This window comes from Tenrec ecaudatus, chromosome 1 (assembly GCF_050624435.1).
Source record: "Tenrec ecaudatus isolate mTenEca1 chromosome 1, mTenEca1.hap1, whole genome shotgun sequence".
Lineage (NCBI taxonomy): Eukaryota > Metazoa > Chordata > Mammalia > Afrosoricida > Tenrecidae > Tenrec > Tenrec ecaudatus.
Window position 1 is genome coordinate 229,054,321 of NC_134530.1, and position 71,661 is coordinate 229,125,981.

Genomic DNA, 71,661 nt, shown 5'->3' on the forward strand with positions numbered 1-71,661 from the left:
AGTATGTGACGTGTACTCTCAAGCTGGGTTTCCCGTGACTCTCTGGAGAATATCACATGACAGATTACTTTCTATGGAAAGTGCTTTATTCATTTTTTTGAACACAGGGAGAAAAAGTTTCATGTAAAAATGGAATAATGGAAAGCACAATGGAATTTTGCCACAAATTTTTTGAAGACCCCGCATAGATAACTATATTGTCAATAAACTCTTCTCAGCAAGGTGTGCCATAATATTTGCATGACATGAAGACACATCTAACAAAAATGAATAAGGCTCATCAAGTGTGGGCAGCTTCACGAGTTTTCAAAAGATACTAAAGACCAAAGCAAACATTTGATTGATGACCATGAGACCTAATTGATAAAATGTAATTGATAGGAAAGAATCAAGCACTTGCTGTGCCTTTTCCATATCAACACCACCAGGAGTAACCAGTGCAGGGAGAACCCTGCCTTCATGGAAGCAGTCCAGTAAGTAAGTGAAGAAGAAATAATGACCAAGTATCACCATGTTGCAAACCAAACTCACGCTCACTGAGTTGATTCTGACTCAGGGCGACCCTGTAAGACAGAGTAGAGCTGCCCATTTGGGTTTTTGAAGCTGAACATCTTTCTGGCCGCAAAAAAAGCTTCATCTTTCTCCCATAGAAAGCAGTTTTGAACTGCTAAACTTGTGATTAGTAGCCCAACACAAAAGCCACTCTACTACCAGCGGCCTCATGTTGCAACCTCTAGTGAACGAATGAGTCACACGTGAAACATACATGCTCCCAACACACAAAAATGAACATGATATGCCCCCTGATGGGAGTCTATATACCATCTCCTAGAACACAGTCTTGTCAATCTGATCAAACTTCTGGTCCAGCTACCAATTCATGGATCGAGAGAGCAGAGCAACCTGTTAGACCAAGAGAGACTGAAAAAAAAAAAAAAAAGGTAACATTTCCGAGATAATAATTTGAACACGGACAGGCTATTAAGCAATTTTCATCACATTTTAGGTGAAATAATAGTATTGGAGACGTGGTTTTTTGAAGAACTCTTATATTTTAGAAATGCCTACAGAAATGTTTTAGGTGAAATACTATGATGCCTGTCATTTGCATCAAAGTAGGCACAAAGGCAGTGGGTCTATGTACACATAAAACAGCCTTGAGCCAATCACTACTGGCATTGAATAATGAATACATGGAAGTTCACTATACCATGTTGTCCACTTTTGTATGTATTTGAATTTTTTTCATTAAAAAATTTAATTTAAATTACAGGAATAAAAACAAATCAAACTCAAACCCACTGCCATTGAGTCAATCCTGACTCATAGTGACCCCCAGTGGGTTTCCAAGACTGTAACTGTTTTAGGGGAGCAGAACGCCCAGTCTTGCTCCCTCAGAGCTCCTGGCGGCTTCAAACTGCCTACCATGCGGCTCACAGCCCAATGCAAACCAACTATACCATCAGGGATCCAATTTGTTTTCTGTATATTCTTGTCCCAAGAGTCAGGCTGCTCTCCCCACCGCTTGGGAATCATTATCCTAGGGCATTCTCTACATTGCAGACACCCCAAGGAATCATAACTTCATAATTCATTAATATCCGTTTTACAAACTAATATGGATTATCCCTGGATTGCCTTTACTCCCGAACCTACTGAGCATGTGAGAAAAAGGCGAGGATAAAGCTGGAGGGAGGGGAAAGGAAGGACTGAAAATGAGGAGAAAAAGAGAGACAGAAACTGCGGTCTCCCTAGGACCTTCCCTTGTCGTGTATTTGTGTATGTATATTTTCTTTATGTCAGTTTTACTGAAAGAATTTTCACTTTAGGTTTTTTTTTCTTTCAGTTTGAATCCTGAGTTCTTGGACACCCATTTCACAAAGGGTCCCCTTTTTAATTTATCAGAAACTCATAGAAATATTTTCAGGAGAAGATGAGACTGCTTGGGTGGGGGTTAGGATAAATTTTTGCTTGGATTCCACACCTACCCAGAGATGTAGAACAAGGATGTGGGAACCAGGAGAGGAGACTCAGGAGCTTATCTTTTTATGGAAGGTCTCTGGAAGAGCACTGGTGCTTGGGAAGGTGGCTGCCTCCAAGGAGGGAAGCCGGGCACTTGGATAGGTTTGGAAGAGGGGGGTGGGGGACTATGGCTCTTTCTTGTTCTGTATTCATTGCTCTGTGGTTAGTGCTTTAAAATATATGATGACATTCTGCAAACACCATTTTGTTGACTTAAATGACTGTACATTTTATCTCGAAATTAGAAGACAGATGTCTATTTGTTCATGGGTTCTTTGGCTGGGCCTGGTGCTGGCACCACCCACTGTGTCTGTGTATTTTCTTGATAGGCACTTTCCCAGCCCTAGCTGCCCTGAGTCTAACGAGGAGTCCTGATCACTAGAACCTATCAGAAGAGGCTGTTCCATGTCTCGTGACAACTCCCCACAAGTGTACCGTGGTACTGGCCAAAGGTTACGTTTTTTCATAGAAGCACCCAAGAGTCTCTGGTTTTTACCTTAAGATTCTGACTCATGTTGCAGCTCATGGTTTGTTGCTGTCAGTTGCCCTTGAGTTGATTTGATCCGTGGCAACCTGTGTGAGCAGACTAGAATTGCCCCCTGGGGTTTTCAAGGCTGGGGCCTTTCAAGAAGCAGAGTGCCAGGTCTTTGGGATGGGTTCGAACTGCCAACCTTTTAGCAACTAGTCCAGTATGGGAACCATGCCCCACCCACCTAGGGACTTCCAGTCTATGACCATGATATTACGTGTTCCTAATAGGAAACATTTGGTCATTATGTTTATCCAGTAGTCCCCCCAAAATCCTGAACCAATCTGCCTATCAATGAGTATCCAGTCCAGTTCTGTGTTTTTGGTTTTTCCCTCTTTCTTATTTGTGTATTTGGGTTATTTACATGACGTAAAAGACATCTGTTGTAAGTGTGGTTGAGTGAGTTTTGGTTACAAGGTGTAGCTGCCACGGGGATCAGGACTTAGAACAGTCCCCTCATCCCCCGGGCTTCTCCAGGAGCCTTGGGGACCAGGCGGCTACACTCTGGGTTGCCAACCAAGGGAGAAGCCCTGCTCCCATGCACAGTGACAGTCTTGGAACCCCACCGAGGCAGTTCTACCCCGTCCTGTAGGGTCCCTGAGAGTCGGCGTGACTTGATGGCAGTGAGAAGCATTTCTCCACCCTCTATTGCCTGGGTCCAGCTTTGAGACATCAGATGGAGTCCTATCGTCTTCGGAGTCACTTTGCCTCTGGATGCCTTTCTGCTGTTTTAAATGACCAACGTGGAACTGGATTTGTTTCCAGGGCCTCTTGCAATACCGCTAGGAAATGCAAGGTGGGCTGGGACAGCTCACGCTCGCCTCGTAGGCTGCTGTCGAGTTCATTTCAACACCTGGTGACTGAGCCCACGTGTGCGTGCCAGGGTAGAACTGTGCTTCACGACACATGAGGACTGTCTTCTGAGAGTTGTCTGGTGCCACCTGGCAACCATTGACAGCTGGGAGTGCGCCAGGGGCAGCCTACTGGGTAAAAAAACCAGTGATCTCATCAAACACTGGGTTTCAATTCCTCCCTTGCTGGCATGTAATATTTTCTAAGAATCCATTTCCTCGTTTGCAAAAACAGCGCGTATCTGTGTCTTCCTATGAGGATAAAGGGAGATATATTCATACAGCAACAACAAACCGGCTGCCACCGAGTGGCTCCGGACTCACAGGGAAGCACCTCTCAGAATACAAGCCCACGGCGTCGAGCTGATTGTGACACATGGCAAACCTATAGGGCAGACGAGAACTGCCCCCGTGGGTTCCCAAAAGGCCGCTCTTTGCTGGGGCAGGGAGCCTCATCTTTCTCGCTTGTTGCAGCTGGTGATCTAGAACTGCTGACCTTGCAGTTGGCCCAACGGGCGCTTGAGCGATGTACCAAACACCTTTAAATTTTGGTTGGGATTTTAAAAAATATGCAATGTTGCCGAACGCATTATATTTGCTACTACGTAGTTCCGCAGGCTGATTCCTCCAATCAAAACAGAACCAAAGAAGTGCTCGCATGCACATTGCCTGGAGACCCACAGGGCAGACGGCCAAAGGTCTGCGAGTGGGCATGAGTCAGAATTGACTGGATGGTAGTGACTGTGTGTGTGTGTGTGTGTGTGTGTGTGTTTGGGTGTGTGTGTGTGTGTGTGTGTGTGTTTGGGTGTGTGTGTGTGTGTGTGTGTGTGTGTCACGCATCGCGGGAGAACAAGGCTTTCTACTCCTGCCAATAGCTACAGTCTCTGAAACCCACAAGGAAGTGCTTCCGGGCTCCACGGAACCGCGGAGACACTGAGCGAGTCCGGGGCGGCCCGTCTGGTTTTGGGACGTGTGCGCAGCATGTCCTTCCAAGAAGCCTCGGCAGGGGGCAGAAGCGGGACCCGGAAGTTCTACCGCCTGACGTAAAACGCGACGTGAAGCGGCTCTGCTTTACGGCACACTGTTTCCGCCGTAAAGCGTCCACGTGGGTCTGTTGGCGGAGCAACTTTCTGGTTGAGCACCCCAGGTTTGCAGGTGCGGAGGACGGCCGTGTTTGCCATGGGCAAACGCGGGAACCGGGGCCAGAGCCAGCTGCTTAACACACTGACGAAAAAGCAGAAGAAGCACCTTCGGGATTTCGGCGAGGAGCATCCCTTCTACGACAGGTATGGGAGGAGGGGCCGGCGCCAGAACTGCGCTGTCCGGGAAGTGGCCCGCGTTTCCCCGTCGGTGGTCCGCCGGCCTCCGCTTATCCTTTCTCCGGTGCTCGGGGTCACGTCTCGGTGGGCGGGCGATTTAGGGGGCACCCCTGCCGGGAAATGGGTTTCTTTGAATCTACCTAAGTACTGTGCTAGGCACGCCCACTTTTGTGTGCCCTGCATTCTGTAAGGTCAGTTTCTTCCAAAGTTGCTTTTGTTTTTAGTGTTTTCAAAATGCTTGTTGAGATCTCGACATCGTTTAAGAAGACCCAGTGAAGCGTGGGGCTGCGAACTGCCATGTCGGCACTTCCAACCTACTTAAACTAGTCGCTGTGCGGGGGTCGGGGGTGGAGGAGGAGATGAAGCTGGTTGCACCCTAAGATCTCGGCAGTCCTTGAATCTTGCTGTGTGCTGCAGTCACCTCTAGGGCAGTGGGTTTTGGGTTCAACCTAATTTTCATCGACTTGGATACAATGGGAAAACGGATATGGCAGCTCCAGGCTGTGTATGTGGAAGTTGCGGGTTGCCCACAGTCCGGGTCTTGGTTCCCAGTCCACCATTCTGGCCGCGTGCCGTCCTTATTGGTCAGAGCTGACTTGAGCGCACCTAGCAACAAGACAAACTCTGTCGTTTGCTGAATGGTACCATTGTTTTGAATGGAAACCAGTTATTGATTAAGGTAATGCCAGCCATGGCCCCTTTAAACGTTTTGTTTGTCAATTGTCATCTACTGGTCACATTTCTTTCACTGGGGCAGAGGCCCAAGTGCCTATGTAATTTTGACATGATTATAATTTCAGTGGATTTATCTGGTATATTCAACTTTTTTCACGTAAAGTTATCACACTTTTTTCAAATAGCCCATCCTAGTCATTAGAGTGTAACAGTATTCCTTTCTTTTCAGGGTTTCCAGGAAGGAAGTAAAACCACAGATCTGTCACTTGGTAATACTTCATTGCATCGTTATCATTGTGGGTTCTGGGTTGTTGACTTTTAGGAGTCTATATATACACGAATAAAGCCCACTTTCCACTTCTTTTCCATTTTATGTATAAGCTATTATTTTAGTAATATTACTTAGTGTGGGAGGTCGATGCCTATGAAACTTTCGATGTGATAACTCATACGGAGGCCAGAATTTAAACCTGCCAAGACGGCTTCTAAGGGGCAGTTCTTGTTTCCTTGGCATGAAAGGAGGCTCCTGTAAAGTACAGAAAGAGCAAAGGTCTCATCATTACTACAGACAGCAGTTCTTGGTTGTCTTATAATTGTTCTTGTCCCTTTAAACGAAGACTCTGTCTTTGGGGCAAAGGTTAAATCTCATAATCTAAAGTTCTGTCTTAAAAAGTCACTGCCCTTCCCACACGGCACATTAACCATTTGGAAATGAAGTACTAGTACAGCTATAACTAGATTGGCTATTTTAAGGTAATTTCATGCAGTGCGTGGTTGGGTAGCTAGGATTGCAGGATATTGGCAGCAATTTTTAATGTTGAGTGCAGAGAGTGAATCTTTACTCGGTTGGCCTGGTAATAGACCTGTGGTGATACAGAGGACTATGGAGCTTTTGTTTTTAAAATTGCCATTTTCTTTTTAGCCAGAGAGTTCGGATACTTCAAATTCAGAGAGTGAAGCGGAAAGTGAACCAGAGCAAGTGTCTGGGTACCATAAACTGCTTGCTACCTTAAAGAACGTCTCTGAAGAGGAAGAGGAGGAGGAAGAAGAGGAAGAAGATGAGGAGGAAGAAGAAATTGGACATGAAGAGTCAGAAACGAGCGATGAAGGCGATGATGGTGATAGCAGTGTGGAAGAAGAGGCAGCGGCAGTGTCTGCTGAACTTGAGGAAAGTAAGTGTCTTTGGTGTGGACTCTCTTTGCTAGGACCACACGGACAGTGCCCCCAGGGGTCCTGTGCCCTACACTGTGTGAGATGGGTGAGAGCACATGAGTAGTACATCGCCAAGATTCTTAACGTTGTTAGATTCAGCAATGTCCTTGAGAATCTACTGAAAACTCTCAGAAAGATGTAAAACCATTTTTTACTTGTGGTTGCACTGAGTCCAGTGATCCATATGCACCTGTGGTTTAATAAGAGGAGCATTGCTTTATCTTTGTGACTTGCTTTAATTATTGACAACCCTTAGGAAGAGCGAGCTACAAAAACAAAAAACCAGTTCACTAGCACAGGCACCCTTTCGGACAGGGTAGAACTGCCCGTGTGAGTTTCTGAGGCCGTCACTCTACAAGAGAAGTAAACCTCATCTTTCCCCTGAAGAGTGGCTCATGGTTTCAAACTGCTGCCTACTACCCTGCCAGTTCTCCTCTAAGTTTGATGAGAGATAGACAGAAAAGACATGTTCAAGCAGCTGGTTTGTGTGGAACAGCTACATAGAAGGTGTTGAAGATCTTGAAAGAGTCAGAAGCATTTGCGGCTAACCGAGCATGGAGGCTAGTGTGGATAAAATGTTATCACTGCAGAGTTTGGAGACACGGGTGTGCCCTTGCTGTTGTTGCCTGACACCGAGGTTATGGAGTTTATTCAGACGCGTAGCAACCAAAGAGACCGAGCAGACCGGCCCATAGGGGTTTGCCTTGTCTTACCAACTACCGCTGAGTTGACTCGGACCCTACATACAGTTTTTATAATCTGTGTGGGAGGAAAGACTCACTTTTCTGCTGCCAAGTGGCTTATCCTGCAGTGCCACTAGGGTTCCTTTAGGGCCTCTTCAGCTCGAATATTTGTGGCAGCAGGTCGACAGGTCTTTTCTGCAGAGCGGCTCGTGGGTACAAACCGCCCACCCTTTGGTTAGCAGCTGAGCATTAATTACCGTGCCCTCTGGCCTCCTTCAGCTGGAGGCCAGGTGATGCAGTAGTGCTGCTAAAATCAAGCTGTAGAACATTTCTTCTCCTGTCAAAATCTCTCTTCCGGTCCCTTTGCTGTCAGTTGCCTGCTCTGGCATCAGACAATCACGATCTTTCTTTCACTGTAGGTTTGTGTTGGCTGGCCTCGAATTTCATGTCAGTGGAATGACCTGGGATGCTACATCCGTTCTCTTGCAAATCCTGCATTTGTGACTCATCATGTTGTTGTATGTATGCTGCATGCTCATTTCTTTTCACTGTTAGAATTGTCTTCCCCTGTCTGGCTATCTCCAGGTGACTCTGGACCCCTCACTGTCTTTGTGCTTATTTCCCATAGAGCCTGTAGTTGTCGATGCTTGTTTGGTTGCCAGTGCTTTAAGATATCCTGTGGGTCGCTTAATATTCTCACTGGTCAGTTTTTGTTTTGTTTTTTACCAGGAAGAAATTTGATTGCTTCAGAATAAGGTTGTTTTCTTTTGGGGTTTTTTCTTACTCATTTTATTGCGGGACTCTTAGAAATCTTACAACAATCCATCATTCAATTGTATTAAACACACTTTTACATATGTTGTCATCAACATTTTCCAAAACGTTTTCTTTCTACTTGAGCCCTTGGTATCAGCTCCTTTTCCCCCTCCCACCCTTTTGAATTGTTAATCAATTATATACTACTGTTATTATTTTGTGTCTTACACTGTTGGTTGTCTCCCTTCACCCACATTTCTGTTATTCGTCCCCTTGGGGATTGGGCTATATATCAAGCCTTATGATGGGCCCCCCTTCCCCCGCCCAGCCCCCACTACCCCCCTACCCTCATAATATCACTATTCCCACAACTGTTCCTGAGGGTTTTATCTGTCCTGAATTCCATGTGTCTAGAGCGCTTATCTGTATCAATGTGTGTACACCGGTCTAGCCAGATTTGTGAGGTAGAACTGGGTCATGGGGGGCATTCAGAAACTAGAGGAATGATGTGTTTCATTGGTGCTATCCTGCACCCTGGTTGAATCATCCCTTCCTTGTAACCCGTCTTTGGGGGGATGACCAATTGTCTACAGATAGGCTTTGGGTCTCCACTCCAACCCCACCTCTTTTACATCGATACAATTGTTTGTTTTGGATCTTTTGATACCTTCAATACCTCACGATCACACAGGCACAGGCTGTGTGGTTCTTCCATGTGGGCTTATTTGCGTCCCTGCTAGATGGCTGCTTATTTAATTTCAAGCCTTTAAGACCCCAGATGCTATATCTCTTCTGATAGCTCAGCACCATCCACTTTCTTCACCCATTTTGTCTTCAGTGATTGTGTCAGGAAGGTGAGTATCAAAGAGTGCCAAGTTTTTAGAACAAGGTGTTCTTGTGTTTAGGGAGGCCTTGAGTAGAGGCCCAAAGTCCATCTGTCAATACTTAACATATGTAACATATTAACATATGTACATTAGCCTTTATCCCATTATCAATTAATATATTTGCATATGTACATGCTTTTAGCTATACCTCTATAAATAGCTTTTGCCTCCTACTTCTTTGCTCTCTTTCCTTTCCCCTTCCTTCTCCCCCACTATGCTCACCCTCTATTCACGTGCATTGCCCTTGATCAGACCCCACCAGGCATTCTACCCCGTGTTTGCCATCAATTTTAGAGCTCCTGTTGTTCCCTTATTCCTGAGTTTGTTGGCTCCCCGCTTCCCCTCCCTGCCCTCTCTCCCATGTCACCCAGGACCACCGGTCTGTTGTTTTCTCCTCGGGATTATTTTCCTGTCTTATATAATTACAGGGCAAAAGAGAGAGAAACGATAGACAGTTCCAGGTCTGGCTGCTGACCCATATGAGTCTTTTCGGATCAGGTCTGATGAGGTGCTAAGCCCTGTTCCCCGAGTCAGAGGTCTATTTTCGGGATTCCTTGGGAACTTTGCTCCCCTTGCTGCCTGGTTGCACTCCCTTCTAGTTTCACCCCGCTGTGCGTGGGGCGGACTAGGCACACTTTCCACAGTGTCTCCAATGTTGTCCCTTATAGCACGACGGGTCAGTGAGGGAACATCGTGTCTCATGGTGGGACCGGCCCTGCTCTGTGCACTGGCTGCCTCGACCAGGGATGTCATCCCTGGGACTTGGTGGGCCATGATGAGGTCCCCTCTCTCCTTCTCTCTTAGTTTGCACATGTGTGGTCTGGACAGACCTGCCACTCTCCCCAGGCTGTATCTTCAATGCTGTCCTGTGTATTACATTCTGAATAAGTTTAGTTTTGTGGTTTGTTTTCTATCTTTCTTTACTTTTTTAGAACTTACAAAAAATGACTTGATTTCTTTCAAATTGTCAAAGTGAACCAAAAGCCAACTCGTTGCCCTTGAATTACTTCTGACTCATAGTGACTTCAACATTAAACAACCTAGACAGACTAGAACTGCCCCTGTGGATTTATGAGACTAACTTTACGGGACTAGAAAGCCTCATCTTTCTCTCAAGGGGCGACTGGTAGATTTGAATTGCTTACCTTCCAGTTGGCCCAATGTATAGCCACTTATGTTTCCTTAGAAAACGGAATATGATATAATCCATTGAAAAGCTACTTGTCATCCCCAGCTATTTCTAGTCACAATCAGACTGCTTTAAATGTCCAAATATCCATGCATCTTGGTGTATGTTGTCTTGTCTAGGTATTATCCTGGAATAACTCCCTAGAATTAGAACTAGGTCAAAGGGTCAGATTTACTTTTTAAAATCCTGGAGGCTGCTCAACTGAATATTCTTCAGAATTAAACACCAATGGCAGTGAGTATCACTTTTGGCATAGGCTAGGGAATTTGATCTGTCAACAGAAGCATAATTACATTTATAAGTTAAGTACTCTTACAAAATGTTCCTCAAAATTGCAGAGAGAGCCTTATCTACTGATGCTGAGGAAAAAGCTGGAGAAGGGCCACCTGACTCATCAAAACAAGAATCCCCGGAGGAGTTCACAGATGCAAAACACGAGTCACTGTTCAGCCTGGAAACCAATTTTCTGGAGGAAGAAAGCGGAGGCACCGGTTCTCTGAAAGCGTCACAAGGTTGGAGCACAGCCGTGGTGGTTGAATTCCCCAGGTGCTCAGTACAGGTGTGGGCCCTAAGACACACTCCAAAGCTCCTGTATTCAGATGAGTAGGGTTGGGCCCCAAACACTCTGCAGCTCTGTCTAGGGCTCAGAGAAGAGTTGCTTCTCATAGCTGTTTTGTGTTTCTCAGTGGTTAAGCAATGTTGGGCACTGAGTTTAGGAGAAGGAACAACAGAGAACGGGAGTGGGGAAGGCCAAGTCCCCAGGCCTCGGATTCCTGGAATTGGGCTTGGGAAGAGACTTGTGTGTAGAAGACTACTTCCCATTTCTCTTTCTACCATTGTGTGTGTGTGTGTGTGTGTGTGTGTGTGTGTTCCAAATGAACCTGTCTCCACCAGTCTCTCTTGCTCATCCCCACCAGTACTGTGTGTGTGTGTGTTCCAAATGAACCTGTCTCCACCAGTCTCTCTAGCTCATCCCCACCAGTACTGTGTGTGTGTGTGTGTGTGTGTGTGTGTTCCAAATGAACCTGTCTCCACCAGTCTCTCTAGCTCATCCCCACCAGTACTCTGTGTGTGTGTGTGTGTGTGTGTGTGTGTGTGTGTTCCAAATGAACCTGTCTCCACCAGTCTCTCTAGGCTCATCCCCACCAGTACTGTGTGTGTGTGTGTGTGTGTTCCAAATGAACCTGTCTCCACCAGTCTCTCTAGGCTCATCCCCATCAGTACTGTGTGTGTGTGTGTGTGTGTGTGTGTGTGTTCCAAATGAACCTGTCTCCACCAGTCTCTCTAGCTCATCCCCACCAGTACTCTGTGTGTGTGTGTGTGTGTGTTCCAAATGAACCTGTCTCCACCAGTCTCTCTAGCTCATCCCCACCAGTACTCTGTGTGTGTGTGTGTGTGTGTGTGTGTGTGTTCCAAATGAACCTGTCTCCACCAGTCTCTCTAGCTCATCCCCACCAGTACTCTGTGTGTGTGTGTGTTCCAAATGAACCTGTCTCCACCAGTCTCTCTAGCTCATCCCCACCAGTACTCTGTGTGTGTGTGTGTGTGTGTGTGTGTGTTCCAAATGAACCTGTCTCCACCAGTCTCTCTAGGCTCATCCCCACCAGTACTGTGTGTGTGTGTGTGTGTTCCAAATGAACCTGTCTCCACCAGTCTCTCTAGGCTCATCCCCACCAGTACTGTGTGTGTGTGTGTGTGTGTGTGTGTGTGTGTGTGTTCCAAATGAACCTGTCTCCACCAGTCTCTCTAGCTCATCCCCACCAGTACTCTGTGTGTGTGTGTGTGTGTGTGTGTGTGTTCCAAATGAACCTGTCTCCACCAGTCTCTCTAGGCTCATCCCCACCAGTACTGTGTGTGTGTGTGTGTGTTCCAAATGAACCTGTCTCCACCAGTCTCTCTAGGCTCATCCCCACCAGTACTGTGTGTGTGTGTGTGTGTGTGTGTGTTCCAAATGAACCTGTCTCCACCAGTCTCTCTAGCTCATCCCCACCAGTACTCTGTGTGTGTGTGTGTGTGTGTGTGTGTGTTCCAAATGAACCTGTCTCCACCAGTCTCTCTAGCTCATCCCCACCAGTTCTCTCTCTCTCTCTGTGTGTGTGTGTGTGTGTATGTGTGTGTGTGTGAGAGAGAGAGAGATCCAAATGAACCTGTCTCCACCAGTCTCTCTAGCTCATCCCCACCAGTACTCTGTGTGTGTGTGTGTGTGTGTGTTCCAAATGAACCTATCTTCACCAGTCTCTCTAGCTCATCCCCACCAGTACTCTGTGTGTGTGTGTGTGTGTGTGTGAGAGAGAGAGAGAGAGAGATCCAAATGAACCCGTCTCCACCAGTCCCTCTAACTCATCCCCACCAGTACTGTAGAATAGAACTGTCCCACACGGCTGCCTTCTCAGAGACCCTGGACACGGTTGGTACCCATTGGGATGAACTTGATGGCTGTGGATTTCTGGTTTTGGAATCTTGATGGAAACAGACCGCGACATCTTTCTCCTGCAGGAGTGACTAGGGGGTTTGAAGCACTGACCTTGCAATTGGCAGCCAAGCGCTTAACTGCTGCGTCACCAGGGCTCCTTCCTGTGCTGGGATAGAGGGGAAGGGCGATGGGGAAAAGAATGAGTTGGTGTGCACAGCAGTTCGTTTGCTGGGGAAAGAACACACGTGCCCTGCCGTGTGCTCTCGGCGTTCTGACATTCTCTGTTTCTGCATCAGATCCATTTTTCCAACATGTGAGCAAAGAACTGAAAGAGAAAGAAATCCAGGCTGTTGCCACAAATCCTAAAACTTCCCACCAACTGAAAGTAAGTACTGCCTGCTTCTCCTAATCGCACGTGGAGAAGAGCTCTAAGTGATGAAAGAAGCACTTGTGGGCTTTAGTCACCTCCTCAAATGCGAGCCATGCGCGGGTGCCCCACAGCGTGAGGGGGCAGGTCATCAGAAGGCGGAGAGGGGTGCAGGAATAGCCGAGAGTGGCACTAGGAAGCTGCCGAAGTGGGCACAGTGGCATTTAGACTGCCGTCTGGAGACAGTTTACCAGGGTTTAGCCCGACACCCACAGTGGGCTTTCACATGGCCTAAGACAACCAGCCTCTCAGGTCTTTTGTTGTCCGCATCTATGGAAGGGGGCAGGGGTACCTACTTCAAAGTAAAGCAATTCCATTTACTGACCCATCTACAGTAATTGTGCAGGAGAGCAGTAGCTTCTGGTGTTTGGTCAATTATCGGAGATTGTCGCATACATGTTTTAAGTGACAGACCAGTCTTTGCTGTCTTGTGTTCCTAGCACGGCTGCTGTCTATAAGAGCTGGCCATCCTTGTTTCCCGTTGACAGTTGAGTAGTGACAGAGCCACGTGGAATTGTAAGCAGCAAAGAGCCCCTTGTGGCTTCTCCCTGGTTTCCTTGGTTGTGACACCTTGCAGTACAGCGTTGCAGTCAGGACTGGTCCTTGAGACAGTTGGCGCACTTGCTTGGAGTTCCCCGTGTCACTCTTGTTCATTGTGGCGTGCGATATACATTTAGCATGTGGGACGTCCTGTGTTTGCCCTCGTACTCGAGATACAGAAATAGCCTTTATAAGTGCGTGCTCCCCCGCCCCTCCTGATGTCTGTAATTCTGTCATGTCGAAAATAGCGCGGCAATGCGGTCATCGGGCGGGGAGCCTCTGGAGACGGGCTTCCTGCACGCGGCGTATTGCCCTGGAGCGGCATATGCCCTGTGTGTTTCAGTGGCTCATCCCCCCCCTTATGCCGGTGCTCGGCCTTTTTCTAGCTACAACACAAGAATTCTTGAACGAGTATCCCACAGGGTATTTTCTTTAGGTGTGTTTAAAAAAAAAAGGTACGCATGTGACCAAATACAGTCAGCCAGGTGGTGCTTACCGAGGTGGATCGGCCACCAAGCTCCTCCCTACCCCACCCCAGGATGCGTATTCTTTCTAGCACAGTCTAAAATTTCAAGAAATACTGAATGAGTGGAAAGAGCTCAGCTATGAGGTCAGCAGCACTGGACTTAAGCCACAGCTCTGTTCCGTCCCGTGTAAACATTTAGGTCTGTCACCTCCCAGAACCTTCGTTTCGGAAATTGGACTAGAAACATCACAGTTTCTAAGTTGCAGGGCACTGTGACGTTACCAAGCATTACATGAATGCACGGGGTTGGTTGGCATTACTGCTTCCTAACTCACGCTTGATCTTTCTCCCTTAGTGGCCCACCCTAGGCCAGGTTGTCTTTTCATCCAAGTTTCAGAAGTTGGAAACACTGAAGCCACCAAAGGACATTGACTTGAAATCACTCCATCTCCAGAAGCCTCTAGAATCCACCTGGACCAAGACCAATAGCCCGTACCTATCTGGAGCCCCCAAATCAAGTAGCCCTTTCACCCCCCTCCAGAAAGAGCTCTTCCTAATTATGAATTCTTACCGGGACCTGTTCTACCCAGAGAGGACTGCCTTGAAGAACGGGGAAGAGATCCGCCATGTGTACTGCCTACACGCCATCAATCACGTCCTCAAAGCCAACGGCCGGGTACTGGGCAACAATAGCAGGCGCCGGAGCCAGAAATTTGGAGTGGGTGATGATGATGACTTCCGGGACCAAGGACTCACAAGGCCCAAGGTAAGTGTCAGCAGCCACTTCTGAGGGCCTCGCCCCTGGGCACCGTATGACTCGCAGACAGGTAGTGTCGGCTGTAGCACTGCAAAGAGCCTCGGTAGGAAAGCGCTCAGGAAAGGGCTGGGGCGGGGCCGGCCAGTGCTCTGTTGAGCCCGGGGTGCTCTGAGTCAGTGGATTCAATGGCAGGGAGTCCTGCGGAGGGGTGCTATGAGTCAGAGCTGACAGGACAGCATCTAACTGCAGTGCTGTACCCTTCCTGATGTTGGGGCGCTCAGTCTCGTTCTCCCCTTTCTTATTCTATGTCTGTCTGTATTGAAGAACTGTCATCTTGTTCAGATTTTTCTCAGTGAGCTCAGTAGGATTCTTAGATTTCAGGACTGAGAAGAAGCCCTTTCTTACTCTAAGCCGAATCATGGCTCGGCCTGTGCAGGTTGCTCTTCTGGGTTGAACAGCCGTGACGAAGTTCTCTGTTTCTGTGTAGAACTGCATCGAAGAATAGGATAGGAGGCAGGCCAACCGTAAAGACTGCTGCTGGTGCGCTGACATGCGTGCTTTGTCTGTGATTGTTTCCATTGATCTTGGAAATCAACCACTTAGCAAGCATTTCCTAGCTTCGTTCTCTACAGTTGCAACTTCTAAGTGTTTTTATAAATGCTTAGAAGCCTGAGTACTGATCTTTCCATTGAATTAAGGTCTTATTTCAAAAATGCTTCATTATAACTTCCGAAAACCGTACTCGTAATATAAAAAGTCGTGATGTATTAGTGTTTTTCCTTATTTACTGGCTTTCTCTTTTGCTTATTCATTCATTCACCTGTTTACTCAGCATGTATTTTCCGGTGGCTCTTAACGGGTGCAATTACTGTGGGAAGTTCTGTGGGAAGAGAGAAAGGAGTAGCAGCCTTTGGCCCCCAAGAAGCCCGTGGTGTCTGTTCTCAGGCTTTGGCTAGTGGACGCAGCTGGTAAATGCGTTGGCTTGTTAGGAAGTGGCTCTGGAATTTCTTACTGAGACCTGCTTCTCACCGCGCCTGGGCGCTGGGGCCTCAGAGCACGATGGTGTGTGTGTGCAAGCCTCCATTGGAAGCTTCTAGTGTGGAGTTGGGCTCTCCTGAGCACGGTGGAGGCTTGGCCCTTCCTGCAGCTCACCCACACATGAGGCCGACGGGCCGCCGCCTCCACCTGCGCCCCCACCCAGGCTGCGCATGCTCCCTCCACAGGTGCTGGTGGTGGTACCTTTCCGGGAAGCTGCACTGCGGGTGGTACAGCTCTTCATCAGCCTCCTAGAGGGCGACAGCAAGAAGAAAATCATCGTGAGCAACAAAAAGAGGTTCAAGGGAGAGTATGGCTCCGATCCCGACGAGAGACCGCCCAACCTGAAGAGGCCGGAGGACTACGAAGCTGTGTTTGTTGGCAACATCGACGACCACTTCAGGATCGGTAATTCCTCCGTGTCCAAACCAGGAGGCTGTGGGACTGGCCTCAGGCGTAAAGCCCCCCCCAGCAGTGGTTAGGAATCCCTCCCGAGGGTCACCGACTCAGCCCCTGAGTAGAGCTAGTGCGCATGTGCGGCATGTTCTCTGCCTGGGGAGGCAGTCTCTAAGGCGTGTTACAGAAGATACCTTTATTAGCTGGGCAGCCTGGTGGGGGGGAGGGCAGGGACATGGCCACGCATGCCAGCACACAGACACAAGGAGGAGATAGATCTGGGGGGTGGACACTGGGTGTCCTGCGTCCTGGCTGATTTCCCTCTTGCCTGCCACGTGGAGACCCTACCCATGAACCTCTACTCTCGTCACTCACCAGCTCATGACCCTGGCTGGTCTGTCTCAGCTCCCAGTTACTCCACCGGTACCTCTAGAAAGTCACAAATGCTCAGGCCAAAAAAACAAAACAAAACACATTTGTTGAGCACTGACTGTGTTCCAGGTGCTGCCATGCAGCTGGAGCTATAGAGATAAAAGATGGCCATCTTGTCAGTGACATCCCGCTGTGTGGGCACAACAGGGAGTGCAGTGTGATGATCAGAGGGTGCAGCGGGTATTCCTAGGCACTGAGAGCCAATTCTCGTATCCACACGAGAGCACGACGTGTCGTGAAGGCCTCCAGTGGAAGTGGCAGGTGTCAGGACTTGCCCATTAGCAGAGGGGATGGTGGAAGTGGAGGGAAATGTTTTGTGAAGGAAAGCTGCATGTTCTGAGAGAGCAGGGAGGGTGAACCTGGCACAGCACAAGGGTCACACGTGTTCAGCCAGGCTGGGAGGACAAGAGCTGGTGCTGAATGTGGATTTGTGCAGGCATCGTGCACAAGCAGCTGGGCTAGGGTGGAGCGCGGGAAAGGGGTGTGCAGTGGGATATAAGTTTGTATCACACGGATGTCAGACCCGTGCTTAAGGCGTACATTCACCAGCAGCTTTATTGGTGCTGAATCCGGGATTCGTGGAGAGGAATTTGAGTCTAGAAAGATGGGGGCCAGGTCAGGGGTAGAAGCAAGAGTGAGGGTCGATGTCTTAGAAACCACCAGTGAGCAAGAGAGTGCTTCAAGGAGCGTGGTCAGTGTGTCCCTTCAGGAGCACCCAGGAGTGCCCGTTGTCTTGGTGACTGAAAGCAGTTGGCGACCGTTGCAAGAGTATCTGCTACAGGGCCCCGAGAATCAGAAGCTAGATCACTGGATGGAGAAGTGGCCAGGATGTTTGACAGTTCTCTGGATGAATTTGACCGTGAAGAAACAAGTGGGAGCTAGAAGGGTCCCTGGGCACACGGGGAGGGTGAGGACCATTGTCATTGCTGTTATTCTAGTAGCCAGCTGAGCATGCTTTTATGCTGAAGGGAAAGATGGGGTGTAGAAGGTACAGGAGAGAAGGGGAGTGATGGATTGGTAAGTGATGAATGAGCTGATTCGTGCTTCCCTGTTTTGTGCAGGAGTTGCAATTCTTCAGAGAAGCATCCGGCTCTATGCCCCGTTCTATTCCTCGGACATCCTGATTGCCTCCCCTCTGGGCTTGAGGACCATTATCGGTGGAGAAGGAGAGAAGAAGAGAGATTTTGACTTTCTGTCGTCTGTTGAGCTGCTCATCATTGATCAAGCTGATATTTACCTGATGCAGAACTGGGAGCATGTCCTGGTAATGCTGGTCCCTCACAATCCAGAGGGCCAAGATTCACACGAAGGGTGGTAGCAGGCTCAGTGGTTTAAGTTTTAGAGGGCTCTTGAAGTCCAGGTTAAAACTGCGTTCACAAACAACTTCTGTCTTAAATTTCAAGACAACCTTGCATCCTTCTCCCCACAAACTGGCCATAATTGAACAAAACGGATTAAAATGTAGACAGTACTTTAAAGTGAGTTTTGTCCCTCAAAGATCTCTTTCTGCTGTTAGTCCACTTTAGTGTGCTGGCTGATTGGTTAGTTTTAAATTCCCCTCGTTAGAAATGTCTTTACCTAATTAGGTTACATTGATTCTCTCTTGTTTAGTCTTGTGTGCAGATGGGAAAACAGTGGTTAAGATTTCCTAGTGAGAGAGGGGTTTTGCAGAGAAGTGGAGGGCAGCCTGTATCATCCAACTATCATTTGGGCTCTCTGCGGGTCCTGCCTGTCCCCATACTCTTCAGTGTTGTTGAGACTGATAAAAACACTCTGTTTTGACATGAGCCTTCCCACAGGGCTTCTTCCTAAACGCGTGGGAAAACGCCTGCAACCCAGGACCGGAGGTGCACCTCCGACAAACAGGAGTCCAGCTTGTTTATAAAGCAGATGACGTTTCCAGAACTCTAGCCTTTAGCACGGGGAGACGTCAGATGTCATGGAGAAATTCCACTCTCTTTCACTTGTAATTCCTCTACAAGCTTTTAGAAGTCCCCTTGGATTTTTCACAGACTGAAAATAAAATGGAGATGGGAAACCCGTGTGGATGATAGGGCTGAACCGCTTATTTGAGGAATTGGCAGGTGTGATGGGTTCTGAGTCCAACCCTCACATGGTGAGAAGCAGCTTCTGGCAGGGCATCAGCTCAGTTTCCCACATCTTTTCCCTCCTAAGAGACCCCTTGGCAGATGATGGTCACATTGCAGAATGTCACCTCCTTTTAAAGAAGGCTTCCCAGGAGGCCGGCTGCATGGAACAATCCAGGGGCTGAAGAATCAGTGATGTATTCTATCCTTGTGGTGACCCTGTGGGGAAGCGTATGCGGGTTTCCCAGACTGACAGTTTATGTGAGCCAGCATCGAGTCGATGGCAGCCAGTTTGCTTTGGGTTATACTTTATCCTGGATTGTGGGTTATAGTACAAAAGTCAGGGTTTTTGTTTGTTTGTTTTTCCTGAAAAGGGGGCGGTAGGTCAGGTAAGTTTGGAAACTTGTGTTCTAAAGGAAGTTCGCTTTTAAAAAGGCAGCCAGTATTTATTGGGGGTGCTCCTAGTTCCCTCAGTAGTCTTGTCGTCTGGGAGCTGATCAGAGACGCTCCACGCGTTCAATGAGACGGTCCACATGAAGCGTGTTCAATAAGCCGATCCTGGCACATGAGCACTCACGAAAGATTGACGGAAGTGTCCTTTCTGCTCAAAGCACTTGATGAATCACATGAACCTCCTGCCCCTGGACTCACATGGAGTGGACTTCTCCCGAGTTCGGATGTGGAGCCTCAACAACTGGTCCAAGTACTATCGCCAGACATTGCTGTTTGGGGCTCTGCAGGATGCCCAGATCAACTCTGTGTTCAACAAGTACTGTTTCAATTTGCAAGGCCAGGTAGGCTCGCTCCCCACTTCCTTTGGGCTTCCCATGAAGCACTGTCATCCTGGGCGATGAAGCCTGTGGTCCTCCGTGGAGTTGCGCCTCATGTTCTCCTTGGCTCTTGCAGGTGGCCGTGAGGCACATCCCGATGACCGGCTCCATCAGCCACGTGCTGGTGCAGCTCCCACATGTCTTCCAAAGGATGGAAGTGGAAAACCTCGCGTCAGTGATTAATGCCAGGTACCTAACCCACACACCTCCATAGCCTCATCAGGCACCTGGGCCAAGGAGAGGCATTTGACTTGGACAGACAGATCTAGAGTAGAATTCCACATTTGTCTCACTGCTAATTATTTACCAAATTGTTGCGAGCGTTGTGCCTATCCTGTTCTTAGACAAGAAGAAACAGTGATTTGGCCCAGCCTCATAACCAGCCAGTGGCAGGGTTGGCGCTGTGGATCAGGCCTTCTTTCTTGTGTCTTGGGGCATTTTAAATTTATATCACCTTGTTTAATGCTGCAAAGGGTCTTACATCAATCAGCAAAGTGTAATAGGCTTTCAAGGGTCAGGCCTATTTCTCTAGACAGCCCCGCACCCCCACCCACAGTCCACCGTTTCTTTACTGTGCTTACCTAGGCCCCCGTGCTAGTGGAATGGTGCTTAGTGTACGCTGGGACTCAGTAATTATTTTAGACTGATTGGTGTGTGGATTTACGCGTCTAGAATAATTCCATGAGATGGAATGGAACGTGTTTTCTCAGTGAATAATGGTTTTTAACGCCCTTAGCAGGCTTTGTCCTTCTGTTGTCTCTGAGACAAGGCAAGCCAGATCGTGCCCTATTTAGTGAGGTAGCGGGAGACTGACTTTTCTGGGCTCACATGGTTTGTGCCAACACTGTTCAATATTAGACCATTGACTGCCTATTTTCCCCTCCAAACTCAGGTTTAATTTTTTCGTGAACAAGATCCTGCCTCAATATCGTGATGCAGTCATGTCTCACACGCTCATCTATGTCCCCTCCTACTTTGACTTTGTGCGTCTTCGAAACTACTTCAAGAAGGAAGAACTGAACTTCACCCACATCTGCGAGTACACGAAGAAGGCTGCGGTCTCCAGGGCCAGGCACTTCTTCCTTCAAGGGGAGCGGCAGCTCCTGCTCCTCACAGAGCGCTTCCATTTCTACAAACGGTAAGGAGCATGCTTGTAGCACGCGGTGCTCAGCGTGGCCTGCTTCGCACCACGGGGGTCGCAGGGTGGTATGTGGCTTCCCTCCACTACTCACACAGGGGCCAAAGCTTGTCATGTACTGGAGACTCTTCTCGGTGGTTCGTAAGTGCTGTGGTAGTTGGGTTTCCTTCCCAGTAGACGTTGCTGAGAAAGGTATCCTGTGCGTACAGATGGGTGTGCAGTTGGGGTCCTTTGTTTGTTTGTTTTGTGACTGGATTTAACAGGTTACAGTTCAGATCAGAGATGCTAAAGACTCCGTTCTTTGGTCCGCAGTGCCTCTTCTCAGCTGTGTCTGCAGGCAGGCCTCTCTGGCATGACTTGAAGTTTTGTTCCACATTCCCCCCCTCGCCACCCTGCCCCCCCACACACACACACACTTTCCAGAGCCTTCTAAGGGGATTCTCTTCCTGAGCACTTGGTAGTCGTGGTAGCAGGGCTCCATCTAGTTCTTCAGGGTTGTGGAGACTGGTGTCCATGTGGGCTGTTAGCCCTCTGTGCTAATTCTTTCCATATGCCTTTCCATTCTTGGCACTTTTCCCCTCCGGACAGGGAAAGACCATTGGTCCCGCCTCGGATGGCTGCTGAAGAGGCTTTAAAACCCAGGTGCTACTCCCCACGTAGAATTGAGAGAGTTGGCTGGGGGAGTTATCGGACACCATCGACACTGGCATCCTCAGCACTCTGGGGCTAAGCTCCCAGACCAGTGACTAAGTCCCTTAAGGTGATGGATCGTGTCTAATTTTGCCTCCTGTGTGCTCTGCCACATTCGTGTGTGTACTTGCTACAAAGACAAGTAGACACATTTAAATATCCTTGTGTCAAATCTGCATCTATCTCAGTGTGTTCTCCTCCCACCCTCCCCCTGACCCATTGATTCTCATGTCTGTCCAAGCGTCTACTCGTCCATCTCCACGATTAGGGGACGGTGCATGAACAGTATTTGCAAGTAACTCACCAATTGCAAGTGTTTGATTGCTCAGTGGTTCCCCAGTGCCAAATGGAAAAGCCTTTGTTTGAGCCCTTACGCTGTAGAAAGATGGCCATCACTATCTGTTGCTTCTTCCTTCTGTCCTCAACACGGGCTGTTGTTAGGGCCGTCCAGTCAGTGCTGACGCATAACGACCCGTGTACAATGAACGGAACGCTGCCCCAGCCTGTGCCATCCTCCGTGGTCTCTGGTTGAGTCCACTGTTGCAGCCAGGGTGTCAGTTCTCCTTGCCTGGGGCCTTCCTCCTCTTCCTGCCCCTCGACTTTTCCATGCCCGATCGCCTTCTCCAGAGCCTGGTCTCTCCTGACGAGATGTCCAAAGTACGTGCGACAAAGTGCCCCTTCCCTGCCTCTAAGGAGCATTCTGGCCGTACTCCTTCCAAGACAGATTTGTATATTCTTTCGCCAGTCCTTGGTACTTTCAGCATTCTTCAACAGCACCCTAGTTCATATGCATCGATTCTTCCTCAGACTTCCTTGTTCAAAATACAACTTTCACATACATGTGAGGCAACTGAAAATACCATGACTTGGGTCAGACGCACCTTCGTCTTCAAAGTAGCACGCTAGCTTTTCAACACTTTAAAGAGGTCTTGTGCAGCAGTTTCACCCAGTGCGGTGTGTGATTTATCTCTTGCGTGCTCCTTCCATGAGCATTGATTGAGGCTCCAAGGAAGACAAAGTCCTTGATCACTTCAGTCCTTTCTCTGCTTATTGTGATGTTGTAATCGCGAGGACTTGCGTGGCATACTGTGATCCTTGATTGCAATCTTAATCTGCAAGGGTGTCAAGGCCTCCTCGCTCTGACACAATCAGGGTTGTGTCATCTGCATACTTCAGCGTGTTACTAAGCCTTCCACCAAACCAGATGCCACATTCTTCTTCATAGAATCCAGCGTCTCTGATGATTCTCACCACATACAGATTGAATACAGGACACAACCCTGACGTACACTTTTCCTGATTTTAAACCATGCAGTAGTATTCCCTTGTTCTGTTCCCACACTGCCTTTAGGTCCATATACAGATTCCACACAGATGCAATGAAATGTTCTGGAATTCCCATTTTTCTCAAGACTATCCAAGTTTATTACGATCCACACAGTTGATTGTAGCATAGCTTAGAAAATAAACCACAAGTATTCTCTGCGTTCAGCCAAGCTCTATCTCACATCAGCAATGATCGCCCTTGTTCCACATCTTCAGAATCCAGCCTGAACCTCTGGCAGCTCCCTGTCAATGTGCTGTAGCAGCCATTGTTGGTTGATCTTCAGCAAAAATGTATTTGCCTGTGACATCAGTGATACTGTTCTATAGTTTGAGCATTCTGTTGGGTCACTTTTCTTTGGAATGGGTACAAATATGTTTCGCTTCCAGTCAGTTGGCCAAGTAACTGTGTTCCAGATTGCCTGACCTCCACTTGTTGAAACATTTCGGTGGTTACTCCATCAACTCCTGGAGCCTTGTTTTTGGCTGACGCTTCCAGTGCTTCTTCCTTCAGCACCATTGGGTCTTTCTTGTGTGCTACGGCTTGAAACAGCTCTTCTTGAAATGCTTCCTGCATCAGTCAATATTTTGCCCATAGAATCTTCCAATATTGTAACTGGGCGCTTCTATTTCCCTGTGTTCTTGCAGTCTAACACGTGCTGAGAGTGTTCTTCCTTTCAGTTTTCTAGCTCTAGGTCTTTGCTCATATCATTATGATGCTTGACTTTGTCTTCAGCTGCCCTTTGAGTTTCTACTCAGCAATGTGCGTCATTTCTTCCATTTGCCTTGGATACTCTGTGATTAGGAGCCTGGGGGTGGCGTGCTTACTCATTGGGCTCCAATCTGCAAGGTTAGCAGTTGAAAACCGCCAGGTGCTCTCGAGATAAAGACCAGGCTTTCCACTCCGTAAATGGTTACAGTCCCAGAAACTCACACAGGGCAGTTCTGTCATGTCCTGTAGGGTCGCTATTGAGTTTGAGTTTGGACTTTATGGTTTAGAGCAAGTGTCAGCGTCTCTTCTGTACCCACTTTGATCTTTTCCTGTCTGCTTAGTGACCTTTTGCTTTCTTCATGTGTCATGTTTTGGATGTCATCGCACAGCGCATCAGGTCTTCATGTTCAGGGTGTGAGTTCCTTTCTTGAGATGTTCTCAAAATGCACATGGGATTTACTCAAGGTTGTGTGCCGGCTTTTGTGGACTTGTGTTCATTTTCTTCTGCCTCAGCCTGGACTCACAGGAGCAATTGATGGTCGGAGCCACAGCCAGCCCCTGGCTTGGTTTAGCTCTTGCTACTGAGCTTTCCTTCCTCTCCTCCCACAGATGTAGTCCATTTGGTTTCCCTGGATTCCGTCTGGAGAAGTTCACATGTGTAGTTGCCATTTGTGTTGTCGGGCAAAGGTATTTTCTATGAACAGTTACTGGTTTTGCAAAATTCTGTCATCTGATCTCCAGCTTCATTTCTGTTACCAAGACCATATATTTGCAACTTCTGTTTCCTCCACCTTGTTTTCAGTTTTTACACTCCAGTCGCAAATAATTGTCAATGCCTCTGGATTACATGTTGGACCAACTTCAGACTGAAGTTGTTGGTAGAATTCTTTAATTTCTGCATCGCTATCTTGAGTCATTGGTACTTAAATTTGAATAATACTTGTATTGGCTGGATTTCCTTGTATAGTAGTAGATACTATCTGAACACAGCATTGTACTTCACAACAAATCTTGAAATGTCCCTTTTGATGACAGTCAGCCCCATTCCCTTTGATTGTGTTATTCCCGGCATAGCAAACCCTAAGATTTTCTGATTCGGAATGGCCAATTCCAGTCCGTTTCAGCTCACTAACACCTAGAACAACACTCCTTACGTGTTTCATTTCATTTCTGACAGCTTGCAACTCTCCTAGATTCCGACTTCATACATTCAAAGTTCCGATTATTAGATAATGTTGCCGCTGTTTCTTCTCATTTTGATTTGTGCCCCCTCAGTAAATGAAGGTCCCGAAAGCTTTACTCCTACAGACAACCCCACCCCCATCATGATGGCCAAGTCTTCTTCAAGAAGGCAGCTCTTCATCAGTCGTATTTTGAGTGCCTTCTGACCTGAGGGTCTCATCTTCGGGCACTATCTCCAACAACGTTCTCCTTCTGTTCTAAGGTTGCCGGTGGCTAATCCCTCTGAAATGGACCCCCATTCCTTCTTCATCATCTGTTCTTAGTCTGGGAGCTCTGCTGAAACCCGCTCGCTCTGGGTGACCCTGCTGCTGTGTGAATTACCAGGAACATGGCGTTCTGTCATCACAGCAGCACACCAGCCACACAGTACGGCAGACTGGCAGGAGAGGAATGCCCTGTGACATTTAAATTCTTCCTTCGCTATTTCACTCGCTCCCATTCAGATGTACGAATAAAGTGGGACATTTTCTCAAAGAATCCCAAAGACAGAGCTGGAAAGTCCCTAGGCTTTGGAGCTTTTAGATGGTCCTTCCTACATGCCCTCCCAGAACAGCACTTGCTAGACATGCTCTCCCTACAAGGACGTGGAGGCCCCGCAGAGCTGACCTCCCATGCCCTGTGGCATTCTGTGGACCAGATTTTAACATTGGTAAAACTCATCTTGGCGAAATAGCCACATGGCAGCCAAACACCATATACCCTAGCTTGTCGTGCATTCTTTCCAAAAATTGGAACTTTTTAAAAACGCCATGGGATGCGGGACAAAGTGTTCAAAAGCGGGACGTCTGGTCACCTTGGACTAGATATGTGAATGGAGAGCTGAGAGTTGACGGCTTTGTGCTTCCGTGGGCTCCAGGCTTGGCTAGCCAGACAAGGCTGTTTGGCCAAAAGCGTTGATGAGGGCCTGCTGGTCGGCACCATTATGTGCCTTGTTGGAGTACTGCCTTGTTGGAGTACTGCTGAGTAGGGAGTTGCCCTCACTCGGTCTCCAGAGCATCTAGCATTCTGTCAGCTCGACACAGGAAAGGAGCCTTCTGAGTGAAGCGGGTGCATCGGAAAGTTCCCAGTGTGATTGTCTATAGCAAGTGTGAATTAAACGGGGACGAGGGCTGCTCTCAACTACCTTGGCAACTTTTTAAGGAAAAGGCTTGGCATCAAAGACACCCTCCCTTCCTCTTAAGTAGAGCTGTCCTCAGGCCTACAGGGCTCGTTTATTTTGACCAACCCGGTTCCCCTGCAGTCACTGCAGTCAAATGTCTGGTGTGCCGTGTGCTCAGTGCCTTAGACGGCAATGGGTATGTGCCGTGGCAAAGACGGTGGAAGTAAGGTACTTCCAAGGTTTCCGGCTACAGAATGTTTCACTTGAGAGCCCAGAGGTGGTGTTGGGTATTCTGGTCTGCAGTGCCTTTGTGGTTTGAATTCTCCTTCGCCCTTGGGGAAGAGCATGTATTTTAAACTCTAGGGCCCAGCAGTAGGCAGTGCTGGAAAGAGCAGGACTCCACTGTGAGCTAGCAAACACATTCCTTCTAAAGAGCCATCTGTGAGGGGTGAAAACAGCCGCTCCTGGTCATAGTGTTTCTCCAGAAGGTTCTTCCAGGCTCTATTCCTGTGTGTCTCATCTTTCAGGGTTCCCATGGCAGCAAGTTGGAGACTCTGGGCGAAGACATTTTTTAATTTGCCAGTTCGACGTTTTCCAGGTGTAGTTTAGTGACATCAGCTAATCCTGCTGTGCCACCATTCCGTCATCACAGGCGCCCTCCCTGCATGCGATCACACACCCAGGGGCCACTTGTGCTGGACTGCGTCATTGAACAGAAGGAGGTGGGCTCCATCCATGTTGTAGCATCTTCTGTGTAGCTGAGTAGCAATCCATTGTACACTTACGTCCCACATTTTGTTTATCCATCCATGCATCAGTGGACCCTGAGGTGGTTCCGCCCTGTGGCCACTGTGCACTGCTGCTCTCAGGTGTTTTGGGCATAGACCTAGGAGTGCCCTTGCTGAGTCAGGTTGGTTTACCGGTTACACATTGGGCTGCTAACCGCAAGGTCACCAGTTGGAAATCATCAGCTGCTTGTTGGGTAAAAATGAGACTTTCTGTAAAGATTCTGTAAAGATTCAGACTGTCAGAAATCCACGGGAGCAGCTCTACCCTGCCCCATAGGGTCAAGGAGTCAGCATGGCCTCGATGTCAGAGGGAGCTTTTGGTAGCTCTGCTCTGGAGCAGGCAATGTGGGATTCAGAAAGGGCTCCCGGTGTTTTTAAGGCTCTACTGCTCCTTTAAGAGAAATCCAGTTGTCAGCTCTGCACGTGTGTTGTGGTTGCCTTCTTTATCCAATGGCAGAGTAAACAGACATCCTGAATGCCCTTAATTTTAGGCCCTGTGAAAGCCTGAATTTATCTGTAGGGGTTACAGGCCAGGTGGCCTAGTGGGTTACTTGTTGGGCAAGGTCAGCAGTTCAAAACCACCATCCCTTTCATGGGAGCAAAATTACGCTTTCCCTGCCTGTAAAGAGTTACTGTCCCCAAAATCCACAGGGGCAGCTCTACTCTGCCTGTAGTCAACCCAGTGCCTATGGTTTTGTTTGTTGTGGTTTATGGGCCATATTATCTATAGGGGTTTCTGATGAGCAGCAGCCTGTTTGAGGCCTGGGTCCCTGCGGAGCAGGCCGATGGAGACGTCAACAATCGGTCTTATGGCTTCATCTGGCGGGGCCTGGACCACTTTTTCTATTCCCAAGAGAGTTTTAGTCTCTCGGAGGTAAAAACTGATTACAAGGGATTTTCTTTTCCAAATAGACCATCAGTTGTTATTTTACTTGAATATAATATTTTAAATAGTATTATGCTATTTGAAAAGTCTAGACTAACGAAGAGAATCATATCATACCGCTGCCTGGATGTAAATACTGATTATGGTGTATTTCTTTCTAGTCTTTCTCATGTAAAACAAACAAATAAAAATGTGCACAACCACACACAAGTTTACAGGCACATTCTAAAATACCAGAATTTGGATCACACTGTCCAGTGTAGGTATTTCTTCTTTTGGCTCTTAAAACATTTTCAATCTGCTCAGTGGGAAAAAAAATTCAAGGATGTTAATATTTTGGTATATATATTTTTATGAGACAGATCTATTTTAAGTTTGATCTATCACATCCTTCCCAAAATTTTGTTTAGAAAATTTTAAAGCAAAAGGAGATGATCACACAACATGACCAGAATAATGCGCGTCTGTCATCTCATTCTCCTAGACTCTACCAGGTGGTAGTGTTGGCCACTGTGCTCACACCCATGTTCTCTCCTCTCCTTCTCTCTGCACCTGCACATAGTTTTCTCTTCCTCCCCGAAGCATTTGAACATTGTTGCAGGCTTACTGTCACTCAGCCTCCAACAGCTGCAGCATGTCACTTCTGAAAGGAGCGTTCTTTTACCTAACCACGGCAGTGTTACACGACATTGCTTCAATAGTAATCGCCCGATGTCTGGTTTATAAGGATCCCCAGTAGCGCGATGGTTAAGTGCTTGACGGCGACCTCAAGATTGGTGGTTCAAACCTATCCAGTGACTTCACGGGAGAGACACCTGGTGATTTGCTCCCATGAAGAGTCCAGCCCTGAAAACCCCATGAGGCAGGTGTTTCCTGACCTGTTGTGTCACTGTGAGTCAGAATCAACTCTGGCACACAGCAGCAACATACTGTCCAGCTTCACATTCTCCTCGGTCCAACAGCCTGGTTGTTAAAGGGACCATCCTGACTGTTCTCCTCACTAACCAGCATTCACTCAGGGCGCCTACATCTGGCAAACAGTCTTTGCTTCCATCATCTAGCTTAGGGTAGTACTAAAGTAGTAGTATGTGCGAGGACATTCCTGTTTCTCCTGCCATCTAGTGGTTGAGGCACGGGGTTGCTGCCTGTCAGCCCACAGCACATTGGATGGCCCTGATCATGATGACTTGGCCCAAAAGGTGCGGTTACCCTGAGAAGAATCGTCCTTTGCCTTTCTCTGTTTTCGTGACTCGGACAGTTTCAAAGAGTCTGATCTAGTCTCCTGTACACTGTCCTGTCATCTGAATTCATCTCACGGTTTCCTTATTATGCCGTCAGTGGTTGGCAAGCACTGCTGGATGTTGGAATCCCTTTGGAGACCTTTAAAATCATCCAGGTCTTCAGGCTGCACCCCAGGCCAGTTCAACCACAGTGCCTCGGGAGAGGGACCAAGCGTGAATGGCGCTTCCAAAGTGCCAAACTGTTTGGCGCAGCCACTGATTTAGATGACTTATTTTTGGTGGTGTTCTGTACCACCAAAGAGGATATCTCTTGGGTCTCTTGTCTTCCATCTTCTCCACAGCTTCCAGTGGAGACCTCTGGACCAGAGCTTGTGAGTGGATGCAAATGACAGACTGTCGGGGCTCTCAAAGGTTCTCGGCTGTCACAATAGTGCAGTGCTGCCATGTAAGCAGTTATTAATGTGTAGCACTTGCCTACTGTCTCTTTTTCAGCAGTTGTCCACATCCTTACAGATTCTCCAAAAGGTGCCATTGTTTATGTGTCCAGTCTTTCTGCAGAGGACCCTACTGCCTTCTGGGGATTCAGTCTGCTGTAGGCTGAAGCTGGTTCTTGCTCCCAAAATCGGACTGCCCGTTTCTTCCTAGTGCTGTGTGCAGCAGCACAGTAAACCCAACCCAACCCACGGCCATCGAGTCTGTTCCTACTCATAGCGACCCTAGTGGACAGTGGAACTGCCCCTGTGGGGCTCCCAGGCTGTAACTGCTTAGTGGGTTAGAAAGCCACTTCATTCTCTCATGGAACTGCTGGTGGATTGATTCTAACTCTGTGGTTAATAGCCCAAGACATAATCCACTACGCCTCCAGGGCACCTCACACCACCAGCACCACATCCATAGAGGGAAATTGGCCATGGTTGGAATATTTACACCACAGATATTGGCAAGTACTTTCAATCAGCATTGCCCATCCTCCACTGCAAATAAGGTATTAAATACACCAGCACCCTGCTGAGTTCACTTCACTGGCTTGTCTCCAGACCCCAGCTCTTTGAGCTCAAGAAAAGAAATTACCTGGCGTTTGTTGTTGTTGTTGCTGCCGGCATGGGAATGCTGGAATTGCCTTAATTTTCTGCATCCTAGGCAGAAGTGGAACTCCTAATGTGTGCTTCTCTCTGTTTTGAGACATGGTGAAGTAGAACCGTTTATTCAAGTTAATTAGCCATTAGAATTCCTTCTTTTGGAGAGGTGATGTTAAAAGGTGAGGCAAGTAGTGAATTGTAGTCTCCAGAGAGACTGGGATGAGCCCTGGGAGATAAGAACAATAGGGTAGCTTGTCCTCTGTGACTAAGCTGAAACTCCCAGGGGAGGCTGACAGTGGTGGTGTCGGAGAGAACCTAACGGGAAGAAGCCGGCCCTTGGGGGTGTCGGATCTTCAGTGTTGTGCCAGTAGGGACACTTGACCTCAACCCCAACCAGATGGTGAGTCTCTAGGGTCTGCGCCCCCCTCCCCACCACTGTGCCACTTTGTGCAGCAGGGAAGAGGTGGAAATGCAGAAGCTGTTGAAACTAATTGCTTTCCCATAATGCCTAATGGGTCCTCAGGCAGGATTCTGTAAGTGGAGAAACTCGGGACATCTACCATGGCGTTAACGTGTCTACAGAGTGACACCAGAAGACAAATGGGGATGTGTTTGCAGTGGAGGCAGCAGGTTTTATCTATTGGCTTTTACATACCGGGCCTCGGCTCATCCCCACTGCAGAGCATTCACATCACTCGATGGATATGAAGGATCAGGACCTTGGTAGCTCAGTGGTTAAGCACTCGGCTGCTAACTGGTAAAGGTCTACAGTCAGAACTCGTAGGGAGAAAGCTGGGGCCCTCTGCCTTTGCCTTAGAAACCCTCTGGGCCAGCTCTACAGCCCTGCAGGGTCGGTGTGAGTCAATCGATAGGATGGCAATGGGTTTGGATGGTTTTATGATAAAGGTAATATTACACTGTAACTGGCTGCTGCTTAAGTTATCTGTGACAGATTTTTAACCATTTCCTGTTCTCCACCCCACCTCCGCCTACCCAGAGTCAGCTCAAGCAGTGCCAAGTTAGCCTACCTTAGGCCACGCCTTCAGAAAGCAAAGCAGCCAGCACTGAAATCTCCCTGTTAGAATGGTGTTTGACGCGGTCTAACTGATTTTTCGTGCACGTGACAGAGTAGCATTGCCCTCATACGGTTTTCTCAGCTGTGATTATCAAGGAAACACGTAGTCAGCTCTGTCTCCTTATGGAGCCATTTGGTAGGCTTGAACCGCCAGCCTTTCGATTAGCAGCTAAGCACTGAACCATTACTCCGTAACAGGGCTCCTTGGGCTTATCTTTTTTTGTGCTATCATTGCTTTCATTCACATGAACAGCCTGCGTAAACTCAGCAGCCTCTGTAGAAGTCTTAGGGAGCTTTCCACACCATTTCTCAAGGAGACATAACTTCTCGCTCTCTCCCCTCCCAACAGGTATACAATAAAAGGCATTAGGAACCTGATTTTCTATGAACTGCCGACGTATCCCCACTTCTACAGTGAGGTCTGTAACATGCTGAAGGCCACCAACCGAGGAGAGGAAGCCACGTGGACCTGTACTGTCCTCTACTCCAAGTACGATGCCCAGAGACTCGCTGCAGTGGTTGGCGTGGAGCGGGCAGCACAGATGCTACAGTCCAAGAAGAATGTCCACCTCTTTATTACTGGAGAAAAATGAAGCATCACATTTGTTAAGATGCTCAGCTATAATGCTCAGTTGTGTACCATTTGGACCCTGACCCAATCCTGATGACTGATACAGGAGAGGGATGGATGTGAAAAAGGTCGTCAGGCAACATCAGAGTTACCTGATAGATGACTTCTTTTCAGGTCTTGTGTTCCTGAGGAGTTAAATGTAAACCGATTTTGGTAAATCACGGCTTTCGGAGTCAAGAACTGTATCGAGTTAACAGGAAAAACTTCTGTGTGTGACTCATTCCGTGCGCCATAAATTATTTTATTATGATTTGACCTCTCTGACACGTCTTTAAAATACAGCATATACATCATTGCTTTTAAGAACTGGCTTTGAAAAGTTGGAATACAGTTACCTTAATACTGGCTTAATTTGGGATCAAATTTGCAAACTTGTTTTTCCCCCAGTCAAGCTGTTTTTTAAATGATAAAATTCGAGTGTAATTTAACCTTTAAAAATACTCACTTTTAAAAATCTACTCACTGATTAGCAGTAATATTAATTATAGCATTATTAAATATTTTGGTTTTTTTTTAAAATGCATGCTTATAATCATGTTGGATAGAGGCTAAAATAATTTTGTTCAAAATTATTACATCCATCTTAATGTTTTCATCTCAGCTGGGGGTTTTTTTTTCCAGTCATGTAACAGTTCAAAGTGAAGAAGAAATTGTTTTAAATGTAGCCCTTTCAAACACATTTTTATTTGGAAACAGTTGTAAACACACTAGAAAGTTGCAAATGCAGAAGACAGACCTTTGTTCTTCCAGAACAACTGGAGAGTAAAAAATAAGAGTGTTCTTCCGTGTAACCACAATACAACCATCAAAATCAGGAAATTCCCATTGATACCTTTTTGCCACATAATCCTTGGACGCCATCCCAGTTCTGCCAAGTGTCCCCAAATAACAAAAGGGAGCAGGTCACGATGTCTCTTAGTCATCTTTACTGTAGAATGGTCACCCCAGGTTTGACCAGCTCTGATGGCCTTTGAAAATTACAGGTCACTTAGTTTGCCAGCTGTTGTTTCCCCTGGTGGTTAGATTCCGGGTATGCCGTTCTGGGCAGGAAAATCACTGACGCCCTGCTGTGTCCATGGTGCATCCCTCCTGCTGCCACGCCGCAGCCACTCCATGACTGACAGACAGTCCTGGCTCTGAGCGCCTGCTTACAGCGCTTTTGCACGTCTCTGTCGGTTATTAGTTTATAGCCGTACGAGGCGCACCAGTTTCCCTTTTGATTGAATGGGCTAAGACCCATGACTACCATTATCTCATCAGATGCCTCAGTGATCTTAAATATGGCCGCTGGGAGCATCTTCAAGCTGGCGCCTGTATCTTTTTTTCTTTTCTTTTAATGGTGCAAATGTGTATGACAGGCCACTCCGCAGTTTCTAGAGCTACATCCAGTGGCCTTGATGCTGCTCTTCAAGTTGTGCAGCGTCCTAGCTATCCTTTTGTGAATGATTCCCTCGCTGTGAACATTAACTCAGTGTCCTGTGTCCTGGGAGCATTTCTGTGCCTTTCCTTTCTTACAGAAGGCACTTCAGGGCCCTCTTGTCCTTTACAGACCACAGCCTGTTGGTGGGAAATGATTGTAAAAGCCAAGATGTGTGTGGTGGGTGTGTCCCGGCTCCAGGTCATCCGAGCTAGAGAAGAAGTGCACGTGTGAGTGTGTATACACAAACACGAGAGCTTTGTACAGTTCACGGAAAGATGGGGCTGAAAGAGCAGAATTCTCTCACCAACTTTTTGAAGTTCCTTCGTATACTTCCAAAAGTGCGCCTATTCCCGTTTACGTTTATTTTCATAACTGTATATTGACGACTTCCAGCTCCAGTCTCACGTCACAGGCTGCTTTTTGTTTCTCTCCCTTCCCATGCTGGTACCTCCTCAGGAGAAACCTGGCTCCTTTCATCAAAGACAGCCCTGCTGTCAACTCTGCCATTGAATCAGGCTGGCTCATAGCGACCCCCTACGGGCTTCCAGCGCCGTAACTGTTTATGGGAACAGAAGGCCCAATTTTTCTTCCATGGAGCTGCTGCTGGTGGTTTCGAACCGCTGGCCATGCGGATCGTAGCCCAACCTGTAACCACTACACCACCAAGACACCAATCACCTATCCAAAGAGTAAGTCACCAATGGGATAGTCTTCCTGCTAAGTGTTTTTAGAATTTTATTTTTAATGTCTCTCTCTTCTCATCATAAGGAGCAGGATCCCTGGTGGCATAATGGTTTATGAGTTGGGCTGCTACCAGCAAGGTCAGCCACTCAACCCCCTCGGGGGCTCTGGGGGACAACAGACTGAACAGCCCCAGAGCCCCGGGTGCTGCTACTCAGTACAGGGTCACAGTGCATTGGACTGGAGTCGATGGCAGTGTGTCCTTCTATCCCAGCAACTAGAACCATTGATCAAATATTACAGATGAATTTGATCATAGATTGAATTGTCTCCTCACCCTCACCCCCCAATATGTGCCCATTTGGCAGGACCATGATTTTCTGGTGTGGCAGTTATGTCATGTTCCCTAAGGTGCGATCTGATTTAGTAAGCCAGTCGGTTGTAAGAGGATTCAGTAAGGGTGAGCATCCTCAACAAGGTGGATTAACTCAGTGGCTGCAACAATGGGCCCAGGCATGGGAACAATTGTGAGGATGGCACAGGGCCGGCGCGGTGTTTCATTCTGTTGTGCACGGGGTCACTGAGTTAGAGCCAACTCACCCCTAACAACAGCCCTGATCTGGTGTACGAGGAGTTACCCTGGGGCCTGACCTGCCTTGGGACTTTCCATCCCAGCTTGCCCCAGGGGAAGATCTGGACCAAGGCACCTGGAGATGTCCGAAGAGCCAGGCTTACAGACGAGGCCCTGCTGCTAGACAGAGCAGGCCCTCTGACTTCGGACCTCTGGCCTCCTAGCCTGGCCATACCTGTGGGATTCCTGTTTCAGCAGCACCAGATGAATCAGGCAGGTTCCTAAATTCCAGAGAAGTTAGATCATGAGCATAAAGCAACCAAACTTCCTACAAAGGGCGTTTTATGTCCACAGATGTGGCCTGTGTTTGTTGCCATGTTGGTGCTGCTGTTTGAGAGGCTGCATGATGACGAAGGAAGGAGCTTGTCTGCCTGGTTCAGAGATGCCCAGACGAGGAGGAAGAGACTGTGATTACCACCATCTTCCCTTGCCATGCTCCTTCTCCCCGCCCCCGCCCCCAGCTGAATTGTAGCTTCTCTCCTGGCTTTGATCCTCACTGTTCCCACACTCCGAAATCTGACTTCTCTGGATCTCCACTGGTGTGTGAGCATGGACTTCACGTCTTCCCAGATGGAACCTCAGGAGTCTGCATTTGAAGGAAGCGCCCCTAGGGATGTGGATGCTGGCTTACAGCCAAGCCCGGCCCGGAGAACACTGGAGATTTCAAGTGTGAACAATGTAGTATTGCTTTTGTCCTTGGCTCGGCACCTGGGAAAGAAGGTGAACCAGTGCTGTTGGCCCTGGCTCTTGAATCGAGTCTCCAGTGGTTTGCTTAAAAGGATGCCTTGTTCACATCCAGTCTCTCCCACGCACACAAAATAAGGGGGAGAGGCTAGGCCACCGGACTATGGATAATACGTGAGCTGGAATGACATACTTTGGGTAGTTCTCAGCAAGGCCCAGTTGCAGCCAACAAATGCCCATCGGACTAGACACTGAACCGAGGAAGGGACCCAGTCCCTGGAAGCGGGGAAATTATAGGATGGAGAAGGTACTTAGCCAGAAAGTGAAGACTTAACTGTGCTGCTTCTCGCCCCGCCCCGCTTCTTCCCTATCGTAAAAACTAGCTTAGCACTTTTGTTTCTGGGGGGAGGAAGTCTTACACCGAGAATGCTTCCCACAGCTGGCCGCACCATATGCAATATTCAAAAAACAAGAACAAGCTAATCATAGAGAAGCAGCAGCCGCCAAACAGCCCTCTGCTGGCTCCCCAAGGGCTTATAATTGAGTGCAGATGGCCCCGGTAGGGGTGGGGAGTGTGTCCCCGCTGACTCCTCTCACCCCAGAGGCCTGGGGTGGGGGGCAGTTCAGGAAGCCGTACCCTCTTGGGGGCGAGGAGCCGGCCTGTTGTGGGAAGAGACGGCCAGGCAGGTGGTACCAGAGCCTGCCGCCTTCCTTCTGCCCAGCCTTTCTCAGGCCACAGGAGCAGAGCTTCCGGATGCCTGATGTCAATTGGACCCGGCTGGGGTCTCAGGATCGCAGAGGGCCTCCCGTGAGGGAGCCGGAGTTGGAAGTTGGCTGGGATCCGCTGAGGAGCCTCCTTGTGCCACCCACAGGTGGCTGGCCATGGGGCCGAGGCTTCCTGGAGGTGACATGGACCCTGGAGCGGGATGCCTAGACTGGGCCACCTCCGGGCCCAGGCAGTGAACCTGGGTCCTCCCTCCGGCCCTCCCCTCCCCCCCTTCAAAGGCAGCGGCTTCCAGTGTGTTCCAAACTTCTCATTTCAAACAGCTTCTCTGACGCCTGGGTAAACAGAATTCTAGGCAAATGTCAGTCAGCTTTTCATAACTGCATGGGGAGTAGACACACAAGCTAATCCAAAATTGATGGGGTCTTTGGAGGTCACTGAAGAGCATTCGCCCGCCTGCCCCCCAGATCAGGCACTCCTGCCCAAGTCAGCAGCTTGCCTTGTTTGCTTGGAGGGCGCCTGCAGCTGTGCGCTTCCCCAGGCCTTCACCCAAGATGCCCAGCGGATCCGCCTTTGTGCCTGGAAATGACTACTCCTTCCTCCTCTTCCACACGCTCACACTGAGTTGCTGTCTAACGCTGTGCTTGAAGGGTCTGCCTCAAGTTTGTTTCCCGTTTCCCTTCTATGAGGGCATGTGGGAAGGAGTTGCTTCTGCTGGCTGTGCGTGTGTTCCACACTGACCTTTCAACTCCCTCCAGGTAAATGCTGGGCTCCGCTCCCCCCGCCATCCGCACTGGCTTCGTTCCTGTGGGAGTTGAACCATTGTAAGGTACGGGGAAGAACACGGGCTCCAGGCCCTGGCCAAAAGCAAACAAAAAGAGCTACTTACCCCTCTCAGCATCTTGTCTTCAAAAGGAGTCCCGGGCTGAGATGTGGTCACCACAGGGCTGGGTGCTGCTCAGTGAATTCTGAGTCTGTGCTAGGGGTGGGGTGGGCGGTGAGGCTTCCAGGCAGATAGCTCAACCCAGGTGTCACCCTCCAAGCTGGAGAAGCACCACTGCTTGATGACATCACAGAGATGGCACATTCCTGGGAGGCCCCGGTCACCTCCGATGACGCTGGCCAGGAAGGCAGCGCCTGCAGCTCGGCTGACTTGGAAGGGGCACTGAATCACTGCCCATCTGTTCTCCCAGCAGAGTCAAGACCAGAGCGGTCTTCCTCTTGCCAACCCCGGGAATGACACACAGCACCACCATCCAAGGCCTGGCTCCCACTGTCCTGTAGCCAGCATCCTCACTGACCTCGCCTGCCTCTTACCTGCCAGTCTGACTCCCCAGGGAGAGCTGGCCCTGGGCACACAGCTGGGGTCTGCCAACAGATGTGCCTGGCTTCCTGCCTTCTGTGTTCTCAATTAGGTGGCCAAGCAAACCCTCAGCTGGGTGCTGGGCCAGGCATCACCGCTGACATGCTCTGAGGCTCTGCGCAGGTCCCCCCCCCCCCCCCCCAGCTGCTTCTCAATGTTCTCATCTTTCAAGAAAGTAATCCTCCCTGTTCTGACTCTCGGACACCGTGAGGGAATGTGCAGGTTGTTTGCCCAGCATCCACTCCTTCCCTAGCAACAAAACGCTGGGTTTTATTGGGTGACAAAGACCAGAACCCAAACCAGTTACCGTTGATTCTGATTCCCATGTGTTGCAGAATAGAACTGTATCCCTTAGGGTTGTTTGTTTATTTGTTTGTTTGTTTCAGAAGCACATCTCCAGTGTCCCCCCTCCCTTTTTAACCTTTTTATTATGAAATAGGTGAAGGCTTACAGAGCAGATCGTCCGTTTTCCATTCATCAATTCCTACACATTTTGTTTCAACTCATCCCTTCAGCGCACCACCACTTACCCCACCCACTTCCTCTGCTTCTGGCTTCCACGCTCACCTGTCTCTAACTCTGCACTCTGTCCTGGGGAAATGCTGCCTTCGGGTCTTAAATGGCCGGTTGTTCTAATATCAGGATGAAGTCAGTTCCGGCCCCAAGAAATGACTCTTTAGGCTAGGTCTCGGAGCTGCCCAGAAAGGGGTTGCCTCAGTAGGTTCTTGAATGGGAGGAAAATGTGGAACAAAATCCAAAACCTTACAAGAGGCCAGGCTCACTGATTGGCCAGAGACTGGTGAAAGCTCCGAGACCCTAGCCTCTAGCCATCCGTCAGGGCCGGAACTGACTTCACCCCATGTTCAGATTTCATCTCTTGAATGACCAATGATGGCAAGCAGCTCACCTTCCTCAGCTTGAAGGGTCTATTCATGCCCTCTCCCCATTTTTAATCGGATTATCTGCCCTTTTCTTGTCGAGGTGTTGAAATTTCCCAGGCGTTTTAGCCAGTGGTCCTTTGTCCAAAATGCCAGGGCCAAAAGGTTCTCTCTACCTGTGACTTGTGACTTTTTTGGTGAAATCTTTTGGTGCCAATAAGTGTATAACTTTTAGGGGGTCCCAGTTACTTGTTTCGTCTTCTGAAGTCCACTTGCTTCCGTTGTATTTGATAATATGTTTATACCATGTACTGGGGTCCCCGTGTCTGTCTATCCCTAGTTTTCCATGGGTGATCTTGATAGTTCTCGGTTTTACATCTAGGTCCATCGTGAGTTTGTTTTTGTATGTGGTGTGAGAAAATGGGCCCTGTTTCATGCTGTTGCGACTAGATATCTAGTTTTACCTGCACTATTTGTTCAAGAGACTGTATCTTCCCCATTTCATGTGTTTTGGTCCTTTGTCAAAGATCAGTGGTAAATAGATGAGTGGATTTAGTTCTGGGTCCTGAATCCTGTTCCATTGGTCTATCATAAAACCAGTACCAGGTCCAGGCCTTTCTTCTAAGGTGCCCCTAAGTGGATTCGAACCACCAACCTTTCAATTAGAAGTCCAGCGCTTAGTTATACCTGCTACCCAGAGCTCTGTTAGGCAGCAGCATTCTCCACTTGCCAGCTGCAATGGTAGGAAGATGTGGCCAACGTGAATCATCGAGCAGGACTTCTCAGAGAGCTTTAACACCTAGAGGAACATTTGTGGTTCTTCCTCTTTCCCTGCCCTGATGGTGAAGTAGAAAGACACAGGAGCCCGGGCTGCTGGGTCCCAGGGGCAGCCACCATCCCAGTCCCAGTGTTCTGTGGGAAGATCATCCCGAACTTACCTGTTATGAGCAGTCCTTATATGATACAAAGACAAGTCTCTCCGAAGGGTGGAGACTTGCCTGTTTCTCTTCTCTGCAGGAAGTGGTGGATGCAGTGATGGTGAGAAGTGAGCATAACAGTGTATATGTCTCTTTAACTTCAATATCTACAGTGTAACTTCCCTTACCCCACTCCCTCCCTCTGGTTGGTTCCACTTCCATCCCTCCTTCCCTACCCCCCCAGCATTTTCTGCCACCTTTGACCCTGGGGAAATGCTGCCCTTTTGATCTCAAGTGGTTGACTTTTCTCAGGAGTTCATACCTCCCCGGTGTTACTGCTCAGTTTTAGTCCTGAAGGGTGACTAAGGACAACTAGTCTTTGTTGACTATAAGCCGGGCATTTTTTAAGTTTCACTCCACATTTTTCTTCTACTCTATCCAAGACCTTGCAATGTGATCACTTTCAGAGTAGTTGATACTGGTAACTGAGAGGATGGAGATGGAGGCGTGGAACAGAGATAGAATTTATCCAGGAATGTGAAGTTGAGGAAGATTTTATCGAGGCAGGGAAAGAACTCCTGGGAGGGAAGGGAGAACAGAGAAGGACAGGGACATCTTGAGGCCCTGGGCAGGTTCCAAGACCCAATGAGTTAGGTCAGGGAAATCACGCCAGGCAGTGAGGCAATGGTACACATACAGGGCTTGAGGCAAGGATGGATGTGCTGATAAGGGGAAGGAGGGCCTTCTGGTGCTGCCGTTGCAGGGTCTGAGTCAGGATGTGGTCTGTGAGTAAATCATCGCGGAACACAGGAAACCGGTTGTATAGACCAGGCCCGAGGAGATAAGCTCCTTGGAACCCTGGAGGCAGGGACTGCACAGCCCAGCGCTGGCCTTGAGAGGCAGGGGAAGGGGCCACACAGTCCAGCAGGATATCTTTTGGGAGAGCTGTGGGGAGCGGCTACATGGTCCGGACTGGGCCCAAACAGTAACCGGGCACCATCTAGTTCCTCTGGTCCATTAGTCCAGTGGACTGATTGCTCCAATGTGTATACAGTTTTCTTCGTTGTTCATGACAGATCGTTTCACCTTAAATTACAGTGTATCTGGACTTGGTGCTAGCACAGCTGTCCTGTCCAACCCACGCTGGGTCCGTAGAATTGAGGGAGGACATATGTCTTCTAGCAGAGTGTATGGAAACAATACTGTTAGCAGGAAATAATTGGCACAAAAAAGTGACCAGCTTGCTGATGACTGCTTGCTTTTCATTTGTTGGAGTGGATGCCAAAGCCACTTCCGGTAGTGAATGGTGGTGTCTTCCATTTATTTGGCAGAAACAATCTGTCTGTCTTGTGGAGGAGCTTCCTCATTTTCATGTCCTCCCAGGCCCAGTCTCCTCTGATGACACGTACCAGGTACACAGCAGGAGGCGAAGTCACGCCATGCCTCACTGCTTAGGAGCATTCTGGTTGTACCTCTCCCAAGACAGCGTTGCTTGTTCTTCTGACAGTCCAAGTTAGATTCAGTGTTCCTCACCAACACCATCATTCAAAAGCATCAATTCTTCAGCCTCCTATATTCATTTTCCAGCTTTCCCACTGGGAAAAACGTGGTCTGAGTCAGATACATTAGTTCTCAAAGTGACATGTTTGCTTTTTAGCATTTCAAAGGGTTAGGAACTTAGAGGTGGGGACTCAGAGGTCTTGCAATCCAAGCTGTCTCTTGCTCTAAGAATGACCTTTACGTCATTTCTGAGAGGGAGTCTCCCAGCCACTGCTTGAATGCCATCCAGGATGGACAAGATCCTCACCACCGCTTTCTGACCAGCTGGGCACCGTCCACCAGTCTGTATTAAGCCGCATAGCACAGTTAGTTCTCTTTCTTCGCTTGTTAACCTACAGTTATATGAAAATGTTTATCACATTCACTCTCTTTCTAACTCATCAGTTACTCTGTTCTTTTTAGTGTTCTAATTAAACAATTCATGTCATTCAATAGACAAAAACACAAAACAATGAAAAACATCTCAATACATAAATTCATTGATCACTAATATTGACATCTTAGGGTGATTTGCCTAAAATTTTACCCCCCCCCAAATGAATACTAATACTAGCCAACAGTTGACGTAGAAATACAGATGTGTGCATGAAAAGGTGATTTCACATGTCTGGGATATTATCATACAAGGTAATTTTTTTCCTTTGGCAACACTAGTTACATGCTATCATGGAGCCTTGGTGGTGAAGTGGTCACACGTTGGGCTGTCACCCACAGGATCAGCAGTGTGAAACCACTCCTCGAGAGAAAGACTGGGCTTTCGAAGGCCCCCAGTCAGCCAGCCTCAGAAACCCACGGGAGTCAATGCTGACTCAGTGGCAGTCAGTTTGGTTTTTTATAACATGCCATTAAATCTTCTAAAGCCTCTGCACATATTACATTCTTCAGTCCACACATATCCATCTGAGGACAGCGCCACATTTCCCCATTCTACAAAGCAGTCAGAGGCTCCGAGATGTGAAGCAACTTGCTCAGCCTCTATCACAGTCAGGATTTGTATCATGTACTTTGGACATGTCAGGAGAGACCAGTCCCTGGAGAAGGACATCCTTCTTGGTAAAGCAGAGGGGCAGCGAAAAAGAAGAAGATTCTCACTGAGTTGGGTTGAAGTAGTGGCTGCTACAATGGGTTCCAATATAGCAGTTCGATTCTGCTATCCATGGATGCAGCTGATTCAACGACATCAACACAAGGCTGGGGGAAAGTTCATGGAGTAGTTGTTGTTCTTAGACGCCCATCTTTGAGTTGTTTTGGGTGCCACTGGTGGAGAATCTGTGCTCTGAAATGCTTCAGGTCTCCCCCATATCACAGAATTACTCAAGGCATCGGCTTACTCTTTGGCTTCCCCGCTGATCCAGTCATCTTTTCCCTAGAAAACAAACTTAATCCAAGTAAAAATTATGACGACAGCATTCTTTAAAAAATGTATGCACCTCCACCCAAAAAAGGCGCCTGGCAGTGGTTTAAATCATGAGCGCTGACATCAAGCTGCCCAGGTTGAAATCCACCACCCTGTAGCTGTATGGTGCCCACACCCCTTCTGCGCCCTTTGCCTCACCACATGGGTAAAATGGGGCAATACTACCAATGCCTATCTCTCCTGGTTTTTGGGTTATCATAGCTGATTAGCCTCATGCTTGGCACGTAGAAGAGGCAGAGGGAATGCTCCCGAAAATGTCTGTGGGAATTTCCCTCGGCTTTTTAGAAACAAGGAAACGTGACATTTTTATGAGTTGTAAACAACAGGTGGCGCTGTCAGCAAGCACAGGACTGAGCTGCTTCACCTCTCAGGTGCCTGCTTGGCACTGCCGCCCCCGCCGCCCCCGCGCCCTGCAGTACCGACAGGGAGCTCCCAACATGCCAGGGGGCCTCAAAAAACTCCTGGGAAAAAGCCCATTATCTTTTAATTCTCTTTTCCTGTACGCATTTTGAAGTCCCTCTAAAAAAATGAAGCTATTCAAAAGACAGTTTAAAAAAATGTGGGTAGTTTAATGTGGGGTGTGGGGGGAGGGACAGTGTTGTTTGTTTGCTTTAAACATCTTGTGAACTAGATGAAGGTTTATGGAACAGACCAGTTTTCCATGCGACAATTCATACACATTTTGTTACTTGTTGGGGACTGCAATCCTATCAATGTACCGCCGCTTGTCCCGCTTCCTCGCTGCGTTTCCCGTGGCCATGCCTCCTCCTTGCCTGACCCTTCTGAACATTGGCCTTAGGTAAAGGTTGCCCTGCAGGGGCCGTGAACGACGGAGTGGGCTTTTCTAGCCAAAGCCTCTGTAACTCCCACCAGACCCCCTTTTCCTGCATGGGTCTGATAAGAAGGTGGGGAAAGCGGATTTATTGTGAGTACCCTCCTGCTTGCTGTGTATAAAGACATCGAGCCCTCTGAAAAGCAGGAGAGGGAATCTTCGGAGCAGAAAGGGCCAGGAGTGGAGTGTGCAGTCCTCTGGACCCCTGGGTCCCCGCACAGTGGACCTCCTTGGTTCAGAAGACTGTGTTGACGTCGAAAGAGTGGCAGATAGCAAAGCATTAGAAAGGGGTGGGCTTCTCTGCCCACCGAGCAACTGAAGTCCAGCGTTTGGGGTCAGGAGACTGACTGTGGAGTAGGCTGCCTCTGGCATTAGCTAGGGGAGCTGGGCTCACAGGGTCGAACAGCGGTGCCTTCAGGTTACGGTATCAGAGGGGATAGGCCCTATTTATTTCTAATGGTTGGTTACTCTTAGTAATTTATGCCGACCTAGTGCTACTGTTCTCCTTATATAACTATCAATTGATTGGCTGAAAATTGAGCTGCAGTAGGTTCGGGGTGTTAATTGTTTATATCTAAAAGTTAACACCTTAAAACTGATTCCATAAATAGCACGTTTATTTTAGGTTACAACTTCTGTAGAGTAGTGTACATTATGTTTTATGAAATAGAGACTATTGAATAGGTTCTATGGCACATTCACAACTATAATTATTATTTTTTATACTGAAACTATTAAACTAGTAGTTATAGTATAAACTTTATTCATAACTTCAATTGGATATTCAACCTAAATTGTATATATGAGGCCCAAGTCGAAAGGTCCCTTGGCTTCCTGTCAGCAAGCTGTGACATCATCTTTTCTGTGGAGAACAGCTTTACCTAGCAGTTCTCAGCCTGTGGGTCGCCTAAGACCATGGGAAACAAAGCACATAGTTCCCATGGTTTTAAGAACCAAGACAACGCTCCCCTGTCCATCTCCAGGCGGGTCCGCACACATGCAGATACATCCACATATGAGTACCCGGCGTGAAGACTGTTACCCACGCTACACCATGCTTCAAGACAAAATTTCATTTATTTGGCATTAGAAATAAATATTTCGCAATATATAGTTACATATTGTTTTGTGATGAATCACTATGCTTTAATGATGCTGGCCACAGTTTGTAACAGTGAAAATCCACCCTGCCTGTCAGATATTTACATTATTCATCACAGGAGCAAAGTTACAGTGATGAAGTAGCAACAAGAATAATGTTCTGGTTGGGGGTCCCCACCATATGAGGAACTGCATGAAAGGGTCTTGTGGCATGAGGAAGGTGGGGAACCGCTGGCTTAGCCACATTGGGGTCCTTCCTGAACCTTCAGTGGACACGAGTGTTGGGCTCACAAAGCGCGCCAGGTGTCGTTTCCCTTGCCTCATAGTCAGCCACCGCACCCAAGACTAGCGGGCACACCTTCCTTCATGAAACCATCCACACCTGTGAGTGTCCTGCGACCTGCCTCTCTGACCCTCTTCTTGGGCTAAAAGGCTTCTGGGGGCCCCTGGGGAAAGGTAAGTGAATTAATATTTGCGGAACACCTACTCTGGACCGGAAACGCTCCTGGGAACTTTTACATGCACCATCTCAAAGTCCCCCTTCAAACAAACCTGTTCTTTATCACCATTTTCTGGAGGAAACCTGCTCAGGGACGTCAAGAAAGTCTCCCAGCATTAAATAGCTAGTTGCCAAGAACAAAGTCTGCTTTTTCTGTGATCCCCACGAAACAGGCTTTTAGGCAGAGAGAGACACTTGACCCAGCTGCCATTATTTGTAGTCTCCTTTGTCCCCACAAAGGCAGAATCTGAACCCAGACAAACTGCCAGTGGAGTCCTCTTGCTCCTCCTGGAACAGAATTTCAGTTCTACCGTGTCAGAAGCCTGGCTTTGAGAATGAAGAGACTGTGTGTGTGTATGTGTGGGGGGGTGGGGGGGCATGTTCCCTTACAACATTAAACAAAGCCAGGTCCTTTACAAGACACTCATTTATACTTTGTTTTGGTTGCTCTAGATCTCAAGTTCCCAAACTTGCTTGCATACCACCCACTTTCCAGAAAAAAACACATTGCTCATCACACCCCACGCCCCACCCCAACCGCCTGCAATGAAAAGGTTTGGAACTGTAGCCTACAATCCAGGATAAAGTGTAGGAATCTGCTTCTGCAGCCCCTCCCCCTGCATTATGCCAGTAACCCACCAGGGCCAGTATCCCCCACACACACTCCATTATGGGAAACTGCTGTAGATTCTCCCTTAAATTTTCTCCAAGAATTAATTGACCAGGACTTTGGGTGTCCCTGTCTTGGGGGATCCTGGGCTTAAAATGGAAAAGCATCTGCGTGGCTTGTCCTGGACATGGGAGCACTGGGGTTAGGGTTGGAGCAGAGGAGACAAGCAATCCAAGGGGAAGAGTTTTGAGGGCTCATCCAGACCAGGCCAATGTGTTGCAAAGACCCCTCTCGATGAGACTTGGTACAAAAATAAGGGAATTAGGAAAGGATACAATAGCAATATAAAATGAAGGAACCGCTCCCCTTTCTGCACCCAAGTTTGCAAGATGAGCAGGTCACCAGAGCCCAGAATAATTGCAGGCCACATCAGAAATCTTACCTCAATTGACTAGATGCTCTATTCTAGACTCAGGACCTTTACCCATCTCTGGAAAAGCAAGTCCCAACTGTGACTGAATTGAGTTTTCAGTCAATGAGGAGGGATGAGACTCAAAGCTGATTAAATCTAAATCTAGGCTTTTTGTTAATGTAAAGGTAATAGATAGTACACAGCCTTCGTGTGTACCATTCAGTGGCACCAATCAGATCAGTAATGTACAGACATCACCAATATCCCTTGCTAAATTTTCCATCATGATTGACAGACACTCAGTGTGTCCTAAAAAGTGAGTTCCTCTCCCCCTCCCCCTTGCAACTGATAGCTACCCTGAAACCTTGATCCCCAGACATTTGTCTGTTCAAGTACTTCCTGTGAGGTGGACAAATAAAACAAGTATATCCATTAAATATTATCCAGCCATAAAATAAATAAATATGATTTAAGGAACAAAAGGTATATACTACTCAACATGAGACCACTGAGGTAAGCTTTAAAATTTCAAAAGGGGCATAGGGAAAAAGCTACTGTATACAAACATTCCTGGGGTGAGGTCCAGGTAGTATGGCAGGGGCCAGACCTAATCCAGGGATACATATGGTAGCCAACTAAAAAGGAAGGCAGGGGTGGGGGTTAGAAAGGAATTTTAAAAATACATGGGTAGTGGGGGAACAGGGCACTAACCCATCCAAGGGGAGAGTATTGTTTATAGCTCCACAAAGAAAGAGGAACCAGACTTCAACCCAGTGCTCCAAGACGTGAATGCAACATACTGGCATGAAGCAGGTAACCAATAGGTCTGAGTGACCAGCCCCAACCCCAACGATGTGGACAGCCCTGCTCCCCACAGGATTCACTTCAAAGAATTCACTGAAGCTGCAGCTCAGGGAAAGGGACATGTCTAATTAGCACACAGGAGCAAATGAAGGGAGAGGAAGAGAGAGTGGAACACAACCTGGCCCACCATGCCCTGAGGATGATGTTCCCTTCGGAACAGCCAAAGCACAGAGAGGACCATCGGGTCATCCCCACTACAAGACATGACATCTCTCACTGACCCATAGCCCTACAGGGGACTACATTGGAGACACAGTGCAGGACTTGGCCCGATCTGACCCGACCACACTGAGGGGAAACAGTAAGGGCGTGCAACAGAACAGCAAGGGGAACAGAGCAATGAAGTTCAGGAAATAACAAAATAGACTGAGGGGCCAGAATGTGACACCCCATCAGACTTGACTAGAAAACACTCCTAAAGGTCAACAAACAGACCTTGAACTATTTACAGGTGTGTTTTTTCATTGATTTTTTTTATTGTTGTTGCTTTGTTTTCTTTTGATGTTTTGTTTTGCTCTGTCTTGTTTTTTGTGCATATTATTATCTCTGCAGATCTATCTAGATAAAATAGGCAGGATAAATAATTGGGAGGAGAAAACAACAGGACCAATGGTTCCCAGGAGGCCATTGGAAAAGCGGGGGAGGTGGGGAGGTGGTGGGTGTTAACAAACCCAGGGACAAGAGAACAACAAGTGATCCAAAATCGATGGCGAGGAGGGTGTAGGAGGCTTGGTAGGGCTTGATCAATAGCAATGTAACTGAGAGGAATTACTGAAACCCAAATGAAGGCTGGGCATGATAGTGGGGCAAGATGAAAGTAAAAGGAAATAGAGGAAAGAACTAGGAGGCAAAGTCCCAAACCCATCTGTGGACAACTGGACATCCCCTTACAGAAGGGTCACAGGGAGGGGATGAGCCAGTCGGTGCAGTATAGCACTGCTGAAACATACAACTTTCCTCTAGTTCTTTAATGCTTCCTCGCTGCCACCACCCATCATGATCCCAATTCTACCTTACAAATCTGGCTAGACCAGAGGATGTACACTGGTACAGATAAGAGCTGGAAACACAGGGAATCCAGGACTGATAACCCCCTCAGGATCAATGAGAGTCTGGATACCAGGAGGATAGGGGGAAGGTAAGGGAGAAAGGGGAACCGATCACAATGATCTACGTATAACCCCCTCCCTGGGGGATGTACAACAGAAAAGTGAATGAAGAGAGACCGGATAGTGTAAGACATGAAAAAAATAATAATTTATAAATTATCAAGGGCTCGGGAGGGTGGGGCGAGTGGGGAGGGAGGGGAATCATGAGGACCTGATACCAAGGGCTCAAGTGGAAAGAAAATGTTTTGAAAACGATGATGGCAACAAATGTGCTTGACACAACGGATGGATGCATGGATTGTGATAAGAGTTGTACGATCCCCCAATGAAATGTTTAAAAAAAAAAAGTTGTAGTCTTGGAAACTCACAGGGGGCAGTTCTGCCCTGTGCAGTAGGGTCGCCGTGAGTCAGAATCGACTTCACCGCTGGCAGGGATGGTGTGTTGTGTTTATCCTGGCCTACCAAAGCAGAGGCCTTCTGCCGAAGTTCAACCGGGTCTGCCCTCCCCTCCTGTGAGCAGCGGGAAAGCAGTGGGGTGTTTCCTCTTTTCTCTCACAGCTACTGCAGGAGGAGGTGTGCAGGACGTCCTGGTCAAAAGCTGCAAGTGTCTTACTACAGAGAAAGTGCGGTAAGCCTTTACAATAGGATCAAAACCTCTTGGTTGGTTGTTAATATGCTTACTCTGTCTTAAGCAACTACCGTATTAGACTACTAATGTGAACAGCCCGCACCGGAGGCCGGGTGGCTGCTGTTGGTCTAACTGCCATCAAATGAGTTCCTAGCAACTCAGTATGTGACATATATCAAAACGAAATATTCCCTGCTCCCGCGTCACGCTCGCAATTGCTGCTATATTTGCACTCCTGCTGCCAGCCCCTGCGCCACCATCTCCTCGATTTCACTGACCCATTACCTTTCCAAGCATGCTGCCCTTCGTCAGGGGTTGCTCCCTGCTGACGGCATGGCCACAGAATATGACACAATGTCTTCCGCCCATGCTTCTGAGAAGCAGTCTGGCTGTGCTTTTTCCAAGTCAGATTTCTGTTTGCTTCGGGCAGTCCATGGTGTGTGCACCATTCTTCCCCAACACCATGATCAAGGGTACTAATTCTTCTTTGGTCCATTTCAGGGTACAAAAGAGACACACCATCTCAAATATAATTTTTTTTTCATCTCAAATATAATTTAAGGAGAACATTTATTAAGTCTTAAACAGAACCAAAACACTTCATCTGGATAAGGGAGACCAGGAGCATGAGGTCATGATGGCATCCAAAAATTCACAGCCACATAGCCACCTAAATAGGACGTGGAGAATACAGGAAACTGTCACAAACCATGATTGGCGTTGGATCAGAACATCACAGTCACAGGGAGAACTACAGAGCAGGAGCAGAGCCATGGTCGTGACACTGATGTTAGAAGAGTTTACACAATTGACTGAAGGCCTTCCAACCAAGGCAGTCAGGGCATGACTCATGAACTGGGGACCTGGGGTACTGTGCTCTCTACCAAGCACACCCTCAGGCAAGCCCCTGACGGAGACTGCCCCTCCCTGGGCTGCCTGGAGGAAGTTCGATAACCCATTATTTTATTATACTGCTCAGAGCAGGGAGTCTTAAGGGAATAGTGGTTATGTGTTGGGTTGCTAACTGCACGGTCAGCAGTTAGAAACCACCAGCCACTCCTCGGCAGAAAGATGGAGCTTTCTACTCCCATAGAGAGTTACAGTCTCAGAAGCCCACAGGGGCAGTCCTACCCTGTCCTACAGGGTCACTAAAGGTTGGCGTGGACTCAATGGCAGTGCATTTGGTTTAAGTTTGGCTCAAAGGCAAGACTGCTCATCTCACCGGTTAATGGTCAGAAACAACTCAGTGGAGACTTAAAATTCATGCGCAGACTCTGCACATAGATTCTGGGCTCTCGCTGTCATCCAGAGCCTTCTGCAAACGGTGGTCAGAATTTAAACTCTAGTAAAGGTTTCCCTTTTTATTGTCCAGTTTTTTGTATGCATTGGAGGTGACTGAAACTATTACGGCTTGGGTCGGGCTGATTGTAGGGTCTAAGGCGCCAGCTCTATGCGTTAGCACTTCACACAGGCGTCGTGTAGCATATTTGTCCCATGTAGCATCATTTACTTTCCCAGCTGCGCTTTCCCTGGACATGGGTTGCTTGATGGCAGAGACAAGGAAAATGAAATCCTTGAAAATGTTGATGTCTTCTCCATTGTGAGGATTTTTTATTTAAAAATAAAATTTTATTTTTATTATATGAGGTCTTATTATAAGGTGCATCTATCAGTTAAATGCTTCTCTTCTCTTTCAACAACCAAGTTGGGTCATCTGGTCTCCCAGGTGGTTAATGATCAGGCTTCCTCCCATCCTGATGCTGTGTTCTTCTCTATGGGGCCAGCCTCTCATATTATTTGCCCAGCATGCAAGTTAAATAAGTATGGTGAAAGGATTCAACCCTAACATAAATCTTTCCTGCTCATTTGTTTTTTTAAAGCATTTTATTGAGGGCTCTTAAAGCTCTCATAACATTCCATACATCAGTTGTATCAGGCATATCTGTACATATGTTACCATCCTTGTTTTCTAAGCATTTACTTTCTATTTGAGCCTTTGGGATCAGCTCCTCTTTTTACCCTCTTTCCCCCCACTCCCACCCTTATAAATTATTATTGTTTTCATATCTTACACCAACCATGTCTCTCCTCACCCACTTTTCTGTTGTTCATCCCCCTTGGGGTGGGGGTGAGGTGCAGGTTATGGGCCAGTCATTGGGATCAGTTCCCCCTTTCTCCCCCCACTTTTTCTGATTTTAAATTCCCTATCTTGTTCAAAAGATTGCCTCTTAGTCTACAGAAGATATTGCATGAATCCATTTTTTAACATACTGCTCAAGGGCAGGGAGCTCTAATAGCATAGTGCTTATACTCATGACGGAGGGGGGAGCGGGGAGGGAGGGGGAAAAAAAGAGGACCTGATGCAAGGGGCCTAAGTGGAGAGCAAATGCTTTGAAAATGATTAGGGCAAAGAATGTACACATGTGCTTTATACAATTGATGTATGTATATGTATGGATTGTGATAAGAGTTGTATGAGCCCCTAATAAAATATATAAAAAAAGAAAAGAATCATGGTTATGGTTATGTCTTGGGCTGCTAACTGCAAGGTTAGCAGTTAGAAACCACAGCATGCCTTAGGAGAAAGATGAGGCTTTCTACTCCAATAAAGAGTTACCGTCTCAGAAACCCACCTCTACCTGTGCTATAGGATCATTGTGACTCAAAATGGACTCGATGGAAGTGAGTTTGGCAAATCTCAAAAATAACTTAGGGAGAATATTTATTAAGTTCGGACAAAGACATATCATACAGCTGAGGGAGGCCACCCAAGGGTTGACAGAGAACTGATAACTTAAATAGGACATTGGAAGACAAAGGAAACTGTTACAGAAGAATGATTGGCAGCAGATCAATATATCACTGTTGAAGATGGGACTACAGAAATGGATGAGACCATGATTGGGGCCTGTATATTATACTAGACAGAAGCATTTACAAGATTGGTCCAAGGTCCTGTGACAAAAGCAGTTACCGCCCTGCAGCCTCGGTCCCCAATCTCCATCAATGACCCGCTCATGTAACCCCCTGATGGAGTCTGCCCATCCCTGGCCTTGCTAGGGGAGTGGTGGCAATGCACTTTGTATTGGACTCTGCCTGAAGGCACAACTGTTCACATTCCCAGTTACTATCAGGAGGAATTCAATGGAGGCTTAATCCACATGGAGTTTTCTGAAAATGACTTTTGGGCTCTCACTGTTATCGGTCGCCTTTTGCAAACCTAGTGTTGAGAATGTAAATTCTAATAGAGTATTAGGAGTTACCTGAAGATCGAGAACATCTCAAGAATCGAGTTGACACATTAAGCACTAATGGCAGAAGACTAGACCAAATGTTGAATGGCATCACCATGAAGAAACCAAAAGGTCAGTAAAGGACAACAAGACTAGACAACAGTGGTTGCCAGAGGAGTCTGGAACTTGTTCTAGAATGCAAAGAAGCTAAATAGAACAGAAGAAATGAAGAAGTAAAAGAGCTGAGCAGATTTCAATAGGTGGCTCAAGAAAACAGTACTCTATCAAAATGTACAGATACGAGAGTTGGAAAATCAAAAGGAAAGAAAATGCTCGGCATTTCTCAAGCTGAGAGAAGAAAAATGTCAGTCCTTGAGCTGAGATACTGAAGGGCTGTGTGAACAAACTAAGGATCTGGGAGCTGCAGTTGGTTAAGTATCGGGCTGCTAAGGGCAAGGTCAACGGTTCAGACCCACCAGCCCTTCTCCAGGAGCAAAATGAGACAGGCTGCTGCCATAGAGACTTGCAGTCTCTAAAAATCCTAAGGAACTATTCAACTCTGCAGGATAGGCTCACTAACTTGAAATCAAGTGGTGGCCATTGGTCTGGGCATGAGAAAAAAGTGGAATGATAGGGGAAGCATAAAAAGAAGATTGGAAAAAAACACAATCACCGAGCTGGAAAGACCTAGTGGACATTACATCATTGCAGGGGATTGCCTATGGCCAAGAACCAATGGTACTCAGACCTAAGCTCTACCGAAGGCATTGGCAGAAACAAGGCTCTGAAAATGGACAGAACACGAATGGAAGTATTGTAAATGGATACCGCACTAGAAGCACTCACTAAGCCACCTAGCTAACTGACTGGAAAAAGGAGCTTTCTTTCTTTCTTTTTTATGTATTCATTTTATTGAGAGCTCTTAGAAATGCCACAACACTCCATAGTTCCATCGCATAAAGCAGTATCATCCAGTTGGTCCCACAATCAGTTTCTAAACATGTTCTTTCTTCTTGAACTCTTTATCTGCTTCCTTTTATCCCCTGCTCCCCGACCCCATTCCCCAAGAACACCTTTTTCCCCTTTAACCCCACCCCCACCTCCATAGCTTGTACACTCCACTATATCCATTCACATACAAGTCAGTTGTTCAGTCCCATCAAGTGCGGTTAAACAGCTCCCTCCCTATTCCTCTCCTCCTACCCCCCTCCCACATGCCCCCCCCCACTCTTCCAGTACCCTCAGGGAACCATTACTCCTGCTACTGTTTCTGAAGGGTTATTTATCTTGGCTTTCATGTACCCAATGAACTTAAATATACAAATGAACATACACAAATCTAATATGATTAAGGAGGGGAGGAAATATTAAAGAACAAGAGGATAGTTACATAGGTCATCAGCGCTCCACCAAACCCTGGATTTATCATTCTTTCTGCGTGGCTCTTCTGAGAGGGGCTGTTTACAGACGGACTTTGGGTTTCTACTCTATCTATTCTCCTTCACATAGATTTGATTGCTTGTTTTTGAACCTCTGATGTCTCTTCCTGACACCTTCCTGACACCTCAAGATCACACAGGCTGCTGTACTTCTTCCATGTGGGCTTTGTTGCTTCCCAGCTAGATGGCTGCCTGTTTAACTTTAAGCCTGTAATACCCAAGGCACTATATCATTTGATAGCTGGGCATCATCTGCTTTCTTCACCACATTTGCTTATGTACCCATTTTGTCTTCAGCAATTGTGTCAGGAAGGTGAGTATCATACATTGCTACATTTCTAGAGCAAACCATTCTTGTACTGAGGTGAGATTTAAGTAGAGGCCCAAAGTCCATCTGCTTCCTTGTTGCATATATATATATATGTATATACACCAATACACATATTTACATATTTTTTCTTCTTTACTCTTTTCTTCCCCCCCATTGCCCCACTATTATGTTTACCCATCATTCATCTCTCACTAATTCATCTCAGATACAATTCAATTAATCAAACACTACCATAAAAGCTATACCCTCCTCGCCATCAATTTTAAAACTTACTATTCCCTTGTACCCATCATTGTTGGCTCCCCACTCACCTCCCACCCACCCCTATGACCCCCAGGAACCATCAGACCAGTGGCTCTCTATGTAAAATTGCCTATCCTGCCGATTTTGTATAGACAGACAGACACACACACACACAGACACACACACACACAGACAGACAGACAGACACACACACACACACACACACACACACACACAGGACCATACAGACAGTCACAAGTCTAACAGGGATCCTGACAGCTGATGAATATCTCTGTTAAATAGAGAGAAGGACATGTGTTTTAACTTTTTGAGAGAAGGACATGTTAGAAACCATCAGCCCAGTCCCCCTTCTTTCAGGGCTGCATATCCTGCGTCCCACTCACCTGACAACACATACAAATAAACCATTTAGTTTTCAGCATTTGTGTCCGAAAGGCAAGCATCCTAAAAGTCCCCAGTGCTATCCCTGGAGTCAGGGATGGAGCGGTCTGATTACGCTTTTAGACATTCAGTTTGGCCCCCTTGTGGGTAATCCCCAGCCAGTTCAAGTGGGGTGCGAAGTGCTGACCCTCGAGTCAGAAGTCTACAACTGGGATTCTTCGGAGACTTCATGGCTTTGCTCCTGTCACTGGTCTGTTACAGTGCTCCCTTGATTTGCCCCGTGTGTGAGTCAGACTGGCTACTGAGAGAACTTCCTTTATGCCCATTCCAAAGAGATAATCCAACGCAATGTGGATATTATTGAACACTATCATTAATATCATATTCAAGTTAAATTTGGCTGATGGTAACTGGAAAATGGTTGCAGTAATACACTGACTGAGAATTGACAAAATTTGCATCCGATTCAGACGAGGACATAGGCTGAGGGAAATCATTGCTATCAGAACATTTTAGCTAAGCATTGAGAACATGAGAAAGATATTTACCTGTGTTTTATTGGCTCAGCAAAAACATCCAAATGTGTGGATCATAACAAACTATGGGATAGCATGGAGAAGAGTGAGTGGGACTTCCGGAACACATCATTAATTCTGCTCAGGTGAAACCTCTGCTAGACCAAGAGGCAGTTGTTGAAACAGAACAAGGAGGTATTGTGTGGCTTATCTCCTTCCACCAGACTTACTCAATCTCTGTGCTGAGCAAATCACCCCAGAAGTTAGACTACACAAGAAGAAAGCGGCATCAAAGTGAGAAGGCTCCTTAGCAACCTGTTATATGCTGATGACACAATCTTGCTTGCTCAAAGCAGAGAGGGTTGAGAGCACTTATTGATGAGGATGTATAGTCTACAGATTCAATATAGATGACACGCCACGCAAAGATAACAAAAATCCTTACTAACTGGGCCAATTAGCAACATAGTGACGAACAGAAAATATTGAAGTTGTCAAGATCCATGGAAGCAAGCAGGAAGGAGATCAAACAACTCAATGATGTATTTGTATTAGGCGAATATGAGTGGAATTAAAGTGATCGCTTTGAAGACTAAAGTATGCCTGACTCATGCCGCAGTTTGTCAAGTGCCTCCCATGCCTGGGCTAGATGGGCAATGAAAACAATTGATGCATTTAACTGATCTTCCTGGGAGAGAACATGAAAGGCGCTATTGACAGCCAAAAGATGGGGTACATCCATCTCGGAAAAGACAGAGTTCTCTGTCGAAGCCAGGCTGGTGAAACTGTGTCTCCTGTACTCTGGATAGGTTCTCGACTTCCTGCTTGGTAAAGTAGGGGATTAGTGAACAAGAGGAGGACCCTCGATGAGGGGAGCTGACACGGTTGTTGCACATAGGAATGATTGTGAGGACAGCACAAGCCTGGCCAATCATTCAGCATCTGTAGGGGCTGAACCAGTTCGGCGGCACCTAACAGCAACATGGCCATGGGAAAGAGCCTGGAGATGCAGGGGGCTGGCCCCTCACTTAAAAGCCAGTGATTTGAACCCCTCAGTTGTTCTGCAGGAGGAAGATAAGGCAGGCTGCTTCTGTAGGGATCTCCAGCCCTATACCCCCGATGGAGCAAGTCTACTCTACTCCTATAGAGTCACTGTGAGCCCGAATTCACTGGAGGGCGATGGGGTTGGATTTTTCAGTTTTTATATTATTGGGCTTCAGACTAAAGGTGGGAGTCTGTCAGTGGAAAAGGAGAAGATGAACTGTGTGACCACATTGAGGCCCTTCTTCTCCTGACTCCCTCCCTTCCTCTAATGTTGGGCAGCCCTCTCCCTCTCTGGACGCTCTCTCCCCTTGCCCAAAGAGGGTGGCACTGCCACTGGTTTGTTTCCCCAAACCCTACTAATACTTTTATTTTATTATTCTTTTTTTATGATCAAAGCAACTTATTGATGTGCTATTTATAGTGACAGAAAACAAAGAAATGAAATGGTTGTCAATAATGAAATGGCTTGTGGAGGGAGGGTGGGGTGGAGAGGGGGAATCGATTACAGGGATCTACATAGATGGACAGCAGAAAAGTGGGTGAAGGGAGATGTCGGACAGTGTAAGATATGACAAAATAATAATTTATAAATTATCAAGGGTTCACGAGGGAGGGGAGAATGGGAAGGGAGGGGTGGAAAATGAGGAGCTGATGCCAGGGGCTTAAGTGAAGAGAAAATGTTTTGAGAATGTTGAAGGCAATCACTGTGCAAATGTGCTTTACACAATTGATGTATGTATGGATTGTGATAAGAGTTGTATGAGCCCCCAATAAAATGATTTAAAAAGAAAGAAAGAAAATTATACCCCTGGAGAGTTGAGGTAATCTAGTTAATCAAAAAAGAATGATTGAATCAGAAAAAAACAATTAAATAGCTGAATAAAATATGGTACATTCCCCATATAAGGACTATATATTATTGAAAAGAGAGAGAGAGAGAGAGAGAGAGAGAGAGAGAGAGAGAGAGAAATTTTAAACTACTATCAAGTATTAAACGAATAAATAGAATTTGGAGAAAATATTACTAGTGTGTTGCCATTTATCTAAGAAAGGAGGGTACACGTACATTTTTGTCATTGCTAGGTGCTGAGTGTGGAGAGAAAGCAGATGGAGTGCTTAAATCAGTTATTAATGCAAGTTTAATCCTTCTTGCTTCTGCATATGAGGCCAGAATTTGATATAAATCCATTGATTTAAGAACTGCTATTTATAGTCGCATATAGCAACCCCTAGCGGCCCCGTGGGCAATAGAATGAGACACTGCTGGGTCGGATGCCGTCCCCACAATTGCTGTCATGTTGGAGCCCATTGTTGCAGCCATGGTGACTGTCCACCTCGTTCACTTTCCCACACAGGATGTCTTCTCCCAGGGGCTGGTCTCTTCTGACCCATATCCAAAGTACCTGAGACAAAGTCTCGTCATCCTCCCATCTGGTTGCACTTCTTCCAAGGTAGCCACCTTTGTTCCTCTAGCCGTGTACACACTCTCCACGTTCTTCGGAAACACCGTCATTCAAATGTATCAGTTCTTTCCTGGTCGTTCTCATTCGTGGTCCAGCTTTCCCGTATATATGAGGCGATTTAAAACATGATGGTGTGGGCCAGGTGCACCTTAGTCCTTGAAGTGGAGTACCCATATTTTTATAATTAGGCTCTTCATTGTTGCTTTTGTTAGCTGTAAGAAGTTGGCCAACTTATGGTAACCCCATGTATAACAGGATCAGGTGCATTGGCCAGGCAGATAAGGCCGTCGGCTTCTTTAAAGATCTACAGTGTTAGCAGACCCATGGAGCTCATCTGCTCTGTCCTAATCTGTCACCCCGAGGAATCTGAATTGATTTGATGATGGTGGGATGATGGCAGTATTTTTATATCAATGGGCTTTCTATCAAAGTCTGGCTTCCTACACAGAAGCAAGAACTATTAAACTTGCTTTCATAACGGATTTTAAAATCTGTTTTCTCTCAGCACACTAAAGTTTTCTATGTATCAGGCCCTGTTCTATAAATATATATACAAACCTAATGTATTCTCTATATAGATAGCAGATAGATAGAGAGATAGAGAAAGAGAGAGTCAACCCTGGCAGTGCAGTGGTTATGCATTAGGCTCTGGTCAGCATGGTTGGCAGTTCAAAACAACCAGTAGCAGCTTCTCTGGAGAAAGACTGGGCTTTCTACTCCTGTCAACCGTTACAGTTTGGAAAACCCATGACAGGGTCGCTATGAGTCAGAATTGATTTGATGGCAGTGAGTGATGTGTGTGTGTGTGTGTATGAAACCTAATATGTATACAATCTTATCTCTTAACTGTCACAACTACTTATGAGGTAGATGGACTATTATCTCCATTTTACAGATGAGCACAATGAGGCACAGAGAGGGGAAGTGGTTACCTAGGGAACACAGTTAGTGAAGGTTATCTTGCCTTTACGCTTCTAATGGCTTTATTACCGTGCCTTGGCATCAAAAAGGAGAGGATTTCAGGGGTAGCAGAGCAGCACGGCCATATGCTCAAAGCACTCTTAAGAATCGGGATATTTATTATGCCATTTTTGAATAGTCCATGTCGTATATAAATCTCCTTTATCTCTGTGTGTCAGTGGCTGTTTTGTAGAAAGCAAGGAAAAGGGGCCAAGTTCTTCCGTGTTTGGGTGGAAGCCACGGTGGGAAGGAACAGTAATGTAGGGCAGAGAACAAGAAGCCGCAGAGGCGGAAGGTCAGAGCTGAGTAAGATGATATGTAATTCCCCTTGTAATTCATAGAAATGTGGAGGAGCTGAGTAAGATGATATATAATTCCCCCCAAAATTCATAGAAATGCACCTAGCTTTTCCAGACAGTCCAAACTCATCTGGATCTGGGGGTCTTTAGGAGGTCGCAGCTTGGTTTCATGTACAAAATTGTTTATCAGAATTGGTGGACCAGACTTTATCTCCCTCTCCTCCCTACTCCACCCCCTGTTTTTCGGCTCGTGTCCAAACGTGGGCAAAAAAGCCTTTGCTTTTCAATGTCTCCCCTTTGATACTGACATTGAACATTCTGGTCTTTACTTCTGATCCTGACAGCATCAGTCTTCCAAATAAATTTCCAAGATGGACTTAGATGGATTCAGAGAAGTAAGAGGCCTCCTTACTTAGCTTTCTCCCCTTAAACTTCATCCTGGAAACTTCTTCATTTTACTCTTAAGAATCTCCCCAGCTCCAACTCACACACTGCAGTGAATTACTTAATGTGCTCCTTTGAGCTATAATCTGTATAAATCCATCACATAATTGGATAAGACTGTTCCACAGAGAGGGGCTTGTGTCCACCAAAGGATTGGCTAGCATGCTAATAATGTAAATAAGGGGTATAGAATTTTTATGGGGGTGAATCCATGCAAATACAATGTATGAAATGCTAACAAGTGAGGGATCTGAGACGGGGAGATTGGTCAGGATTGGCATCTCACTGTGCTTAACACGAGCGATCCCAGAGGGAGGAAAAAAGATATCTCACAGCCATCAAGAAAGAAAACCCAAGAGTGGTGGGGAGGCTTTGGACCTGAGCTTCCTGCACAAACATCCTTGATCCAGGAGCCACAGCGAATGCTGGTGAGAAGCAGTGATTGAGAAGAGACACCAGGAGAGTCAGCAGAATCAAGAGACTGCCCCGAGACTGGGTAATGGACTCCTGGACTCATGGGACACGGGCGGCAAGTGCCTTCAGGGCAAGCGTTACTGCCTTTGAGCATTTATCAGCAGAACTAAAAGAACTTTGGACACTTGGCCAAGCAGGGCGGAGGCCAGAGGGCCACAGGGCCTGGATGTACCTACCTGCAGGCATTTCTGAGAAGCTGTTCTGATCAAATTGAAGAACCGGAGTCATTTCTGAGCCTAAATCATAAATCTCTCTAATAACACCCCCGCTCATGACTATTGTCTGTAAGTTCTGCGGGGCCATTGCCAGGAACTATTGGACCCAATGGAGATGAGAAGAGATTAGAGGGTGGAGGCACGTCTGATCTCCACTTCATAGGAATTGGCTTTGGGTGAGTCTCTTGCCCAAAGTTAGAGAAATCAGACTCCCACCCCTACAACACACATGCCATTATCGCACACCTGTGCACACTCCCTCCCTCCTCCCAATGAGTCCCTCTGACGTGAGATGCTAAGGTAGCTGGAGGAGGAAATGAGTTTGTGAATCAGGTCTATGTTCTGACTCTCCACTCTGCATCGCCAGCATCTGTCTGCTGATTTATCAAGAGGACAAGAGATAGTTTAGAATGATGGACAGTCCTCTGAGGAAGCAATGCCCAAAGCATGATGAGCAGAAATGCTGAACAAGATGCTAGCTGGAGGGGAAATCAATCTCCCAGGCCAAGAGAGGCTGAAACTTGTTACAGCTACAGCCATCCTTCTTGTTACCTGTCTCCTCTCTCTCTCTCTCTCTCTCTCTCTCTCTCTCTCTCTCTCTCTCTCTCTCTCTCTCTCTCTCTCTCTCTCTCTCTCTCTCTCTCTCTCCCTCCCTCCCTCCTAGAAAAAAGAATAAATTTAACCCCGCAGCTCAAGGTAGTTAACAGAGCTGAGCAATGTCTCAAAGCAGATGATGATTGTAAAATATGCATATGATTCATTCCCCCCAGTTGCTCTGAAAGATAATTGACCAGGGCTGTGGCCTTTCCTCTGTAATTCATGAAGCAGTCAGCATAGTACTGGCCCCAGGAGGTCACCGGGCAACTTGCTGAAGTGACTTGCCTTCAAATTAGGAATGAAAGAAACGTTCATTTTTCAAAACAGAGAGGCTTTGCCTAATGGGTCAGGTGAGAAATGAGAGACAGAGAAGTCCAGTTCTTCATGCTGCACGAAGAATAAGATGGATAATTATAGTCCCAGAAGCATCCAGTGAATTCTAGAGGAAGGGGTGCGACAAAAGTTTACAGGCACAATTCTCACACAAATATAGTCCAAGATTTGCTTACTCTATGCATGAGGGAGCCGGTGGGATGATCAAGTCAAATGGAAGGCAAATACATTGTATAACACATTACATAATGCTTAGATGTGAAACTTTAATACGGTTTACATCATTAGTGAAAGAAAGATGTGGGAGTAAGTTTGCAAAGTTAGACAAAGCTGATTAATGTCCCACGTGGCAATTAAGCTCCCATATCCTGTAGGGTTATGTTTTCAATTTACCTGGCTACTGAAGAACAGTCACTTGTTATCTATCAATCATTTCCAATTAACATCTAACGTTACAGAGTCTGGATCCTGATCCTTAGTAATTAGTCGACCACACTGCCTTTTGGAGAGCATTTACTCTGAGGAGTGGAAACCATAACCCGGATGGCACTGTGGGGTAAGCGACAGACTGCTAACCACAAGGTCAGTAGTTCAAACCCACAGGGGAGAGGGGAAGCTCTCTGGTCCCCTAAGGACTTACCGCGTCAGAAGCCCCACACCGCTGGAACTGGCTCCATGGCAGGGACTCGGGTCTTAAGCAGGTGTGTATTTGCTTTTGCTTTTCTCCTCATGGGCCCCAAGTCGCTTGTCTGGATCCTGTTCAAGTTTAGGTTGGCGGTGCCGGTACCGGTACCATCAACCCCATCGACTGACTGTATTTACAGACAAGTGGGATCTGACCGCGCAGGGAATCCCTTGGAGTACGTCCCTGCTCTATTGGATCGGGGGGAATAAACTCAGCCATAGAACTCTGCAGCCATGACTGCCATGACAGAGGGGAAGGCATGGGAAGAGCCTTGGAAAGACTCACCTCCGTGACACACCCAAACGGGAGGAGACGGGTGAGAGAATGAACACGAACAAAGGGTTATCTCTGCCAGGTGTACCAGCCTGGTATTAGAAATAATATGATTGCGGTCACATAATGAAATGGCATTTCTCCAGGTCAGTCCCATTTGCTCCGGTGAACCTTCCGTTGCTGGCCCTGTGGGAACCCAAGGAGCAGTCCAGGCGGGTCTGTAGGTCACTCTTCTGGGTTTTCGCCAGCATCCATCCTGCATCTCCACTCCTGCTCTGGCTTGGTGCGCTGAGCTCTAGGGTGGAGGTCATGATGCCTGTGAAACTACTGGGAAATAGCTACAGACACCACCACTCACTGGTGCCAAGACTACCAGCACGACGGCCACTAGTCCCACGGGCAGTTTTATACTCTCCACGCCCTGCCCGCCAGATTCTAGTGGGACCACGCTCCATGTCTTAATTAGCTCCTTATTGCAGCCCCCCTGTCCGCCCAGGGTTCAGGTACGTGTCCTAAGCGATTACATGCAGAACTGTGACTTTCTCTGCACTTCTCACATGAACCCAGAATTTTGTCACTCTGTTCTTTGCTCTGAATCCCCAGCGGGTGATGGCTTCTGACCTTCAGGGTGGGGGTTTCCAGTACACCCAGAGGTGCCTTGAAAGAAAGCGCCGGTGATTCCCTTCTGGAAAACTAGTCATTGAAAACCCTGACCTATGGTCATATGTTTGATGAGGATCTAATATGCTCCCCCAAAATATAACTCAACAATCCACAACTTAACGATAGAGATGAACAACCTGGTCAAAACGTAGGCAAAGAACTTTTTTAAAAAACATTTTATTAGGGGCTCATACATCTCTTACCACAATCCATACATGAATTTCATAAAGCACATCTGTACATTCTTTTCCCTAATCATTTCCTTTTTTTTCCTCCTCTTTTCTTTTTTTACATTTTATTAGGGACTCATACAACTCTTATCACAATCCACACATATACATACATCAATTGTATAAAGCACATCTGTACATTCTTTGCCCTAATCACTCTCAAAGCATTTGCTCTCCACTGAAGCCCTCTGCATCAGATCCTCTTTTTTTTCCCCTCCCTCCCCTCTCCCCCCTCCCTTATGAGCCCTTGATAATCCACAGCTTGCTATTTTGTCATATCTTGCCCTTTCAAGAGTCTCCCTTCCCCCCCTTCTCTGCCGTCCATCTCCCAGGGAGGAGGTCACATGTGGATCCTTGTAATCAGTTCTCCCTTTCCAACCCACTCACCCTCCACTCTCCCAGCATCGCCCCTCACACCCCTGGTCCTAAAGGTATCATCCACCCTGGATTCCCTGTGCCTCCAGCTCCCATATGCACCAGTGTACAACCTCTGTAGGCAAAGAACTTAAACAGACATTTCTCCAAAGAAGATATTCAAATGACCAGCAAGCATGTGAAAAGATACTCAACATTATTAACCATTAAGGAGATGTAAATTAAAACTTTAAGGAGATACCAGCCCACTTCTATTAGAATGGCAAGGATAAAACAAAACAAAAAGATGTTTTTGAGGTTGTGACGAAAATAGCCACTGCTGGTAGGAATGTATAATCCTATAGCCGTTGTAGGAAAATTTTGAAAGTTCCTCCGAGAGTTGAACATAGAATTACTATATAACCCAGCAGTTCCCTTCCCGGGCTATTCCAGAAGGGTGTGCAGGAATGCGGGTGACAGCAATGTTCATTGCTGCCCTTTCCACAATCTCCAGAAGATGGAAAGACTCAAACTGTCCGCCAACACCTCCTGGGGAAAACGATGAAGCTGTCTACGTCTGTAAAGATTTGCATTCTCGGAAGTCCTGTCAGATGCCACTATGAGTCAGAATTAACTCGATGTCACTGAGTTTGGTTTTTGGACATAACTCATAAATGGATTTCCCAATCCACTGAAAAGTCTCAAGTGTTGGTAAACATTGCTGTTAAATTATGAGAAAGAATTTATTGCAATATGGTTTTCCAGGAAGTTTAATTATGACATAAAGGGAATCGCATATTGATATAGTTAAAGTTCATTGTGCCAACGTGGCCGATAAACACATGTGGGATTAATTGAAGGGCAGAGAGATAAATGGCTCCATGAGCCTTGCCTTTCTAATTCTCTGGTCTCTTGCTCTCTGATGGTCGGACCAGGGTGCAGTTGTCTTAGCCAGTTCCCCATTTCAGCTGGCAAGGCTCACTTCCTGCAAGACATCCCTAAGGAGAAGCCACATGGACCTATTATGATGCAGCCCTGGGTGCTCAAGCGGCCGTGTGGAGACTCCTGCCAGTGCTGAGATGTTTCCATGCTCAGTGACTTGGCTTTCCTCCTGCAGTTGGTGTCATTGCATGGGTTTGTGAAATGGAGGAGGACTTTGTGAATTGGTGTCGGACATGTTCTCATGTTGGACTTGTGAGCTTGGGCAGCACTGGGTTGGAATGTTTTATTGATGTGCACTTACCCTTTATCTAAAACTCTCTCTTACACATATGGGTTTCTGTGGATTGTTTCTCTAATGTACCCAGGCTAACACACCTATCTACAAAGTATTTTCAAAGCCTTTTGGAAACGCACCTTCTGGAGGTCTCTCCTCCTGGTTATTCCCGACTCTTGGAGGAGGAGTAGAGCTCACGCACATCAGATAGAATGGCATGTCATCTGTGCGGGCCAAAATACTCTGAGTGCTGTAATGCTGTAACTCAGAGTGCACGAGTCTCTGGACATGTAATGGGAACACAGCAAAAGTATCAGAATCCAGCTGGTCCAAATTGGGACACAGGCTTTGTGTGCATGTATGTATGTGGGGGTGGGGGTGTGTATTGTTTGTGCGAAATGAACTTGTATGTTGCTTGTATGTTGTATGTTACTTTTCCTTCTTTTACAGCCATCCAGGCCAATGTTGAGATCTGATGGGTCAGGGAGTGGAGGGTTTGTAAGCCTGTGCCTTCTCTCTCTCTTTCCTTTAAAATTTTAACCTTATTTAATTTGGGTTTTCATTTAATGATGTTCTCATATGTATTTCCCTTTTGTTTTGTGGAATATAATAGTTATAAAGAGAAACATACGTTACGCTGTTGCACAGCCGAATCCATCAAATCAGTAACAATACCCCATGAACCCGGCCCGCCTTATATGTTTCCCCCACCCTGTCTCTCTCTCAAAATGTTTTTTCCTCCCTCCATATTTTCCTGTCCTTTCCCTCTTCCCACCTTCACCCTGCCCATGCCCTCCCAGTAGTCTTTAAAGTCTTGTCTTTGGTGTGAGAATAATTTTCCTTTTTCTTTATTTCCCTTTTATAATCATGCTTATGGCTTCTTGGTTTTAAATTATTTTTCCAATGTGATTTCAGACACTTTTCAGTCTCTTCACAGCCCAGACCCAACTAGATTCAACCTCTCACAATTCCTCCAGCCCACCCATCCTTCTGCAGAATTACCCATCTCCAAAAGATCCCTTCAACATTCCTGCTCATTTGCTCAGCCAGCAGGGCTGCAAAGGAATCATGGCAATGGAGAGGACAAGGGAGAAACACAAGAAACAAAAATCAAAATACCTAACCCACTGCGAGGGAGTCAACTCAACTCAGAAAGAGTGGAACTGTCCCATAGGAGTTCCAGACCCTGAAGGTGCAGTGGGCTAGATGCCGGGCTGCTGTTCAGCACTTTGTGACATTGCAGTTGTTAGATGCCACCAAGTCAGTTCAGACCATAGTGACACCACGCAAACAAAATACAACCCAATCATCCTCACAAATGGTTCTTGTGTTTGAGCCCATCAATATCGCCACTGTGTCAATCCATCTTGTTGACGGTCTTCCTCTGCACCAAGCACGATGGGCTTCTCCAGGGACTGGTCTCTCCTGAAAACATGTCCAAAGAAGAGGAGATGAAGTCTCTCCATCCTTGTTGCTAAGAAGCATTCTGGCTGTACTTCTTCCAAGACAGATTTCTCTAGTTCTTTTGCCAGCCCATAAAAACCAAACCAAATGTATGGCCATTGAATCTATGCTGACCCCTAGTCACCCTATTACCACAGGGTAGAACTGCCCTGGTGATCTTCTGAGACTGTGTACAGGAATAGAGAGCCCTGTCTTTCTCCCTCAGAGCAGCTGGTGGTTTTGAACTACAGATCTTGCAGATCACAGCCCAACACAGAACCACATGCTACTTTCAGTCATCTTCACTGGCACCATAATGCAAATGCATCAACTCTTCTTTGGTCTTCCTTATTTGTTCTGTGATAGTTAGGCTTTATGTCAGCTTGGCTGGACCAGGGTTCTTCCATGATAGGATCTAGCACGGTGTGGTCAGCTCTATGGATCTTTTGTGAAGCAGACAAGCAGTTGTGGGAAAAAACAGGATGCAGTACCACCTCCTTAATCTGGTCACCGTTTTGATACAATGAAGGAGACGTTCCCGTGGAGTGTGGCCTTCTCTTTGTATAAATTGACACTCTGGGGAAGCTCCCTCATTTCTACTGCTTGATCTGGATTCTGCGTCTGGTTCATTGACCTCCTGTTATGTTGCCTGCTGATCCCAGAATCCATCGGTGTCTATGTTGGTTTCTTGATCTACACATACACATACAAGCCTCACCGGCTTGTTTCCCTAGAGACCCAGCCTAATACCTGTTTCTTGGAAGAGAGATGAGGCTGTCCGCTTCCATCCAGTTTCACAGTCTCAGAAACCCTATGGAGGGTCACAGTGAATCAGGTCGATTCAGCAGAGGGTCCAATGCTTACAGAAGCCGATTGTCCCAGGTGTCTCCTGTGGAACTACTGCTGCGTTCTGGTTAACAGCAGCACTTTCCTCACTGCCCCACCAGGGCTCAGTTCCCGAAACAACAGATTTATTCAAAGGGGCATCATGCTACAGACTGGCTGAAATGAAGGGCTCTTTGCAAACCTGGACCAAAGGGCCCTCAGGCCGGCCAGCATGATCTGCATCATTTTTGTTTTGTTTTAAAGTGGTTTCGCGTTCTTCCTTCTCCAGGGACACTGGAGGGGAGGGGATGGTCACAAGAAAGGGGGTGGCCAGGGCTCTCTCAATGGTTACCTTAGCCTCTCTCTGACAATGAACTGATGGCGAAATTGCTCCTAATTAAATCACTTTGTTTAAAAAAAAAAAAAGAGAGACCATTTTCCATCTGAATGCACTCTGAGTTCTTGTGGTTGGTAATTTGTTATTTTAATAAGCTAAAGAGGTTGAATTCCAAGGTTGCAGCAGCAGACAGCCCACAGACACAAGACTCCTGTCTAGGGTGGTAAGGGAAGGTGGCAATTCTGGAGACGTGGAGGCTGAGCTTGGCCTTTCCCCTTCTGTTTAGGAGAATTCAATGCTACCCAGGTTCAACCACAAAGTAAAACCAGGAAGGCTTTCCCAAGCCTGTAACTGTTTATGGGAGTAGACAGCCCGCCTTTTCCCAAGGAGCAGCTGGTGGTTTTGAACTGCGGCCTTTGGGGACCACAGCCCAACATACAACCAATGGAACTTTTAATATTCTTCCCCATCACCGCAATTCAAATGCATCGATTCTCCTTTTCAGAAACCCTTTGCCTTTTAGGTGAAAAATAAACATAGGAAGACGTCTTTTCTAGGTCTTGCTGGGGGAACACTGATGGTGTACTGGTTATGCATCTGGCATGTGATCTGCAAGGTCTGAAGTTCAAAACCACTAGCAGCTCTGCTGGAGAAAGATGAAGCTTTCTACTCCCATGAACAGCCTTAGAAACTCACAGGGACACTTCTATGCTTTCCTATAGGGTCACTATACTTTAGTGGTTACAAGTTGGGCTACTAACTGCAAGTTCAGCCGTTCAAAACCAGCGTGTCTGCCCCAAGGGAGAAAGGAGGCTTTCCACTCCTCTGAAGACTTACAGTCTCAGAAACTCGCAGGGCCAGTTTCACCCTGCCCTACAGGGTCGCTGCAAGTTGAAATCGATATGGTGGCAGTGAGTTTGGGCACTTTTGTGCATGGCACAGTGCCTTAGTGCTGCAGACAGGGAAGTGTGCCCATGGGAGAAAGTGCGCAGTCTGCTTCTGTAACGTGGTACAGCTTTGTCCACCCCAGCGCACAGCTCCCCTCTGTCTTGTAGGTCCACTGTGAGTTGTAATAGATTGACCTGATGATGATGGCCTTAGCTATCTGTTGTTGTTCCCACTTGCTTGTGATGGAGAGGCAAGGTGCTCTTCCAAGAGCATTTGCATATAAGCTTGTAGAACTCCTCTCATTCCTCTGCTTAGTCTTAAGGCAGTTGTGAGCCCTGGTGGCCATTGTAGGTCATCAGTTCAAACTCACCCACTGCGCCCCCGGAGAAAGATGATATTTTCTACTCCCGTGAAGAGTTACAGTCTCAGAGAGGGGCATATCTGATCGGAGCACACAGGAGCAAATGAAGGGAAAGGAAGAGAGAGTGGAGCACATCCTGACCCACCAGACCTTGTGGACGATGTTCCCGATTAGAGCAGCCAGCCCACAGAGAGGACCACATGGACAGCCCCACTATGAGACATGATGTCTCTCACTGACCCATAGCTCTACAGGGGACAACATCGGAGACACAGTGTGGGAATTGCGCCCAAACTGATCCTGTCACACCAAGGCAAAACACTAAGGGGGTGCAAGAGAACAGCAAGGGAATGGAGCGGCAAGGTCCCCAGGAAATGCTGAAGGTGGACTTTGGGGCCAGGGTGTGGTGCCCCAACAGACTGGACTAGAAAACACTCCTAAAGGCCAACAAACGATCCTTGAACTAACTACAAGCTTTTCCTTCTTGCTGTGCTTTGGTTTTTTTTGGTCATTGGTTTGTTGTTGTTATTTTCTTGTATATTGTTGCTTGGTTTTGCTCTGTCTTGTTTTTGTGCATGTTATTATCTCTGCAGGTCTGTCTAAATAAGATAGGCTGGATGAACAATCTAGAGGAGAAAGCAATGGGACAGACAGTTCCTGGGGGGAAATGGGAAAGGGGGAGGTGGGGGGAAAGTTAGTGGTGTTAACAAACCCAGGGACAAGGGAACAACAAATGATCCAAATTGGTGGTAAGGTGGGTGTAGGAGGCCTGGTAGGGCATGAACAAGGATAATGTAGCCAAGAGGAATTACTGAAACCCAAATGAAGGCTGAGCATGATAGTGGGACAAGAGGAAAGTCAAAGGAAATAGAGGAAAGAGCTAGGAAGCAAAGGGTATTTATAGAGGTCTAAAGAAAGGCATGTACATATGCAAATATATTTATATATGAGGATGGGGAAATATATTTATGTGCATATGTTTATAGGTTTAGTATTAAGGTAGCAGAGGGACATTGGGCCTCCACTCAAGTACTCCCTCAATGGAAGAATACTTCCTTCTATTAAATTGGCATTCTATGATGTTCACCTTCCTGACACAACCACTGAAGACAAAGGGGGTGAATAAGCAAATGTGAAGAAAGCTGATGGTGCCGGCTATCAAAAGATATAGTGTGTGGTACAGATAGGAACTGGAAACACAGGGAATCCAAGGCGGATGATCCCTTCAGGATCAGTGGTGTGAGTGGCGATACTAGGAGGATAGAGGGAGAGTGGGTTGGAAAGGGGGAACCGATTATAAGGATCTACATGTGACCTCCTCCCTGGAGGATGGACAACAGAAAAGTGGGTGAGGGGAGACATCGGACAGGGCAAGATATGACAAAATAATAATTTATAAATTATCAAGGGTTCATGAAGGAAGGGGGAACGGGGAGGGAGGGACAAAATGAGGAGCTGATTCAAGGGCTTAGGTGGAGAGCAAATGTTTTGAGACTGATGAGGGCAATGAATGTACAAATGTGCTTTACACACATTTGTATGGATTGTGATAAGAGTTGTATGAGACTCTAATAAAATGATTTAAAAAAAAGTTACAGTCTCAAAAACCCACAGTGAGCGTTTTGCCCTGACCCATAGAGTCACTATCAGTCAGCAACGGCTGGATGGCAGCGAGTTTGGTTTTTGCTGGGAGATGAACAGGAGCACAGCTAAAATCTGTGGACTCTCCAGTTAGACCAAGTGTTAGTTCCAGAGCACAAACTTACAAATGTGTGCCCCTGCGCACTGTTGTGGATTGGATTAAGGTGAATCTCCTCTCCCTTCCCCCCGAATATGTGCTGGAATCCTGTGCCCTATACATGTGGATGCAATCCTCCTGGGAAAGTCGGCCTTTCTCTGTTATGGTGACAAGGCCCTATCGGTGTAGGGAGAGACCTTAACCTAAGCGCTTAGACTCAGAAGCAAGTTCATCCCAGGGAAGACAGACACCTGTGAGTGTCCCCTCTACCTGAGCGAGCACAGACCAAGACCCATGCAACTGACAAGGAAACAACTGACATGGCCCAGATTTGATTTTTTTTATATTTATATATAATGCTTCCAGAACGGTGAGAAAGTAAATATTTCTGCTCTTTAAAACCACCTGCGTGTGCCACTGGGAGGAACAGTGTTTTGCTGAGTTGGGCACAGTGATCCTATGCATCAGAACCAGCACGGCCGTCACCACACAGGGCATTTGTGGGACAGCAGACACTAAGCTAGATTCCTTCTGCCCTCCACCTCTCAAAGCCTCATTGTTCTCATCTCTCAAAGGACGATAACAGACACCTACTTCTCAGGCTAGTCATGACAAGTAAGAACGTTTAGTTTCTGTTTTGTTTTTTAAGGTACGTGTTGTTTTGTGATTCCAACACAATAGAGTGGAATAGAGTAATTCACCGACCTTTTGGTTAGCAACTGGACTTAACCAAAGCTCCTCCAAGTATATATTCAAAACTCACTGTCACTGAGTCAATGCTGACTCATAGTGATGGCCCTGTGGGTGAGCAAGCCTGTGTTCCAGAGCAGAAAGCCCAGTCTTTCTCCTGAGGAGCGGCTGGTGGTTTTGAATGGCCCACCTTTCAGACTGCAGCCCAGTTTGTAAGTACCAGCCCAGCAGGGGTCCTCATAAAGTGTATGGTATCTGGTCATGAAGTGATCAAGTTCCCTCCTCCCCCCTGACTTTGCAGAAGCAGAAATGGAGAATTCAAGATGTAGTAGCTTGGTCAAGGGCATAAAACCAGTGAGTGATGGGGTTGAGAGTCTGTTCTGAATCCGGACACAGTGGGTGGCTGTGTTGAGCAAGAGCCCTGGTGACAACGTGCTTTACACTTGGATGGCAACAGAAAGGCTGCTGTTTGAACCGGGAGCTGTCTTGTGGGAGATCCACAGTCTGCTTCTGTAAAGATTTACCGCTTTGGGAACCGGGTGCGGGGAGTGCTACTCGGTCCCATCCAGTCACTGTGCATCCCCAAAGATTCCTGTGACGACAGTGGTGTGCCGTTCTTGCTGTGATGGGGAAGGGATGTGCTCCTCCAGAAGGATTTGAACCGAAGCCTGCAGAATTCCTGTCTCTTTCATCTCTGTGGCTGCAGGGCATCTCTACCATTGGTACAGGTTATAAAACATGCATTTCAAGATGCCCATTATTGACCCTGTCAGCCATCCAAACAGAGGAGTTTAAAAAATGTTTCCCAGAATGGCATCACAGATTTGACCAATGTCTTAAGTGTAATGGAGAATACTTTGAAGGTGATAAGGTTGTTTTGAAAACAAATTTTTTAAAAATACATAACTTTGAAAAAATAAATTAAAATTCCCATTATGGTTAAGCAGAAATCTTTGTGATATACCTGTCTAGAGCAGGCAGGTGTATCACAGTTATACCTACTGAGGGACCACCTTGGAAAAATGATGCTAATTCCTTGTGGTTCTTGCCTGATAAAGATCCCATTGCTCAGGACCCCTGAGCCTGTCTTGCTCGGAATGGTGGCATATTTGGTCTCTGAGGTCCCTTGTAGACCCCATCTCCTGTTACATTTTTCTTCTTTTGCCATAGAAAAAGGTTTTTCCTCCCAGTTCCTTACACCCTAAAGAAAACTGGTGGTCTTTGACCTCTGCCTTCTGACCTCCACTTCTCTCTCAGGTTTTCCTGCTAGTGAGGCTTCGGTGGAAAATTCCACTGCAGCCTTCTAGGGATGAGTGCAGACTCTTTAATTATATTGCATCTACAGAGATCAATTTCTATAACCCTAACAGGGTTAGTCCCCGCCTTCCTGTGACTGCTGGATAAGGGTGGGCCCAGTCCTCGGGGCTCCAGGGCCCCTGGGGGAGGCTAATTGATGGTGGCCAGTGATCTGTCATGAGTCATTTCCATTGCACTAGATAATAGAAATGTATGGCTTTGATCAGCATCGTTCCTTAGGGCTCAGCATCTCTTGACTCCATTCTGTTTGGCACTTGGAGGCAGCAGCAATTTCTCCCTCTTTGCCTTGGTCTATGAGAAACACATTCTTCCTGGCTGCAGTCTCCCCAGGCCCTGCCAGTGAGAGAGGCCAGAATGGTTCCTTAATTGGGCCCTATTGCTTTCTTGTTCTTGCTCATTCTGCTTGTCTTGTTTTCTACTTCCCCCCTCCTACGTCTTTTCTTCCCACCTTCTCTGGCCCACCCTTTCCTTGTCCTCCTACTCCCTCCCTGCCTCCTCCTACCCCCTCGCTTTCTGTATTTCTTCTCCACCATTCAACCCATCTTGATTAGGTCCCCATTTGATAAGGCTCAGTAATTTAGCACCCCAATAGGAATGGTTTCAGCTCTCAAAGAACTCACAGCTTACCACCCAGAAGAAACGCTGCCCACCTGCCTGCCTTTCTCTGCTTTACACTGATGCTGACAATCCAGGTATTTTTTTAGGATGAGTAAGGATTCTCTTTCAAAAAGGCAAAATATGTCCTTTGAGAATTCTGACTTAATTAGTCATTCACACATTAATGTGAGTTAATTTTAAAAGATGGCTTTCTGTGGAATACCCTGTTGAGCAGCGACCCTGTAGGAACAAGGATCTGACTGGAGGAGGGGAAGGAGGGCGTGTGGATCATGAAACAAGTGTGGAGGCTGG

The 71,661-nt window shown here is 47.1% G+C and overlaps 1 protein-coding gene across 1 annotated transcript; it reads left to right on the forward strand.

The window, feature by feature from the left end:
- The first annotated feature begins 4,474 nt into the window (after nucleotides 1–4,474).
- UTP25 (UTP25 small subunit processome component) lies at nucleotides 4,475–31,665 on the forward strand. The gene is made up of 12 exons (XM_075529888.1): nucleotides 4,475–4,688; nucleotides 5,626–5,665; nucleotides 6,319–6,568; nucleotides 10,462–10,635; nucleotides 12,833–12,921; nucleotides 14,325–14,735; nucleotides 15,950–16,169; nucleotides 17,651–17,853; nucleotides 19,288–19,470; nucleotides 19,583–19,695; nucleotides 20,399–20,644; nucleotides 31,129–31,665. Exons 1-12 carry the CDS (start codon nucleotides 4,582–4,584, stop codon nucleotides 31,370–31,372), a joined length of 2,280 nt encoding a protein of 759 aa, XP_075386003.1. The 5' UTR covers nucleotides 4,475–4,581; the 3' UTR covers nucleotides 31,373–31,665.
- Nucleotides 31,666–71,661: the final 39,996 nt, after the last annotated feature.

Excerpts from the sequence above, each read along its gene's own strand:
- UTP25 (XM_075529888.1), top strand. The coding sequence starts at position 4,582 with ATGGGCAAACGCGGGAACCGGGGCCAGAGCCAGCTGCTTAACACACTG. Across the intron at positions 6,569-10,461 it reads GTCTGCTGAACTTGAGGAAA|AGAGAGCCTTATCTACTGAT; the intron begins GTAAGTGTCTTT and ends TCAAAATTGCAG. Across the intron at positions 10,636-12,832 it reads TTCTCTGAAAGCGTCACAAG|ATCCATTTTTCCAACATGTG; the intron begins GTTGGAGCACAG and ends TTTCTGCATCAG.